The sequence below is a fragment of the Vitis riparia genome, chromosome 10 (assembly GCF_004353265.1).
Source record: "Vitis riparia cultivar Riparia Gloire de Montpellier isolate 1030 chromosome 10, EGFV_Vit.rip_1.0, whole genome shotgun sequence".
In the NCBI taxonomy this organism is placed as follows: Eukaryota; Viridiplantae; Streptophyta; class Magnoliopsida; order Vitales; family Vitaceae; genus Vitis; species Vitis riparia.
In genome coordinates, this window is record NC_048440.1 from 1,371,720 (window position 1) to 1,441,321 (window position 69,602).

At 36.1% G+C, this 69,602-nt stretch overlaps 9 protein-coding genes and 1 long non-coding RNA gene across 11 annotated transcripts in view; 6 read left to right on the forward strand and 4 right to left on the reverse strand.

The window, feature by feature from the left end:
* LOC117924100 (GEM-like protein 4) overlaps positions 1–579 on the reverse strand; it is a 1,718-nt gene extending 1,139 nt beyond the window's left edge. Inside the window, exon 1 of the mRNA XM_034842660.1 lies at positions 1–579. This exon is cut by the window's left edge and continues 174 nt beyond it. The gene's annotated coding sequence lies outside the window, so the exon portion shown is untranslated.
* A 6,941-nt stretch (positions 580–7,520) lies between these two features.
* Positions 7,521–9,365, forward strand: LOC117924035 (GEM-like protein 4). Its single transcript, XM_034842583.1, has 5 exons — positions 7,521–7,723; positions 8,217–8,410; positions 8,509–8,589; positions 8,680–8,954; positions 9,045–9,365. The coding sequence occupies exons 2-5, from the start codon at positions 8,314–8,316 to the stop codon at positions 9,234–9,236; spliced, it is 645 nt and encodes a 214-aa protein (XP_034698474.1). The 5' UTR covers positions 7,521–7,723; positions 8,217–8,313; the 3' UTR covers positions 9,237–9,365.
* A 1,270-nt stretch (positions 9,366–10,635) lies between these two features.
* Positions 10,636–14,012, reverse strand: LOC117924117 (zinc finger CCCH domain-containing protein 48-like). Its single transcript, XM_034842684.1, has 9 exons — positions 13,936–14,012; positions 12,993–13,543; positions 12,721–12,906; positions 12,513–12,614; positions 12,107–12,253; positions 11,473–11,592; positions 11,330–11,389; positions 11,082–11,179; positions 10,636–10,984 (listed from the first exon to the last, which is right to left on the reverse strand). Exons 2-9 carry the CDS (start codon positions 13,539–13,541, stop codon positions 10,840–10,842), a joined length of 1,407 nt encoding a protein of 468 aa, XP_034698575.1. The 5' UTR covers positions 13,542–13,543; positions 13,936–14,012; the 3' UTR covers positions 10,636–10,839.
* A 9,995-nt stretch (positions 14,013–24,007) lies between these two features.
* Positions 24,008–27,066, forward strand: LOC117923867. Its single transcript, XM_034842365.1, has 3 exons — positions 24,008–25,829; positions 26,591–26,691; positions 26,779–27,066. Exons 1-3 carry the CDS (start codon positions 24,008–24,010, stop codon positions 27,064–27,066), a joined length of 2,211 nt encoding a protein of 736 aa, XP_034698256.1.
* A 6,946-nt stretch (positions 27,067–34,012) lies between these two features.
* LOC117923870 (BTB/POZ domain-containing protein At3g56230-like) lies at positions 34,013–34,955 on the reverse strand. Its single transcript, XM_034842370.1, has 3 exons — positions 34,844–34,955; positions 34,482–34,675; positions 34,013–34,186 (listed from the first exon to the last, which is right to left on the reverse strand). Exons 1-3 carry the CDS (start codon positions 34,953–34,955, stop codon positions 34,013–34,015), a joined length of 480 nt encoding a protein of 159 aa, XP_034698261.1.
* A 4,668-nt stretch (positions 34,956–39,623) lies between these two features.
* Positions 39,624–40,954, forward strand: LOC117924017 (GEM-like protein 4). Its single transcript, XM_034842561.1, has 4 exons — positions 39,624–39,945; positions 40,051–40,131; positions 40,219–40,493; positions 40,583–40,954. Exons 1-4 carry the CDS (start codon positions 39,687–39,689, stop codon positions 40,772–40,774), a joined length of 807 nt encoding a protein of 268 aa, XP_034698452.1. The 5' UTR covers positions 39,624–39,686; the 3' UTR covers positions 40,775–40,954.
* Positions 40,955–43,647: 2,693 nt separating this feature from the next.
* On the forward strand, positions 43,648–49,693 carry LOC117924010. Of its 2 annotated transcripts, none has more exons than XR_004652706.1 (4): positions 43,648–43,908; positions 44,011–44,091; positions 44,290–44,575; positions 49,307–49,693. It is a non-coding gene; the product is annotated as an uncharacterized LOC117924010 (long non-coding RNA). The 2 variants fall into 2 exon arrangements; XR_004652705.1 differs by lacking the exon at positions 49,307–49,693 and adding an exon at positions 44,652–45,518.
* A 261-nt stretch (positions 49,694–49,954) lies between these two features.
* Positions 49,955–52,842, reverse strand: LOC117924005 (zinc finger CCCH domain-containing protein 48-like). Its single transcript, XM_034842548.1, has 9 exons — positions 52,798–52,842; positions 51,855–52,405; positions 51,583–51,768; positions 51,375–51,476; positions 50,965–51,111; positions 50,751–50,870; positions 50,611–50,670; positions 50,362–50,459; positions 49,955–50,246 (listed from the first exon to the last, which is right to left on the reverse strand). Exons 2-9 carry the CDS (start codon positions 52,401–52,403, stop codon positions 50,099–50,101), a joined length of 1,410 nt encoding a protein of 469 aa, XP_034698439.1. The 5' UTR covers positions 52,404–52,405; positions 52,798–52,842; the 3' UTR covers positions 49,955–50,098.
* Positions 52,843–54,565: 1,723 nt separating this feature from the next.
* On the forward strand, positions 54,566–55,410 carry LOC117924008 (GEM-like protein 4). The gene is made up of 3 exons (XM_034842552.1): positions 54,566–54,750; positions 54,855–54,935; positions 55,030–55,410. Exons 1-3 carry the CDS (start codon positions 54,654–54,656, stop codon positions 55,296–55,298), a joined length of 447 nt encoding a protein of 148 aa, XP_034698443.1. The 5' UTR covers positions 54,566–54,653; the 3' UTR covers positions 55,299–55,410.
* A 1,433-nt stretch (positions 55,411–56,843) lies between these two features.
* Positions 56,844–58,108, forward strand: LOC117923871. The gene is made up of 4 exons (XM_034842371.1): positions 56,844–56,975; positions 57,022–57,162; positions 57,303–57,551; positions 58,001–58,108. The coding sequence occupies exons 1-4, from the start codon at positions 56,844–56,846 to the stop codon at positions 58,106–58,108; spliced, it is 630 nt and encodes a 209-aa protein (XP_034698262.1).
* Positions 58,109–69,602: the final 11,494 nt, after the last annotated feature.

Here is a 69,602-nt window from a genome sequence, read left to right on the forward strand (position 1 = left end):
CTACTTTCAAGAGATTGAAGAAATGCTTTGAGGTTGATCAAAACCAGTAAAATGCAGGTGCATTTAAAGGGATACAAATGGTGGGCGAATGTTTAACTTTTAGTTGATGACTCATCCATTGCCTATCGACATGAATAAAGGCACAGACATGAACTTTTTGAAAAAAATAACTTACTCAGAAACAGTCTGAGATGACGGTGTGTTCGGCCATTTTTGAAAAGCTATTGTAAGAAAGACCTATTCTTCTTTTGTTCAATTCTCCAAGAGATCCCAAGAAAAGTGTATTTGGTTAATTATGGTTAGACATGTATAAATCCTAACATATATTTGGTCAGCAGTTCAATCATTCAATCCTAACAAGCACCATGTATTACTTCTTTTCTTTAAGCTGACTCAGAGAGTATGTGAAGATGCCTCTTTTTGAGCTGGTATTTTAGCTTTCTGACGCCATACCTCTTTTAATTCTATATGAAAAAGGGGAAATGAGAAGGCAATACATCAACCATATTACAAGCTTAAAGATAAGATATTTTAATGGTTTCACAGAGCAAGATTGAACATAACTACCAAACTAAACAGCCTCTTTGTTCTAAAAGATTGAAAATGGAAGGGTACTCAGACAGAAGTTTTCAGGAATTGCCCCGGGCATTAGTGATTCTATAACTTAAGATAGCATTCATGGTAGTTGTGGGAACAACCAGACCTATTCTAGACAAAAAAACTCTTGAGAGCTTGGATTCACAGAAGAATGAAATTCTTGGATATATCCAATGTGAGGAAAAGGAAAGGCACTTAAAGGAGCAACCTATGAATTCAAGTGTTGATTAAAGTGGTCAGAAAAGGAAAACTCACTATTCATAAACTGGATAGGACCAACCTGCCACATGCTTATCTCATGCTTTTTAGCAGTCTTTTTTATCATCCCTTTTATCCTCATCCTTAAATTTTAAGGAAAAGGGGTGGCAGACCAGGCTGATTAATGATGTTTCACCCTTTTCCAAATGGCAATCTCTACATTAAACCACTAAAAATTTTAAAGTCTAAGGCCTATGTTGAACGACACAGTGTTGATGAATGATACAATGAATCTTCTATTTATAATTTATAACAATATCCAAGGGACCCTAGCAAGATTCATAACGAATCCTTTATTCCCCACAGATTACTGATGCTGTGGATTTGGGTGGCCCATTGCCTTGCTTTAAGGGACCCCAGCAAGTTTCATAATCCTAAATCAACAGTGAGAACTTGTGAAGTTTGGAGAATCTAGAACAAAGGGGGTCCAGGAAAATTGGTGCCAGTAAAATAATAAATAATAGTAAAGAAAGAAATCATCAAAATTTTGGTCTTGTTCCTCAGGCGGTCTTTTGTTTGAGGGGAGAAGCATAAATCAGATCCTATGAATTTTGACACAAAAATGAGACATAAGATTGGTAAGACTGGAACAAAGACAGAACCCCACCAAATAATAATGGCTACTTTTTTGGAAGGCATGACATGTTAGCTGCTGGAAGGGAAGATTCACTTTTATTTGGGACTTGCCTTTTCTGTAAAGCAATGGAAAGGGAACTCCCTGTGCATAGGAAGAGGTAGCTCATCTAAGTAAACTCACCAACTTTAAAAGCAGACAAATCTAGTTCCAAGTTCCAAAGCCAAGAAAGGTCATGCTTCGGCATTTCAATCAGTAGGCCTGAGAATGGACTCACGTTGAAATATAGAAATACCAGCTTAACAGTCCTCCACTCAAGCAGCCATATGAATATCTTGAATGCCCTGAACTGGTCTCAATAGGGGGCTTCAGACTGATGCCTTGTACCATGTTCGTCACCTCAATGAAAGCAGATTGAATCTCTATTTAGATGACAATGCAACAAGTTTCCCATCTCTTCATTGGCTGGTAGCAATAATCAGCACAGCCTGATTGACACAAAACAACCGATACCAGTCAGGGAAGTCATATGTTTTAAGCATTACAAAGAGAATTTCAATTAAACATTCGCATACCTAACCCCTATTAGATAAGTCTGGTGTTGCTGTCAAATACATTGATTCCAAAAAAATGAGATGTCCTCCAATTTCTGTTTCACTGGACAACCGGCAATGACATTGGAGTTTCTATTTGATTTTCTCCAATTTGGAAGGGAGATGAAATTGCTTGAGACTGCAATTAGTGTTTTTGATTGCCAGTGGCAGTCACAATCGACATCAATATCTCTACCCAAAAGGGAGGAAATGAACTCATTATCGAGACTGACAAGCTTGACTAATCGACCTTGGATTGTCTGACGTAAGGAACTTGTGTTGCAGTTGAGAATCCGTTACAGTTTGATGCTTCCTCGAGACAAAGAGACTTGTCCCAAGAGGCAAATCTGAATCTCCTCATGATTGGAAAATCAAAACGCAAAAAGGCAATGCTGATAACAAGTGAAGGAAGTGATTAGTTCTTCCAAACTGCCATAGCACAACCATGAACGAAGGAAATTTTCACTTAAGCATTTCATGATAAATGAAATATCTTGGTTTGCATATAGCCCTGCTCCAAATTGACCCTTGGAATATCCATTTGAGCAATCAACCAACAATTGATTGCACGCCCCAATATGCTAGTGTCTTGAGTTCGTATGCTATTGCCTCACCCTCATGTTAATGAGTTCTTTAGCTATTTCGATATTGGTGGTTTCCATGTCAGAGGAAATTGCTACTTGACATTGAAGAGAGATTCATCCAGGAGAAAAAGGAGAGATTATGGTACGAAAGACAACTAGGGAGAAAAGTACATCAAATGGGAAGATGGTTGGGCTGAGTGGAAACATGGAACAACAGGAGCAAATGGTAGTGGGTTGAGTTCCTAGGTGTGGGTTAAAGAAGACTTTTGGGAAGATCAATGGAGGGATTGGGAGTTTAGAGCCTCTTGACTCTGTGATATGACACACAGAGGGTGGTAATGGGACAAACGTAGAAGGTTGAACTTTCCAACGGTTGAACTCTTTAAGCACCTATTCAAGACCACTTGTCTTGCTAGCTTTTCTTTTGTTGCAACATAGCTTGTGTATAACTCATTGCAGAATAGCATCAATTAGGCGTGAGCGGCAGGATTCGAACCCTGCGCGGGCAGAGCCCACATGATTTCTAGTCATGCCTGATAACCACTCCGGACGCCCACTTGTTGCTCTCACCTGCTCTCCTTCATCTTTATTAAAGAGTCAAAAATATAGAACCACACAACAGTGACGTATCTTGCTATATTAGGAAACTTCTTCAGGAAAATTAATTGTCTTAATCTCATCAAATTAGTAAAAACTTAACCAAACAGTAATAATCTCTCCTGCTGGTAGGCTACGAGGTTGTTTGAAAATTTCTTGATAAAGGACAGACTCCACGCTAATGGTCTGGAATTCTTTTTCTTTGATAAGGAAGTTGGTGATTTTATCACTTCATCACCTCCAACTACACCATGGCCATACATGAGGCACAGCGACCATGGATTGGACAGCTTCCATCAATTGCATGTCAATGTGCCATCATATTATCACAAACCTTTTGCAAATAAGAAAAAAAAAAGGAAGAATAGTGAGCTTCTGGCTAAGATTCATCGCCTTGGCCACATATGATTCCCACTGTTGTTGTAGTTATCTGATATGATGCCCTTAACTCAGTGGCTTGTTTTTTCTGCACCATAGACATGGCGTAGTACAACTGATTGCTGCACCTTAATTGACTTGCCATCTACCTGTAATTATGGTTTGTTCACCTCAAAATTTTCCAAAGGAAAATCATTATTTAATTAAAGTTGTGGGGTTTTTGTGAGTTAGATCGGATGAAACCTCTTTTGGACTCATTATGATTATGATCATAACTTAATCTACACAAGCTTTAGTGTATGGTTATTATCTTGGTTGGAAGCAGGTCAACATGAAATTCTTTGAATCCAGCACTTTCAATTTGGACTATTTGGATTCAAAGATCAATTCTTTGCTCTTGCCAAATACATCGATATCCTACCTGCATGAATATGATACTATGTCCAGGAATCATGAAGTTTGAAGTGCTTGTAATAGAACTTAGAGCAAGTTATACCCTATTTACTTGACAAACTAATTACTTTTGTACCAAAAACATATATGTAAATTGTTGCATCATGTGTGATTAAAACTATTAATTATTCATGAACATAGTAAATCTAATTTTGATTTTTATAAACATTCTAAACTTTTATGGTAAGATAAAATGTTTTTCCCCACCTAATGTTGCATGTGTTGTACTCAAATTTCTTCTTCCGAGACTTTGATGTCTATATTTTAGTGTCTGTATGTCTATAGTAGTTTTGCATATGTAATTGCATTGTGTATCTTGTTGGACAGTGGTTTCTTTCGACAGCAGAGAATTTGAATCTAGTTGGGGAAAGAAATATGATATATTCATCTGATGTAGAAAGTTTGGCATTCAAAATTGTGCATAGGTTAAATAGAAAGGATTTTATTTTGGCGAAGGGTGGTCATGCAATGCAAATGGAGAAAGTTGTAGATGCATTAAAGGTCATGAATATAGGATTTCCACATGAATAGTAAGGATAGGAATCAAGTCAATTTAGGTATTACCTTGCACAAAACACAGCTATCACATAAGATGACTAACTGGAAACCTCAGTTGTTACGTTAAAGCTACTATACTATGTTTTATAAAGTGTGAGTTACATCTCTCCTTTTTAGATTGGTTTCACTGACGTCGCCTATTCACTTATCCAATTATTCTTCTGCTTTTCTAACGTTTGGGTTATTGCAATGGCAACAAAATGCAGGACTACTTTTTCTAACAACATTTACATGGAAAGGTGGATTTATGGGCTTTATTGAACCTGTTGATTGTATTCAACTGCAGAGCTAGAGATTTTGAGTAACTATATCAATCTTGGGAGTAGTTCAGAAGATTTTCATACACAAGCTATGTTGCAACAAAAGAAAAGCTTGACAAGACAAGTGGTCTTGCATAGATGCTTAAAGGGTTCAGCTGTTGGAAAGTTCAACCTTCTACGTCCGCCCCATCACCAACCTGTGTGTCATATCACAAAGACAAGAGGCTCTAAACTCCCAACCCCTCCACTTGACCTTCCCAAAAGTCCTCTTTAACCAACATACTGACTCCTTTTCAACTGTACCTCCTAAGAACTCTACCCACGACCACTTGCTCCTGTTGTGCCATGTTTCCACTCAGCCAAATCATCTTCCCTTTTCATGTGCTTTTCTCCCTAGCTGCCTTTCATACCATAATCTCTCATTTTTCTCCGGGATGAATCTCTCTTTAACGCCAAGCTGCAATTTCCTCTGACATGAAAACCACCCATATCGAAATAGCTAAAAGTGATTAAAATGAGGGTGAGGCAATAGCATACAAGCGTAAGACACTTGCATATTGGGGCATACAATCAATTATTGGTTTCTAGCTCAACTGGCAAGGGTCAATTTGGAGCAGGCTATATTCAAACCGAGATATTTCAATTATCATGAGATGCTTAAGTGAAACTTTCCTTTGGTCATGGTTGTGTTATGGCAGTTTGGAAGAACTAATCACTTCCACCACTTAATGTCAGAATTACCCTTTTACATTTTGATTTTCTAAGAAGTTTGCATGAAAATACCCCCAGCTTTTTCTAATCATCAGGAGATTCAGATTTGTCTCTTGGGACAAGTCTCATTGTCTCTAGGAAGCATCAAACAATGCCAGATTCTCAACTGCAGTGCAATTTCATTACGTCAAACAATCCAAGATTGATTGGTCAAGCTTGTCTATTTTGGGTTGAGATATTGATGTTGGTTGTTATAACCACTGGCAAACAAAAACACTAATAGCTATCTCAAGCAATTTCATCTTCTTTCCAAATTGGACTAGGGGAAATCAAATAGCAATTCCAATGTCATAATTGGATATTAAACTACATGATCAATCTTGTCATCTGATTCCAAGTGTGCCAGTTGTCCCATGAAACAGAAATTGGAGGACATCTCATTTCTTGGGAATCAAAGTATTCACAACAACTTCAGGTTCATCTACTGGGGTAATGCACAAGTCAATTGATTAGTTATGAGAATGTTTAATTGACATTTCTCTTTGTAATTCTTAAAACATATGACTTGCCTGACCACTATCGGTTATTTTGTGTCAATCAGGCTGCACTGATTATTGCTACCAGTCTATGAAGAGACAGGGGAAACATGTTGTATTGTCATCTGAATAGAGATTCAATTTGTTTTCATTGAGATGATGAACATGGATACAAGCCATCAGTTTGTTATTGTTCCACAAAGTCCTCTATTGAGACCAGTTCAGGGCATTCAAGATATTCACATGGGTGCTTGAGTGGAGTGTTAAGCTGGTATGGCATGCTGAGTTAGGACTTGACAGAAGAATGTCGTTAGCTTAAGACCAATGCACTGTATTTCAATTATGATTGTGGGAACTTTTCCATTGGTGAAACTGCTGATGAAAAAGAAAGTTGCTCTTGTCCTGCATGTTAATGTGTGAATTTATTTTGTTTTCCTCTTATGTTACATTTGATTATATCTTAAGGCACTTGAATGTCATAGGCTGTTGTGTGTGTTCCTATGTAAGTTATGAAAAGCCTTGTCTGTAATTGGTTTTATAAACTTATAATGAATGTTATACATTTTTATGTGTCCATTCTCAGGCCTACTGATTCAAATACCAAAGCATAACTTGCTTGTCTATCGAACTTGGAACTAGATTTGTCTGCTTTTCAAGTTGGTGAGTTTACTTAGAAGGGCTGGCTCTTCCCATGCACAGGGAGTTTCCTTTATATTGCTTTTATAGAAATGGCAAGTCCCAAATAAAAGTGAATCTTCCCTTCCAGCAGCTAACATGTCATGCCTGCCAAAAAAGTAGCCATTATTATCTGGTGGGGTTTTGTCTTACCAATATTAGGTCTCATTTTTGTGTCAAAATTCATAGAATCTGAATTATGCTTCTCCCCTTAAACAATACTAAAGACCGCCTGAGGAACAAGACCAAAATTTTGATGATTTCTTTTTTTACTATTATTTATTTTTTTACTGGCACCAATTTTCGTGGACCCCCTTTGTTCCAGAGTCTCCAAACTTCACAAGTTCTCATTGAGATTTAGGATAATGAATCATGCTGGAGTCCCTTAAAGCAAGGCAAGGGGCCACCCAAATCCACAACATCAGTATCCTGTGGGGGATAAAGGATTCATTATGAATCTTGCTGGGGTCCCATGGATGTTGTGATATATGAAAGATTCATTGTATTGTTCACCAAAACTGTGTCGTTCAACATAGGCCTTAGACTCTAAAATTTTTTTGTGGTTTTATGTAGAGATTGACATTTGGAAAAGGGTGAAGCATCGTTAATCAGCCCGGTCTACAACTCCTTTTCCTCAAAATCTAAGGATGAGGATAAAAGGGAAGACAAAAGGACTGCTAAAAAGCAGTAGCACATGGTAGGTTGGTCCTATCAGGTTTATGAATAGCGAGGGTCTTTACTTTTCTTCACATGGGAAATCTCCAAGAATTTCATTCTTCCGTGAATCCAAGCTATCAAGAGTTTTTTTGTCTAGAGCTGGTTGTTCCCACGATTGCTGTGAACTCCATCTTGAGCTGTAGAATCACGAATTCCCGGGCAATTCCTGAGATCTTGTGTCTGAGTCCCATTCCATTTTCAACCTTCTAGAACAAAGAGGCTGTTTAGTTTGGTAGTTATTTTCAATCTTGCTCTGTGAAACCATTAAAATATCTTATCTTGCAGCTTGTAATTTGGTTGATGTAATGCCTTCTCATTTCCCCTTTTTCATATAGAATTAAAAGAGGTCTGGCATCAGAAAGCTAAAATGCCAGCTCAAAAAGATGCATCTTCATGTACTCTGAGTCAGCTTAAAAAAAGGAAGACTGAACTGCTGACCACATATATAATATTATTTATATGTGTCCAACCCTATTTAACCAAATACACCTTTCTTGCAATTTCTTGGAGGATTGAACAAAAGAAGAATAGGTCCTTCTTACAATAGCTTTTCAAAAATGGCCGAACACACCGTCATCTCAGACTGTTTTTAAGTAGAGTTATTTTTTCAAAAAGCTCATGCCTGTGCCTTTATTCATGTTGATGAGCAACGGATGAGTCATCAACTAAAAGTTAAAACATTCACCCACCATTTCTATCCCTTTAAATGCACATGCATTTTTCAGGTTTCTTCAATCTCTTGAAAGTAGAGCATTCAAGGCTTACTTGTTGCAGACAAATCAGTTGGAGATAGAGATACTGAATTGCAGCACGTCTAGAAATATGAAGAACCAGCTCCAAGAACACAGTATTGGAATCCCAGTCAGCTGCCAATACGATAAGCCATCTCCTCCAAATGGCTCTGGTGCAATAGTTCCAAGTAAAACTCTTTTTTTCACTTTGTTTATCAGTTGTTTTAGTTATAGAGGACTTCAGAATGGAAGTTGTTTTACCAATGGGTTTGTCTTGAAATTGCAGAAAAAATGAATTCAATGAATTATAGGATGAAGAATAACAGGAAGAAGGCAGACAATTTTGTGGATGGAGTCCGAGAGTATGGTAAGTTTGTAACTGTTTCTTTTTTGCTACAGTTTATTTAAGAATCATAAACATCCTGATTTTAACCATCTTTTATTTATAAAACTGCAGTGAGAATGGGGCTTAAGTTCTCTGAAACCGTGAAGGGAAAGTTGAGCTTGGGGGCTAGGATTCTTCAACTTGGGGGAGTGAAAAGAGTTTTCAGGCAAAATTTTGGTGTTAGAGAAGGAGAAAAGCTATTGAAGGTTTCCCCATGTTATTTATCAACAACAGCAGGCCCTATAGCTGGCCTCCTCTTTATCTCTACTCAAAGAGTTGCCTTTTGTAGTGAAAGATCAATCAAATTTTCTTCTCCAAATGGTGAATTAGTTAGAATCCATTACAAGGTGGGTTACTCACATGACTCTCTCTATGTCAACCCATCTCTCTTTCCATGATTTTTGAACATCTAAGTAAATTCATTTTCTTTTGTGCAGGTCTCTATCCCACTAAGAAAGATAAAGAGAGCCAATCAAAGCGAGAATGTGAAAAAACCTTCTCAAAAGTACATGGAAATTGTTACTGTGGATAACTATGACTTCTGGTTTATGGGATTCTTGAATTACCAGAAAGCTTTCAGCTATCTTCAACAGGCAATCTCTCAAGTGCATAATCCAGTCCAGAAGTGATTCAAGCCAATAAGTTCTTCCCTCCCGCTTCGACAAATGTAATTACACGAACCTGATAAAGCTCTGCACAATCAAAGGCTTTGTACAAATCTTTTTTTGTTAATGAGAAATTGATCTCCAATTCTTCAACCCTTATTTTCTACTCAGTCATAGAACAAGTTGTTCCAAATTGATAATTGTGCTTTAACTTGAGTAGCTTGGGGAGATGAAATATTTCATCTTCCCAAGGTTCTCAACAACCAAACACAATTTGCTGAAACTGTGAAAACCGTGAAAAAGAAGTTGAGTTTGGGGCCTAGGTTTCTTCAAATAGGAGGATTTGCAATAGTTTTCATGCAAATTTTCAGTGTTGAAAAAAAAGCTGTTGAAAGATTCTGACTTTTGGTTTATAAGGTTTGTGAATTATCAGAAAGATTTGAACTATCTTCAACAAGCAACCTCTCAAGCATGGAATCCACTATAAAAGAAAAGTGGCTCAAGCCAATACATTTCTTCCCCTCTGCTTCATCTGATATTGTTAGCAAGAGTCCAACAAAGCTCCAAACATACAATTTTTTTATTGTTGCTTTTCCATGAGTTGATAGAATCAGTTATTCTAGGGTTGTTCACTGGTAGCCATGACTTTTGATCTTTCAAAACAATATTGAACATCCTCATCCTTTTAGTCATCTAGACTTCACAAGTTCTCCTTGAGACTGAAGGAGTTCAAAAGAATTCAACTAGTAATCATTCCTCCACACCCCTCCACAAGTTTGTTGAAGTTGCACTTGCCCAGACCTAAATAGAAGGTAATGCAACCATTGTCATTGTCTGTAAGACTGTAACTAATACCTATGTTTCCATTCTTCTTGACAACTTCTCTCATGAGTGTCTAAACTTAAAAGTAACAGACCGGGAACTGGCATATATATGGGGCAGGCCATATAGACACTGTATGGACTGCAAATCCTGGTTTGATATATGCTGGAGAGGCAGATTACGTCAAATTTTTCCTTCAGCCAGGCTATAGCACTAAGAACTCCCAGATTATGTCAAAACCAACATAAATTTTTTTAACATCAGCTACAAACCTCATTAGTTTTTAACTAAAACATTGGTGTATTTTAACAACAAAGAGGACAATGTTTCCCTTCATATATCCTGAATCCATGTAAATAAACTTTCACTACTGAACTTGGGTGCAACTAGTTTACAGAGTTATCAATGAGGTGGGACCAAGTAATGACCACCCCAACATTGGATCCACAATTTTTCTGCAACTCTTAAAAATACAGTAGTTCAAACACTAGATTCCAAGCAAGACTTGTGAGCAATGGTAAATGAAGCAAGACCTAGGAACAATTCAAGCAAAATTAGGAGTAACCCCCAAAACAAATAGTTAAAAATGGAAATACTAATATGACAATGAATTTTCATTGAATGAATGCTCATTTCAAATTTACTGTTTGTAAGAATACTATAAAGAGAATTCTTCGTGTCGATGATTATATTCACAAGCTACTAAAAGCCTCTATACAGTTTTCAATAGAAATATCATGAACATGAAGGAACAAAACAAGAAACAGAGAATGGCTTTATGGAGATGACAGCTGCATTCCATCATTCAGGATGCCAATGAAGTTGGCTCCGCCTGCCATTTCCAAACATCAACTTGTCCAGTTCCATCCCCAATGAAAAAGAGTCCCCCAGGACCTATTTGAATCGCTCGGACTTGTTCCTTTGCAAAAATCCTGGCCCTCTCGGTGAATCTATGCCACAACATATAAAATTAGTCCACCAAGAAGCAAGGAAGAATAATGGAATTATGAAGAGAAATACAACCTAGAAAGTAATGGTTATACTCACGATGGTAATTCATATAGCCGAACAGAACTGTCATTGCAAGAGCACAACAACATTGGTTTTCCTTCTGAATCGAACATACCGAAAAGTGCAAGCACACCCTGTAACAAGAAGCAGAATATAACAGCATCATAACAGATATATATCAGCAGTACTGCTCACATTCCCTTGATAAAAAGGTTCCTAGAAGAAAACCAAAATCCACCATGCATAAATTAAGATATTAAAACAAATGAATGACAATAACTTACATGTTCTTCATTATGTGTATAGGTCACTTCCAAGTTGCCAGCTTCAGTAGCAAACCAAACCTAAACCAAAACAAGTATCAGAACAGACATCCAGTCTAATATCCATGGTGAATGTAATAATTGTAATCAGAAATGAAACTGACCTTAATTGTTTGGTCCAATGAACATGATATCAAATAGGGACCCCAGCAAACAAGAGACATCACAGCTGATGCATGCTCCTTCAGAGTATGAATACACTGTAATGTATTAAGATCCCACACCTGAAAGGAATATAATAATCACTTTTGTATACACATTTTACCAAGAAATATTATAAACCATGACAATGGAACAACTGAGCAGTGTCAAAGACTATCATTAAGTCAAATGACATTAACTACATATTTTAAAAACTATTCAATTAATGAACCATGAATTTTGCAATTTGGAAATTCAAATCATTAGTATTACCAGTGACTGATTTTTCCAGGACTCTAATGTACAACATGCTATTACCATTAAAGAGGAGATTTGCATAATTGTCATATGCAACGATAATAGAAGCTTTTGAATTAACAAACCTATTTCTGCTGAAGTTGCTCAATGAAATTGGCTTTCAAGTGCTATTTTTCCAGTCCACATACTTTGTATAGATTCGACTATTTTGCAGTTTTCACATAATGGGAAATGATAAAACAAACACCCTTAATATAAAAACACAAGCTGACATATTTCCAAACCACTCTGCATAGAAAAATGATATAATAGTACATCAAAGAGCTTAATTAAACCTACTCTTATTGTATTGTCCATGGAACCAGAATATAGCCTCCCACCACCAACTGTGAGCGAAACCACAGCACAATTGTGGCCTCCCAATGTTGTAGCCAGCTCAAAAGCATTGGTTTCCTTATTGGGTTTCCATGCATATATAGTGCCATTCTGCAGCACCAAAAATTAAAAATAAGAAATAACTTCGTAGTGTGACCCCAACATGTTGAAATAGCGAAAGAGAAATAAAAAAGTTGGACTCAAATGTGCAAGTTCTTTTACACTGCCATTTTCAGGTTGTAAAGCTGTATGGGAAGTTGGGACTCCATTAGTCGTTTACAGGGGTCAGATGATATACCAAATCATTACCATTCCTAAGAGCAGGACACAGAAAGTTACACTAGATATAAGGAGTCATCAAGAAATTTACCTCTGCCCCTGCGAAGAGCATATCATGATCCACCACCATAGCATAAATTTGCCCAACTGGCCCATCCAGAGAGAGATCGGCACAAGACTCAATATTCCATGCCTGAAACAGTACCAGCATAGATTCGATCAGATACATCAAATTATAATCAAACTGAATTGAACAAACAAATTGAAGAGAAAAGGAATAAGATGTATTTCAATCTTACCTTAACAACATCTTTTATTCCAGCAAACACCCAAGGGCCTGCACTGATTAAGGACCCAATTTCCCCTCCAAGATTGACCACACCATCACATTGACCAGTATGGCAGTCCCAAACCCGTATATACCCATCTCTACTGGCAGTATAGAGCTTCTCTGAGCCAGAAGGAAGCACAATTCCTGAGATGGCCTGAACAAAGAAAAAAAATTCTCATGGATAAGATGTTCAATTTAACCAATTAACAAAAGCACCGTCTTAATTACTGCACCAACTACCTTGATGTGCCCATTAAGCTCTGCCAACTTGAAAACCCCATGGCCCTTAAACCATGAATGGAGATACCGGCACTTATCTGCCTCCACACAATTTCCACGTAGCCAGTACTTGCAGACCCTTTCTCCAATTACTTTCTGTGTAATTCCATTTCCAGAGCTACTTCCTGCTCTTGTTGGGCTTGATGAACATCTTAGATTAGTTGAGTCCCATTCACCCTTCTGGTCAGAATAGAGAGTCCTCTCCCTGTTGTTTCTATGGGATTGATTTGAAGCTGATGAACGCTTTGGAGTTGTTGAACCTGATGACCTATCCAGACTCGTTAAACTTGACGCACTCTTCGAATCAGAGTCGGGATTTCTCTGCCAGCAGTTTTTGCGGAACTGATTTGAAACTTGATAGTGGGTGTTTTGGGGCAATTCTTGGTGCAGGAACCTACAAGGGTTTCTGTTGCACCTCCCACGGAGCCAATAGGAACAAACCATGTTGTTCACATGTCTTCTTCCCCTTTCATTTTTGTCTCCAACCGATCTTGATGGCTTGATGTCCATGGCTATATCACAAAAAAATAAGTAGGTCGAACATATAAGTTTGCTGCACCAAAAAAATCCTTCAAAATCCTAACATCAACATCGAGAAAACCCTTAAATCTATGATCTTCAATTTAAAACCCTCAGAAATCCACCATGATCCTCAATTTAAAACACTCAGAAATCCACCACGAATAGCTGCTAAACATCAATTAAAATAAAATAATTTCATCTCTTCACATCCATCAAACCCTTAACTTTCCAATTCTTAAAAACTTCAATCCAAAACCCATATCTATCAGAATCTTTAAATTTCCGATTCTCAATTCAAAATACCAAATAAATCCACCAACCCATCTTCGATATGAATCAAAACCCTCAAGCAAAAACCCAAAATATAAAGAAAGAAGCAAACCTGAAGAAGAAGAAGAAGAAGAAAACAAGAGAAGAAGACGGTCTTCAGAGAGAACTACGTAAAAGTTATCAACGAGCTTGCTGTTTGTTCTTTAGCTCTTCTCTTTCTATTTATAGGCGCAAGTAAGCGCGGGAATGTTTAAAATTTGAATTTCCGTTAAACGGGCGCGTACTCTTCACCTGACTTGATCTGCCCGTTAGGCACCGCCGCGCCGCGTTAAGTAAATAAAAAATTACAAAAAAAAATAATAAAATTGAAAAGAAAGATTAGGAATCAGTAGGAAAATAACAAAAAAAAATGGCTTATAATTTTTCATTAAAAGAAAATTTTCTTGAAAAATCAATATATTTTAATGGTTTATAAATTAATATATTTTATGTAGTAATAGTATTTTTTTTTCTCTAATGAGAACATTCATATCAAAATTTTATTAATTAAATATATTTATTAAAAATATATTATAATATTTTTCATAATAAATTTATAAATAATTTTTAATATTTACATAAATGAAATAATATCTATATATATGGTATTAGAGCCACAGGAAGGCAAGTCGGGTTTGTTTTGAGTTTTTGATCTATCCTAGGAAAGGTAGTAGTGCGCCTGAGTGCGATCCCTGTCGAGTTGAGCCCGTTGTTAGCCGGAGATAGGCGTTTGTTAGGGTTGTAAAAGGGTTGGGGTGATTACTCACTAAGTTTGGCAATCTGCTATTAGGCTCTAGATTAAAACCTTAAAATGAGTTCGATTTTCAGAACCATGTCTAGGAAATCTACAAATTCTCAAGACGTTGTAGTAAACAGTGAAGAGATCAATTATCCTAAGATCCAAAATGATTTAGATGATTGGAAGTTACCCAAGGTACCTAATCAAGAAATTTATAAGAAATGAACCTTTAAGTTCTTTACAGACTACGCCATTAGGACCCTTGAAATGTCAGTAAGTTTAGAACAAGACGATCAAGTCATAAGACTCTTGGATAGTAACTCCGTTGAAAAGCATAAGCGAGACTACAACTTCATACACTTCGGTATGATTCAAGTTGCAGCTAAGCCTTTGACAAGACAACGTCAAAACACCTCTATTGTCATGTGTTTAAGGGATAATAGACATCTTGATTATCGAGATTCTATTATTAGAGTAGTCTAAGCAGGACTGAATGATGGTCCTGTTTATTTCCAATGTTACCCTAACTTCACAGTTAGATTAAGAGATGCTGACATCTTAGATTTGGTAGTCCTTCATGTGTAAGACCCATGGCTTTAAGTTCAAGGAAGGAAACAGTCATGTTTCTATCATAACCAGGTTTGCCTGTAAGAGCATGACCACAAGCGTTGGATCTGGAGCACTGTGCACCAGTCCTAAGGGTAAGACTACTCTCTTCCACTCAGATATGCTAAATAAGTCAAATTTCATAATCCCTAAAAAGATTAAGTGGAATGAGGTAGATTTTCCTGAAACTTGGCATTTTGCTAATGTTGTCCCAGCCATAAATCAAAGATCTGAAAGGATTAAACAGATTGTTCAATATCCTGATGGAGGAGGAGATTTGATTTTCTCCTATTCTTTTCATCATTCTAGAAACCCTAGAATTTCATATTATGAGCCTTTTAGAGCTTCAAGTTTATTTATCCCAGTAAGAACCACTAGGATAGAAGAAGGATCCACTTCAGCAAATCCTAAGAACATTAAGCTAATAGGTGTTAGAAGTCACAGCAATTTGGCCAGACCCTTTTACATGGAGGAAAAGGAGTCTACTCAAGAATCACATCAGGATGAATCTCCTGATATGTCTCCTACTTATTCCCAGATGATTAACACTGTAAGCCTAGATGATGAGGACTTTGAGATCAACAAGGATCTTTTAAGAAAGGACTTCTATTCTGAAATCAATAAGGAAAAGAGAGTTTGGTTCTTTAGCAAGGTCTCAAAGGACATTAGAACCCTCTACCAAGAAGAATTCTACACATACCTAAGACAAGAAAAGAAGAACATTAAGCATTGGATCTGGTTTGAACTCTTCGAACAAGAGGAATATCCAGATTACCCTGGTAAGCGTGTCAATTACACATCCACAAAAACTAAGATATGGAAAACTAGTGACAATACTGTCATAGAATCCATCCATCCTCCAGAAGCTAAGATAGAAAAGAACATTAATGGAACCATAGGCAAGGCTTCACCTTTTAAGACTAAGCCAGATGATAAAGGAACTGCTAGTGTTGTTGACGTTAGAAGAATCATGGAACAAAACAACTACACTAACATGTTTCTTAAGACTATAGGTGATCAACTCAACAGGTTTGAGGAGATAATTGAAACCCAAGATCACATTAAGACTACGTTTGTTAAGAAATACAATTAATAAGCCTTTATTTATGCCTTTTGAATTTTCTAAGAAATTCCAGGAAAATCCCCATATTGATCAAGCTTTGATTGACAGGATAAGCCAAAAGGTTAACGATAGCCTTGTTGTCCCTGAGACACCTCAGCCTTCTCACAGGAGAATCAATATGGTTAAGGGAGAAATTAGTTTTGAAGTAGAAGCTGATGAACTAATCAAGATCTTTGAGGAACCTTCTAACCAAACTATTATGAGGATTATCCACAACCAAGAACCACCAAGAACTAGGAATTACTACCCTAGACCAACCTTTCCTGACATGCAGTATGAGGAAATAAACCAGTATACTCAAGCTTCCTACACTGGTGGCACTATCTATGAATGAAACATAGATGATATGATTGAGTATAACATACTCACTAAGCTTCAAGAAATGACCATGGTTAGTACAACCTATAAGTTAAACAATAGATTTTCAGACCATGTTGTAGCTCAGACAATTGTTGTTAGGTTTACAGGTCAGCTTAAGGGATGGTGGCATAACTATCTCACATTTGAGGATAGAAATGGTATCATAAAAGCCTATATGATTAATGAGGAAAATGAAGTGGTTAAGGACGAAGAATGACATGATATAGAGGATGCAGTGGCTACTCTAATATTTCAAAGCACTTCATTGGAGATCCTGCAAAGATTAAGGATAAGACTGCAGATCTCTTAACCAACCTTAAGCGTCCTAAGCTTCATGACTTTAGATGGTACAGAGAAGTTTTCCTAACCAAAGTCATGCTAAGATCAGATTGTAACCAGTCTTTTTGGAAAGAAAAATTCATCTTAGGACTATCTAGACTTTTCTCTAAGAGAATTAGGATTAAGATAAGGGAACAGTTTAATGGACAAATCCCTTATGGTAAGCTTACTTATGGAGAAATCATAAGCATTGTCACATCAGAAGGAATTAAGTTGTGCAATGACTTTAAGCTTAAGCAACAAATGAAAAATGAACAGAGAATATACAAGAATGAGTTTGGTTCATTCTATAGCCAGTTTGGATTCAGACAAAAAGAAACTAAGCCTCCCTCTAAGCAACGTAAAAAAAAAGTAGGTAGAAATCCTAGTAAAGAAAAGTTTTATCACAGCAAGAGAGGAACTCATGGCAATTATAGGATGAATGAAACTAAGAGATCAAGGCACATCCAAAGAAGGATGAACAAAGAAGCCCGGAAAAAGCTAGAAACCCCTTCACAATCTAAGCCAGTTTGTTTTAAGAGTGGTAAAGTAGGCCACTATAAGAAAGATTGTAAGGTTAAGCAAAAAATTAATAACTTAAATGTCGCAGAAGACTTAAAAGATATGCTTTATGAAGTAATGTTAAACTCCACAGAGTCTGAATCAAGGACTGATTCAGATAATGAAGATGATAGTAACCAACTAGATAGTAGTGGTGAGGAAATCTCAAGCCAAACTTCTAGTAACCAAGAAGAATGCATTAAGGGTAATTGTGATTGCCAACCTAAGACTATAAATTTCATCAGCCAAGATCAAGAACTTGTCCTAGATGTTTTAAGGAAAGTTGAAGATGAAAAAACTAAGCAAGAACTTTATGAAGTTTTTAAGAAATATGTCGGTAAGCAAGATGTTAAGAAGATAGTAAATCCTTATAACCTTAATGAAATCTTAACAAGATTTAACCAACAGTCTACTAAAGATGTAACCATTAAGGATCTTCAAGAAGAAGTTAGACAGTATAAGAAGGAAATTAAGGATTTAAGACAATTCATAGGCTTAGGTTTGACAGATCTCCAAGAACAAATCAACAGGATTGTTGTAGGAAATCTTGTTGATAACCAAGAAAACCTTGAAGAGGTTCCAGAATCTTCACAAGCTAATGAAGAAGAGGTAGATGCATACTTAAATACTGTTAGTAGGGTTATTTTCCAGAGGTGGGAAGTCTCCCTTACTATAGTAGTTAAGAATAAATTTGCCATTGATATTGCTGCTTTGATTAATTCAGGAGCAGCTTTGAATTGCCTACAAGAAGGTCTAGTATCTACCCAACTTTATGAAAAAACAAGACAAACTCTTTTTGGAGCCAATGCTAAAAATCTTGCTATTAAGTATAAGCTATCAGATGCTCACATTTGTAACCAAGGCATTTGCATTAAGAAAACCTTCATTCTAGTTAAAGATCTTAAGGAGAAAGCACTCCTTGGAGTTCCCTTTTTAAGCTCTATCTATCCTCTGTGGGTAGATGACCAAGGTATAAGAACAAAGCTTTTAGACAAGGAAATTCTTTTTGAATTTGCCAACCCACCCGATGAGAGGAAGATAAACACCTTAAGGGAACAGGTGATAACGGCTAAGGAAAACCATGTTAATATCTTAAAACAGGAGATTAATCTGGTTAGAATAGAAGATCAATTGAAAGTGAAGAAAACTCAAGATGCAATAGAAAGATTTGAGGATAAGATTGTTGTAGAAGTTTGCTCTAACATTCCTAATGTGTTTTGGCACAGAAAACAGCATGAGGTAGAGTTACCTTATGAGCCAGACTTTAGTGAGAGAATATTCCCATTAAAGCAAGACCAGAGAAATTTAAAGAGAAGGAACCACAAACTTTATTTGCATAATTTGAAAACAAAAAACACAAAACATACTTTATTTGCCTAGTCTTTTCAAAGGCTTAGCTGCAACTTGAATCATACCAAAGTGTATGAAGTTGTAGTCTCGCTTATGCTTTTCAACGGATTTACTATCCAAGAGTCTTATGACTTGATCGTCTTGTTCTAAACTTACTAACATTTTAGAGGTCCTAATGGTGTAGTCTGTAAAGAACTTAAAGGTTCATTTCTTATAAATTTCTTAATTAGGTACCTTGGGTAACTTCCAATCATCTAAATCATTTTGTATCTTAGGATAATTGATCTCTTCACTGTTTACTATAGCGTCTTGAGAATTTGTGAATTTCCTAGACATTGTTCTGAAAATCGAACTCATTTTAAGGTTTTAATCTAGAGCTTAATAGCAGATTGACAAACCTAGTGAGTAATCACCCCAACCCTTTTACAACCCTAACAAACGCCTATCTCCGGCTAACAACGGGCTCAACCCGATAGGGATCGCACTTAAGCACACTACTACCTTTCCTAGGATAGATCAAAAACTCAAAACAAACCCGACTTCCCTTCCCGTGGCTCTAATACCATACATATACATACATGAGCTTTGACCCAAAATGTCGCATTTAAAAAAAAATGCATAAACTAAACCGACTATGAAAATAATGCCCAATCTAGTGCGTCTAGGCCACGTAGAATGCCACATCATAAAACCGTAGTTGGTAACTACGGTTTTGAATTTTTTTAAATTGGTCAAAACCCTAGTTGGTAACTACGGTTTTGAATTCCTTTTCCGTCCCTTTCCCATTAGGTTTCTCCATTTCCTCGATTGGCTTTCTTCCATTTAGGGTTTTGTTCTTTCCTTTAGGGTTTCATTCTTCCCTTTAGGTTTCATCCTTCCTGTTGCATCCTTGGTTCAAATTCAAATTTTGGAAGTTGTTGTCAGGTAAGATTTATGAATTTTTCAGTTAATCGTAAATTTTAATTTTTTTTTTTTGTAAATCTATTTGGTTTGTTGTTATAGATTTGTTTGGTTTCTGTTTGGTAAAGACATGTTTGATTTTATTTTGATTTTGAGCTTAGCAGAAAGAAAATGGTTTTTTTTTGGTAAAGAAAACGGATATGGAATGGGGGACCAGTATGGATTTCTTTTTGTTAAAGATACCAAAAATGGAGGGGACCACTGTAAAAAAATTCCGGTGATTTTTGTTATAGAAATAGAAAATATCTTCAAATATTTGTTACCAAGAGTGAGGGGACCACTCAGATGGTATATCTTCAAATATCTGAACAAGAATCTTAAACCCATTCTCAAAATATATGCAAAATGTTTTGTTGTTTAGTTTTCCACTTCCTGGAACCTTGAGATTTGTTTATATAGTTCTTTAGTTTGGTGATACTTGATTTTTTTTCCATTCAGCTTCCTATGAGATTCTGATTGAACATAATTTAATGATTTTTTATTGTTAAATCTATTCTCTTCTTTGCATCTGCAGAAATTCTCATTCCTTTTATTGTAATTTTATTGAACTAATGAAAAGTTGAAAACTAGAACATTCAATCCTTCATCAGTTGGTATATATGAGATTTTTAATTATTTTATTTGTATTTTCTCTCATTCTCCCACTCAGTAAGAAATTATTAGAACTTGTCTAGTACTGTTTTTTAAAATTGTTATAAAAAACAATTTTTGAGGATAATTTTTTAAACTATCTGTCAGTTATTTTCAAAATTTTACTTGAAACCCCCAATGTAAAAAATAAATTTTAAATTTATTATCTGTGTTTCTGGATTTTTAGCCAATATTCGGACTTACATCATATATATTTGCATGGGAAACAGATGAATTGAATGAAGGGCAGGGCTCATGATCAACTTCCTTTTTAGTTATTCTTTCTGCTTCTTCTTCTTCTTCTTCTTCTTCTCCTTCTCCTGCTGCTGTTTTGGTTTACCTCAAGAATCTCTTTGCCTTCTCTTCCAAATTAAACCTTAATCAAAAGCTTTAGTACAAGCATATTCTTCTTCTTCTTCTTTTCTTCTGAGGTTGCTCTCCTGTATTTGTGGATAGGTAAGCTTCAAAGCTTGGTTTTTCTCCCTTCTTGTGGGTTCAATCTTACGTTTCTCACTGTCAAAAACATTCCATGGAAATTTGAATACATACCACTATAAAACTCATGAAAAAACTAGACCCATTGTTTTTTTTTTTTTTTTTTTGTGAACAAGGTTGTTTAGATTGAGCACTATGTTAATAGATCTCACTGTCTGATCCTTTTTTATTGATCTCCCTGATCTTTGCCCTATTCATCTTGTGGATCCTTTAGGGGGCCTATTTTCTAAAAAAGTTTTTGTTTTTAGAACAAACAATAGTTTTTCAATGTTTGGTAAGTTGTAGACTGGAAATAGCTTTTGAAAATTTATTCTAAACATAGAGTGGTTTGTTTGAATAAGTTTAAGGATTTTTCACATATTTTTTTTGTAGAGTGTTTTGAAAAATAATCTAAAAATAATGAGAATAAGTTGGAAAATTTTGTACTATTTCATAAGTGTACAGTATCTCGAGCAAAAAAAAAAAAACTTCTATATTTGGGTTCTCAAAAAGAAGTTTATTCCTACCAATTAAAGGTTGTCAAACAGAACCTAGCTAGCTAGTTTTTGAGAAATACAAAAATGGTAAATGAGGTGCAGTGCATAAAAGTTACAAGTAAAATAGACAAAAACGCTGACCATGGATTGTTTGGTATGGAAAGTGTCAAGGGACATGTTTTTCTCTTTTGCTTTCATTTTCCATGCAGAAAAGTAATTAATGTGAAAAAGAGAAAAAGTATAGTAGCTTTAAGCTTATGATCTTTTCACAATATACATGGTACAATGAAAGGCTTAGTACACTTGGAGTAGAAGGCCTCTAGTATAAGTTTGTAACAGTTCAACTTTTGTTAATTTCCTTCCACTTAGGATTTGCCTAATAGTTCTCTTCTTGATATGTATGGAAGTTGCCAAGTTTGAAGAAGAAAAAATGAGAGCCCTTCATTTAAACAATTTTTTTTTTTTTTTGCCTTGTATTTAGAGAGGAAAGTGTGTACACGAAAACAAAGTAATGGTTTCTATTATTAAGGTGGGTTCAAGGCCTTTATCCTAGCCATCAGAATCTGATCTTGACCTTTTTGTTGCCACTCCAGATGGCTGTTACTTCATATGGTAGACAACATAAATAATTTAAATTTTGGGAAAACCATATTAAAACTCAAACCCCCTTGTTCTTATACATGGCAAAAGAGTTCATGACCAGTGGGACTAATGTGATTTTTGTTTTACAATTGTTAATAAATATATATATACACACACACAAATTTTTATTTTTCTCATTTTAATAAAAAAAAATAAAGGAATTTTGGAGACAAATATATTTTTAATACATTTTTATCATACATAAGATATTAAAATAAACATCTAATAAATAATTTAATTTTAATTATCTTATTTCCAAATTTGATTTAAGTATTAAAAATATAAAAATGATTATCATAAATTTTTTAATGAGTCTTTGTTCATATTTTTTTATTAATTAAACTTAATAGAAAAAAAATTACAAATATTTTAAAAATCATACATATATCATCATTTCTTTTGTATCTTTTAGATATATCAATGTAAAATGTGTTTTCAAGTTCTATATATTATTAATTTATTATCGAATATTAGAAATAATATATATATATATATATATATATATATATATATATATATAATTTAAAAGTAATAACTTGAATATGCGTATTATTTCTTGTTTTTTCTTTTTTTTTTCCTCAAAATTTCTTCCATCGATTTATTTGTCAAAATTTCCACTGATATTTCCCGATATATCCTAGTATATTCGTAAAATCCAACTACCGATATATCCATGAAAACTGATGTCTCATCCTTGGTTCTACTATCTTTTTGAGGTCATGCTTCCCATATCCCATGTTGTCCCTTGTTTTAGATCTGCAATTTGGTAATTCATATGAAATTGTTGATTTATCCTAGGTTATTGATTCATCTTCACACACAATTTCTCATCTAGACAGCTCCTGATCAATGAAACTAGTCAAAAGAAGGGACCTAGCTTTCCAAAAACAGAATAAACACATATATCAAATTTTTATAATTGTGTAATTGATATTTTATTAATATATTTTTTTTTGGTCAGTTACTTTTATTTGATTTTGATTTTTTTTTTCGACTTTTAGCTTTAATCAAATATCAATTGATTCATGAATAATAACATAATTATTTAAATTATATATTATTTAATAGTTCATAACATTCAATTTTATTTTAATATATGATATTTTATAATATAAAAAATTGGTGGATTATTTTTTATTTAATTTTAAGATTATTGTAATTTTTTAACTCAACATTTATTGATTTATAGCCCACTACCTAAGTTTTAAATTAAAATTCTATAAAACATTTATCTATGATTATATTTGTATCATAGATAACTATTTAAATAAAAAAATTATTATTATGAAGTGATTTATATTTTTCCTCCTAATGTGTAAAAATGTGTTTTATTATATAATTGTGTATTCACATGTTAAAATATTATATGCAATTTCTCTTGCTATTATTTTCATTGATTATTAAACCATTTGATATTGTATTTTTTGTAGGTAAATCATGTCTGAATCTATTGTTCCTGTGATTTGCTTTTGTAAAGGAAAAATGTTGAGGACAGAAACAGATGTAAAGTATATTGGGGATCTAGTTGTAATTGTGCCTTTGGATGTGTCTGTTAGTTCAACCTATGAACACTTGTTATCTATGATATACTCGAGAACTGGCATTGACAAAAAACAATTTCAATTAGTCCTCAACTGTAGATATCCTTTAAAAAGGGAAAATAGGTTTCAACCTTGTCCAATATGGGATGATAATAGTTTATCTCAAATGTTGAAATTGGTTAACACATTTGGAATGGACGAAATTGAATTGTATATTGAACAAGTGCCAGTACAACCAGGGGAGGGGGCAATTTTTGGGTAACTTCACACAATTATTACTCGGACAAAATGATAATGTTGAAAAATTTGAGTATGGTTGTGGACCTAGTAGTGCCCCAGTTGCAATGACTTATGAGTGTAGAGCAGATAAAAATGAAGAAGAATGTGAATCCCAAGAAGGTGATGATCAAAGTGAGAGAGTAGAAGATGTTCAACATGATGGCGATGGGGTGTTCGAATTTATTGATGAGGAAAACAATAATGTTAATGTTGTTTCATCTTTCTTAGCTCTTCACGAAGCAATGGAAAGTGAACAAGGAAGATATGTCTCCGTGGATGGGGAATGTTGTGATATGTCAAATAACCCAGATCCTGATGATCCAATAGAGTATTCCCCTGTTCAGTATCACTCGACACCATCATTGCAGTTTGAAAATGTAGAAAACATTGGTAACGTCGTTTCAAGTGACTTGACCCCATGGGGGAACACTAATATTGGAAACTCAGGTGGAGAGTTCATGGTTGGCCAAGTTTTTAATTCAAAAGCAGATTTACAACATGCTGCGAAATTGTACTCTTTAAGTCAACACCAAGAGTACGTTGTTGTTTTGTCAACTACAAAGTTGTTGGTCCTAAGATGCAAGAAGGCTGAGCAATCGCAATGTCCATGGAAACTTCGTGCTATGGTTGTAAAAGGTACAACTTCATTTGCAATCAATAAATACAATGGTCCCCACAAATGTGTAAATCCTTGCTTGAATCGGGATCATCAACAATTAGATTTCATCTTGATTGTTGCTCATATCCAAGGAATGATTAAGGCACAATTCACATTGTCAGTGGCTGCTATTCAAGCAAGTATTGTGGAGAAATTCGGATACCAAATATCATACAAGAAGACATCTAAAGCGAAGTTTAAAGCTCTTACAAACTTATTTGGTGATTTTTATAAGTCACATGCAGAGCTGCCACATTTTTTCATTGCCTTAGAGCAGGCAAATCCAGGATGTGTTGTAATTTCAAAAACATTTCCTGGTATTATGGAGAATACAGAAATATTTCAACAAGTTTTTTGGACATTTCAGCCATCTATTGAAGGATTCAAGCATTGTCGACCTGTACTCAGTATTGATGGTACACATTTGAATGAGAGGTATAAAGGCACTTTAATGATTGCTATGGGTTGTGATGGAAATAATCAGTTATTCCCATTGGCTTTTGCCCTAACAGAGGGTGAGAATATTGATAGTTGGGAATGGTGTTTGGCATGTATTAGAACAAGAGTCACTAATAGGAGGAAACTTTGTGTTATATCAGATCGACATCCAGGCATTATGGCTGCAATGAGCGATGTTCATCTTGGTTGGTCTGAGCCATACGCATATCATAGGGTTTGTATGCTTCATCTTGCTAGCAATTTTATGACTCAATTCAAGGATAAAATATTGAAAAATCTGATGTGCAGAGCAGCCTTAGCAACCAAGATTGAAAATTTCAATAAACATATGAACACAATTAGGAGGATTAATGCAGCTGCACAACAATGGTTGGAAGCAATCCCTTTTGAGAAATGGGCACTCTCTCATGACGGAGGTCGAAGGTACGGCATCATGACTACAAACATGTCGGAGGTGTTCAATAGTGTGCTTAAAGGGGCTCGTAGCTTACCCGTAACTGCTTTGGTTCAATTGACATTTTTTCGGCTAAATAGTTACTTTGTTGTGAGAAGGGAACAAGGTGCTAATCGACTTGCTTCAAGTGAGGAATACACTCCATATGTTGATGCTAAGATGAAGGCAAATGTGGTTAAGGCGGGATCTCATGAGATTGTTTTATATGATCACATCCAAGGACAATTCCATGTGAAGAGTAATAGGGGTACTAAGAGTAGCTCAACTCGTGGTCAAACATATCGCGTCAACTTACAGGAGTATGCATGCACGTGTGGTAAAACACTCATACATGGATTCCCATGTAGTCATATTCTAGTAGCATGTCATTTTCGTTCAGTTGATTTTAAACCACTTATTCAACACTACTACAGTACACAATCGTACTATAATACTTGGGCACCCTTGTTCCATCCCATTTTCAATGTATATGAGTGGCCTCCTTATGATGGCCCAATTATCATGCCTTCTGAGTCGATGAAACGTGCATCGAGTGGATGACCTAAATCAAGTCGTTTGCATAATGAAATGGATGTTAGAGAGGGCAAGACTTCTATTACATGTGGGTTATGCAAACAAAGTGGCCACAATCGTTGTTCTTGTCAAAACAATAATAGAGTTGATTAGACCTTGTTATGTGTGCATGTAATTTTCTTGGATATTGTGATGTAAGCTACTATGATACTACCTTTATTCAATTATTGGCTTTGGTTTGATTATAAATATTAATGTTATTTGCCTAATTAGGTTATTTCTATTTGGAATAATGTCCATACTATAGGGGAAACTCTGTCAAAATTTGAAATTTTCTATTAAAAATGTTAACAAAATGCTTCATTGTATTTGTATCTCTAATTTTATTTTAAACTAGTATGACTTGTTTATTGGTCATATATGAATTGATCTACTTAAATTTATCAAACTGATATATACTTAATATATGGAAAACTCCATAAATTTTTAAAACTTTTCCATTAAAAATATTTTTTATTTAAAAACAATAAGTATTGTTTATTTATCTTCACAATTTTGTTACAGATATGGAGTATAGAGGACATAGTTCTGATCCAGATCCATTAGATACGTCTATTTTGGTTCTACAGGATAGACATAGGTCTCATTTAGTTGACTCTGGTCAGGTATGTATATGAAAACACATAATATCTCTTTAAAGAATGAAAAAAATTGCAGTTTATTATCTAAATGATTTATTTGTATTTTTACAGCTTGCTTCAGTCTTGACTTGTCGACAACATATATCTAGGTTTATGCGGGAGTGGGAGATGGATCCTCGTCTTCGACCTTATATTATTCGATCTGGATTTTATGGTGTATATCATATTGGACACATTACACTAGATTGGGGATTGATCACTAGTCTAGTTGAGATATGGCGTCCTGAGACACACACATTTCACTTACCTGTTAGGGAGATGACCATTACTTTACAGAATGTTGCTGTCATATTAGGTCTTCGTATCATGGGTTTCCCATCACTGGCACATGTGATATAGATTGGTCATTGCTATGTTATGAACTTTTAGGGGTGACTCCCTCTACATCTGAATTAAAGGATCAGCGATATCGACACGATGGCTATGTCACCAGTTCTTTCATCCACTAGTTGATTTAGATGATGCCACATTAGAGCAGTATGCACGGGCTTTCATATTAGGACTCATAGGTTCAACGCTATTTACAGACAAGAAGGGTACTCACATACATATGTGTTATCTCCCACTTCTTAGAGACTTGACTCAGACATCTATGTATAGTTGGGGTAGTGCAGTATTAGCACACCTATATAGGGAGTTGTGTCGAGCGAGTTTGGATGGTGCCACCGATATTGCTGGATGTGTCACACTATTACAGGTATAATTAATTATTCACATTAGATTGAAATTTCTAATTGTTTCAAGGTTATAATTTAAGTAAAATTTTAATGTTACATTTTTTTGCAGTTATGGTCTTTCCACCTGGGTCGACCCGATTTTGGTCGACCACCAGCCCCTCCAGCAGCCCAGCATTTAGAGCATGATGCAGTCGATGATTTACCAGCTGAGCATTTAGAGCAGGGATTACAGGATGAGGCATTGTTACACGAGGGTTTACTAGCTAATCCGTTAGGATGTAGGTGGAGAGTACCTTTATCATGGGCTCAAAACCCATCACGTGTGTTGATATTTTATCGAGACCAATTAGATGCACAGACCCATGACCAGGTACATATAAGATCTAATGTGCTATTGTTAACCATATAAACGTTAACTTTATTAATTTCAAATGTTGATTTTAACAGGTTTTATGGGAGCCTTACATGGGAGACTTAGTTGCCCATCTTCCGGCGATATCTCTAGCAGACCAAGAGATTTGGAGGACGATGTCACTTCTTATCTGCTTTGATATTGTCGAGTGGCATCGACCGGAGTGAGTGTTGCAACAGTTTGGCCTCCAACAAGGGATACCTCCATCTTGTTCCATAGAGCAACACCTCCATTCCGTGGATAGGCGAGGACGACATAAGTATGATTGGGAGGCATTTCATGCACAGTATATTACCTTATGGGCTAGTCGTGCGGAGCGTATTGTGACGGCACCACCTATGGTAGGTGCTATGCAGTTTCATGATCCATATATGGAGTGGTACCGACGTATTACACGACGTTTGATCACACCCCCTCTCCATAGAGATCAGATGAGGTATCATAGTACAACAGCAGCTACTCAGTTGTTGGTAAGATTTTTTTAATTTATAAATGGTTTATTAAATTTTAATTAATTAAAAATCATCTTCATCTGTTTAACTTTTTTTTTTTTTAATAGATCACTGGTATGGTTGAGATTGCTAGTCGATCTGCTGGGCCTAATTCAGGTGCATTAGGCGACATTCATCGGATTGCTATTGATATTTTGCATGTTATTGGAGAGGACCATCGCATACATTTTGCCCGTCAGTCGCCTACATCATCATACCTATCTATGAGACTACCTGTGTCAGCCACTATAGTTAGGATGTAGCCTATTCGAGGCCGAGGGAGAGATAGTAGGAGAGATGGTGGGCGAGCTGGTCGATAGCCTCGACGATCTATGCATCCACCCGAGACCATGTTAGCACAATCCACATCATCTACCCCATTCGCACCTGAGGTTTCCACACTTCCCCCTTCACCCCTACCATCACCTTCACCTAGACCTTCTCCCTTAGAGCATGTCATATCAGATAGCACTCTACCATCACCTGTATTTCCTCCCACAGACACTACTATACCTGATGTCACTACACCAGAGACTACCCCACTATCTACTAATCTACCATCACCTCTACCTTGTCTCGAGGAGACCACTACACCACATGTCACCTTACCATCATCACTTATATTTTCTCTCCTCGAGCCCACTATATCAGATGTTATTGCACCAGCTACCACTACAATAGATGTCATTCTTCCATCTCCTATATCACCTCTCCTAGATGCTACCATATCAGATATCACTGTACCTGAGATCGCACCACCATCTACCACTTTACCATCACATACACCTCTTCCCATAGAGACTACCATGCATCATACCCTTACACATGTTACACAGTTAGATGTATGTCCACCTAGGAGACGTCGTGGTCCACGTAGACGTCGAGTCTTGCCTCCATCAGCTCCATCTCAACCTATACATACTGAGACATGACAGATTGCATAGTTAGATTCCACAAAGATGTCTGTGTATCATAGGCGTCTGCAGAGAAAGAGGAAGACCCCATCATGTGGCACTCATTGAGGACTGGTTTTTAGTTTTTGTGTTTATTTTCATTTGCCTTATATTGTTAACTTTTTTTATTATTATTATGAACAAATTATTATATATTTAAATGAAAATATGATCAATTTTAAACTTAAATTAAACTTATATATATATATATATATAGCAATTCGAAGTATAAATCTACTATAACTATAGGATGCCCCATTCTCGTGAATTACTGCATTTATCCGAGTGATCCACAAACGACGAAAATCTCTCTTTTGCCGACAAACCACCGCCTCTCAGGCCCCCGACTGATTCTACCATAGAGGTCAATCTAAAAATTTGTAACTAATTAGTTACAACAACACTATATCAATATAGAAAAAATAATGCATTAAAACTAATTTACAATCTTAACCTCCAATCAAAATAATTCTTAAAAAATTGAACATTCACATGATTTAAAATTTGAACTTAAAAAAATTGGTTTTAGGTTTAAATTTAAAGCTATGATCACCAACTACTATTTTGACCATTTAAAAAAAAAAATCAAAAATCATAATTACCAATTAAAGTTTTATGATGTAAATACCCTCATGAATAAGACACACATCACACTGAAAATTATTTTGAGAATAAAATTAATTTATGAATTTTTTGTTTTAAAGAAATCATTTTTGTCCAAAACTCCCATTAAAACCCAATAAGGAACATTTTTCTTATTCTCAATGAATTTACAAAAATGTTCTAAAAGCATTTTCATTTATTTACCAAAACAGTTAAACTAAATGGTGAATTGATTGGAAAAACATAGGTATTTTCTTTCTGCAATTCTATATTTTAAGAAGTGGAAAAATAAATTCTATTAGGTTGGCATTTTAAGTTTAAAATTTTAAGCCTTTCCATTCCTTTTTGATCCCATTTTGAAAGGAAAAAATTGGAGAAAATAAAATTATTTTTGTTGTATTTAAGTAATTTTCCAATTATTTACCCACTTGAAGTCATATTATGTTTTGTACAAATGCATAATTGGCTTTAATTTTGTACAAAGTTACAAAATAATATAATATTCTTCATTATGAGGGCATAAAATAGTATATTTATAACTAATTATATTTATATTGAGTATAGTGTCAAATATTTTAATAAAACTAAACCAAAATATTTTTATATCAAATTAAAGACATCAATTATTTAATTTCATATATTATTATTCTTTAAATAATGAGATCAATTAAAGTTAAATATTTTTATTAAACCACTCACATATTTTTAGTCAATCTAAAATCAAAATAATATAATATTTTTATTTAAATAAATTAAAGTTAAATATTTTTATTAAATCACTCACATATTTTTAGTCTATCTAAAATCAAAATAATATAATATTTTTATTTAAATAAATTAAAGTTAAATATTTTAAATCAAGCAATATAATTATTTATATATATAAAATTAAAGTTGAAGCCGTAGTTGGTGACTACGACTTTGACTGTTTTTAAAATAGTCAAAGCTGTAGTCACCAACTACGGTTTTAGAATTAAAGTTAAAGTCGTAGTTGGTGACTACGGTTTTGAATGTTTTAAAAAAATAAAACCGTAGTTACCAACTACGGTTTTATAATGTGGCAATCTATGTGGCACAAACGCACTAAATTGGGCATTATTTTCACATTAGGTTTACTTTATGAATTTTTTTTTTAAAGTGTAGCATTTTGGGTCAAAGCTCTACATACATACATACATGCATATATATATATATATATATATATATACACACTAAACCCTCACTAATTTTTTTATTATTATTTATTATTAATTTATTAAAAATTAATATTGAATCCAATAAATCAAAAAATTTATTAGGTGTTAAGATATATATATATATATAAAAGACATACAAAACGCAAAGAGAAAAACGTAGTTGTGGACCCCGCATTTTCGGCTCAATGCGTTTCCCACTCGATGGCGAAACTCGTTTTTTATTTTGAAAAATTGGTTTTTATTGATTATTTGAAAATGACTTGGAGTCGCCACTTATTTTTGTTTTATTTTTAAAGGGTAAACAAAATAAGAAAGAAAAACCCTAAGTGTGACTCCTTATTTTGGAAAAGGTGATCTACGAAAAACCGGATCGGGTTCGGGGGTCAGGTTACTTATCGGGAAGGTACGGTAAAGACCGTAGCACCCCTCTAAGTCCCTAAAGTCGGGTCTCTACTAATAAAATGAAGCTGACATGGCATCTAATAAAGAAATCAATGAATACCCGAATTGATCATGCACATATGGGAATCGATACATGTATATAGAGTGACCGAAGTGAGAATAGGTGCGTACCTGGGCAATGAGCCGTTATGCGCTATCAAGAAGTGAGGTTAGTGCACAATTAAGAAATAATTTCGAGCATGTCATAGAGCAGAATAAAAATCAATCATGCATGACAATTAAGTCAATCAATCAGTCAATCAATCAATCATAAAATCATATATGTCGGGCCCCCACCAAAGCCCGTTTATTTTAGCATGAATTAATTCCATAAATTCCATTTATTCGGAATTACGGAATTAAATTCTTGCTTATTTTAAAACATTTTAAAAGATCATGAAAGATTTGAAAATTGCTTACCGAATAGAAAGTGGAAGCAAATTTTATTAAAAGATGAGGTATTTAGAACCTAAAAAAAATGTCTAAGGATGAAAAATTTAAGAAGTTAAAATCATTTGAAGAATTTTAAAAATTGGAAAACTATTTGAAAATTGGGATTTGAGGGATTATTTTAAAAACAACAAGGATAAAATAATAATAATAATAATAAAGAAGATAATAATAATAATAATAATAAAAGGTGAAATGAATGAAATAAAAATGAAAATATGAATAAAAATTAAAAAATAAAGTAAAAGATGCATGATTAGTGGAAAATGATTGGAATTGATTTATTAAAACTAGATTTATTTAAAAACAAGAGAGAGAAAAATTAAGACTTAAAATCACCTGAAAGTGAGATTTTCTTTTTGAAAATGGGTTTTTGAAAACATGCATGAAAATATAAGGTGAGTCACGTGAATTTTAAGAGTGGCCCACCCAAAGGTGGCCATGCATGCCATGCTAGAGAGAGAGTGGGTCTCGGGGTCCTTTAGTGGGGTGATTCTCAACACTTTATCAAGAACTACACCAATGAGAACAGCAAGGTAAGACCAAGGACCCTCATGCGCCCATAATCCAATTCTTCTTTTTCACTGTTCCAACTCTTCAAGCCGGTACTACTATTCTCTTCCTCCAAATCCTGGGTTCGTTTAGCCGAAGCTGACTGTATCAACTCCATGAAGCTCTGGTTCTTTTGCCCAGATGGCCGAGAGGATGAGAGAGAGTTGTTTCGTCGGCGTCGTTCCCATCTACACCGTCATCATGATGATCGAACTCTTCATCTGGTGAGGGGTTTGATTTCTTCGAATTTGGCCAGTAGTAGCTGCAGCTGTGACTGCATTGAAGCTGGGGCACTCAGGAAATTCGATTCCGACGAGGTGAGATCCATTCTTGGATTCGTGACCATGGGTTCCGGCGGCGCCACAGACTGTGGATGCACTGCTCGGCATTGCAACGCTAACCTTGGCACCATTTGATAGACCAATATCCACCTCGACGGTAGGATCGCCAAGACTGTCGAAGATCTGCCTCGCCTTCACGAACTGGAGGGTGAACATGTTAGGCTTAGATCCACTTTCGGAATCAGAATTGGACAGAACCAAAGCCTTGCTGGAAGGCATAGCACCCAAAGCCTTACTGGAATGGACATGTTGATGAGCTCAAACATGTAGCCGTCTTTGAGGGTACCAAACTCTATTGCTTCCCCACTGGCGCCAGTGCATGAGGGCTCAAGATTCACATTTTTGAAGGCTCAATATCGCTTAAGAAGTTTCATGTAAAGCCTATATGCTACTGGATACAACCGACGATTTGGAATGACACTGCTAGAGAGAAAAGCTAAGACGAGCATGGGCGGAGCGATCCTGCCGGAGATGGCCTTCTCGAGGAACTCCCACGTGACCAGCACGTTGCTGACCCAACAGATATGGGACACCAGGAGGTGCGCGAGCTCCGGCGACGGCAGCGAAGTCCCAGTGGAGTTAAGAATCAACGAGAGCTGAACCGCCTATAGGAGGGGATCATTATTCCGGTGATGGCGAAGGCGTTTCGCCGCCGGCGGCTTCGAGGACAGAACTATCTCTCAGCCACACGGACATCCTTTGAAGACTTAGACGCTACCAACTTTGGTGCTTGAGCACAAGGAAGCAATTTTTCTCTCTTTGGGAAGAACCAGATTTCATTCTGCTTGTGTTCGAGTTTACTGGGCTTGAAAATTCTCTGGTGGGCCAAGTCAACTGTAGGAAATGACCCTGATTTGGTTAATTTTATTTGGGAATTGGAGGCCTCCAGTATGAAAACAATTTGCAATGCCAACATCCGGGTCCTGTAGAATTTTCACAAATAACTCCTCATTTATGAGTAATAGCTCCAGGACATCCACACGTTCCTTTAGCTGAAGGCCTGAACTATTTCTGTTAAGCTGGTCAGAATCCAGGTGCCCAGCATTGCTCATTGCTTCATAAGCTTGCCATGCAGTCATGGCTCCAATGTAGAGGAGCTCAAAGAGAGAGTCAAGCTCTTCAGGGTTCAATTCCGGGAGCGTTATGGTGTTACTTGGTGCAGCTTTGCGTCAATCTGAGTCCAGCATGTTCTTGAAGATCTCTGACCTTGCTGCCAATAATGCTCTATGTGCAAACAGAGAAGGTCTATTGTGGCCTGGCTTGACTTCAATATCAGTGTGAATTTGGTCTCTGAAAGCAGCAGCAAATCCTCCAGTGAGGGCAGAAGGTGCCGGCCAATGTTTCTGAACATATGGCTTCCAAGCATGGGCATGTTTAGAAGGTTTAAGCTAACTTGCCGCTCACGTAGACTGCCTTTGACAAGGTTAGTTACAGTGTCCCTGAATGAAAGCTTGTCTATGACTGATTGAACACTAGAAGGATGAAAGCAAACCAGTCGCACTAGACACGATCCTGTTGTGAGTCTCATGCTCTCTTCAATACCACCTTTTCCAGAAACTCAACAACCAAGTGCTTCAGTGGAGACAGTCCCTTCAGGAGGTGTTAAAAATTCTGTCTTAGTAGAAAAATTCTCTTCACCATCTTTTCTGCATTGCCATTTTCTCTTAATGAAGAAATTTCAGTAGCAGAATGTTCAGAACTTCCATTTTCCACAGCGACCACTGCAGAAACTGAAAACTCATTATCATAGCAGGTGCCATCTCTGACAACATCTGAGTTATCTGAATCACTGTTCCTTTCCTTTGTTCCAACTAAGATACAGAGCTTTTGCCCTATTCACAGTCTGAGTTTCAATACTCAACTCATCAATTTTCCCTGAAACTGGAGGTCTCCGGTTATGATCCAAATAGAATTCTTGGATCTCCATGGAAGCATCGTTTTCCTTTATCTCGTCCCAAGCCTAGAAGCTGTGCCCAAATGCATACCTTCCTTCCGTCAACCTGAATATACACCGACGAAGGTGTCATATAGGCCTGAACCGAGCAAGCTCAAGGAGCCTGATTCAATATGAATCTGATCCTCGAGCAAGCTGTTGGCTTGGACAACAGCCATAGAGAATTCACCACTCAAGTGCTGCCCAGTGTCCTTGTATCATCTTCTCAGAGCTTTGACCGATGTGGTAGAAGAAGTACCCAAAGGAGGATTTTGCTGCGTGTTCATCCATTGAACTAAGCTCAGGCCATGGACTGCCTAGGGATCTTTCATGCAGACATTTCCTTCTGATGATGTCACAGTGATGAGTTTGTCCACTGAGAAAACTTTTGGGAGGTCCATCTTCAAAGGTCTCCTTAGATAAAATCACTGGCTGCCTTCCCCATGGACTGCGCCTTCTGCTTATGGAGGTTGCCCCAGTCAACAGCGAACTTAATTGACTTGCATTCGTCATCCTCCCTTATGGACATTACCGGAACTAAATGTTCCTCGTCTCCACCAGTGGCTGGAGTTTCTGGAGTGAAAGTGGAAGGTGCCTCAGTATGAGCATTAACATCCGGCTGCTCTGCTGTCATATGCCCTCTGTTGCCAGTTCAGCAATTGTGGCCGAATACTGCTTATATGTGTTGATTGTGACTCGGCAACCTGAAGTTGACCGTGAATTTGATCCAGCTTGAATTCTTACTCTTGGAGAGCCTCCTTCAAATGAGGTATGAGATTTGTTCTTGATGATTCAGCTGTTCTCAGTTGCTCGACACATTCTGTCAGGATGTCATGCTGCCCTTGCAACTCCTCAACATATTTAGATCCATTGAATTGCTCTGAGCTATCATTATCACCAATCTCCTTCTCTGCTTTCTCAATGCAATCAATAGCGCTCCTGCGTTTGGAGGTATGATAAATTTCTGTACTCTTAAGGAGCAACCAGAGCCGTCTCCCATGGATTCATGCTGACATTAACTTTCCGATGCTCTTTAACAGATTAAAATTAACCCATTTCATGCGTTCCTTTCACTGAATCGGATTTATGAGTGCTATGATTCCATCCTTAGCATCTTCAGGTTTAAGTTCTGGGTCCTTACAGCAGCATCCACTGTCCATTGATCCACCTAAGGCAGAACCTGTAGTGTCTACAACTTCTTCAACTTAAGTTATCCAAACAACCTCATATGTATTCTTCGTCCAGGCATCTGTCAACAAAAAACTGATGTAGAGTTTCCCCAAAGCAAAACTTTAAACCAGATTTCCTCCGACAGCGCCTTACTCTTTCAGGCAGAGATGAGAAATCTGGTACTCGCCACGGCAGAGCACCAAGAACAGGGGAAGACAGCAAACAGGGCACAAAATAATGGGAATCAAATGAGCCCGTATAAGCCTCATTTCATCTATGGATCCATGAACTCAGATGTAGGGTGGATGAGATCAAATGAGCACCAAATAACAGGTAAAACAGAGGTACAAAACATCTCATGCAGAAATCATAACAGGGCAAACTAAACTTCAGCAAAAAAAAAACCATTAGCAAAATATGAATATGCCCACTCCCAAGCAACAAATATCATCTGAGCATCAACAAAAGAGATAACAGAAAAGCATGAAGAATGAAAATATGCCTGAAAAACATGGTAACCAAACCTGAAAATCTCTTCCTCAGCTGGATGTTTTGAGCTGCACCTCTCCTGAAAAATCTCTCTGTTTTTCTCTAGTCTTTTCTTTCTCTTAGCCAAAACTCCTCCTAGTTTTTTCTCTGAGCTCTCCTCAAGCTCTCAGAAAAACTCTCTCTCCTACAGCTTCTTCCCTCCAAAGTCTCCTCTGGAACCTCTTCCTGCAGCTCTCTCCTCCCCTCCCGTCTGCCTCTAACTTCCTAAAGCAACCCAACAAAAAGGCTCCTCCCTCCAAAGATTTCTGCCACCCCCCTCAAGCAACACCCTGAACCCTGCAGAAGACGCTCCCCCTCTAACCAACTCTGAACGTCCTCTCTATATCCTCCTCCAGGTGTCGCCTCCTAATAGCTCTTCAAAAAGCACTATCTGATTCCATGGCAGCCAATTAAAAGATGCCACGTGGCCTCCTGTGGTTGTGACATTTGGCAAAACAAGCTGCATGAAAGACAAGCCCTAAATGGGGGTCTACAGTAGTATATTGTCTATATTATCTTTTTATTATAGTGAAAATCTATAGCAATTTTAAATAGTCATAAGCTAGAAATCTTGTGTGTTTGTGTGCTTTAATTTTTAGCATTGATTTATTATAACTTTTGGAAAATAGGATTAGGGTGTTTTAATCCTAACATTAAGTGCATTAATTTACATTATTTTAATGATTATGTCTTGTTATCTCAAATAAAATAGTTAAAATAATTTATTATCTTTCATTATGTCATTATATTTATTTTTTTTAAATATGGTATTGTTTGTAATATATTGTCATGTCAAATTAATATATAAATTTAATATATTTAAATATATTGTTATATTAAATTAAAAAACTTAAATTAATCTTAGGACTATTTTTATTTTATTTTTTTATTCTCATTCTTAAGGGAATGGAACATATTTCTTTATAAGGCGTCAATGAAACTCATATTTCATTTTGAAGGATTTGATTCCTTGAAAATTAATGGGGTTCACTTTTTATTTTTATTTTTATTTTTCTGTTTTTATTGATTCCAAATTCAATAAATAAATAAATAGATAAATAATTTTTAAGTTAAAAAAAAAATTGATATTTTATAAAAATAAGATTATTTTGATAAGTTGTTTTAAAAAACACTTTTTAAAAAATAAAAAGGAAAAAACTTGTTTGAATAAGTTGCTTTTAAAACTAATTTTCTAATTTAAATTTTATAAAAATGTTATAAATTCAATTTATAATTTAATTAATGTCTTATTAAAAATAAAAATACTTTTTTAATTACAAATAAATAAATAAAAACAAATATTTTTTAGTAAAATATGAATAGAAATATTATAACAAAATCATATATTATATTTTCTTTTATAAAAAAAAAAATATTTTAGTATATGTTAGAAAAATATAGATATTAATATCTTCATAATTGATTTTTTTTTTCTGTTAAATTTGAATAATAAATTTTACAGATATTCATTATTAACAATATTTTATTTAAAATAATTTTAAAAACAAATAAAGTTTAAAATTTTTAACATAAATAAACCAAAATTTTCATTACATGCAAATATGTAACAATCATGAGCACAAAGAATTCTAGAATGCTTTGATTTATTCTACAATTAATTTTATCAATTTTTTGAATTGCAAATTATTCTTAAAAATTAGTAGATTAAAAAAAAAATTAAATTATTAATTATGTCTTACTTAATTTAAAATCTATTTATTTAGAGAGAAAATTCAAAAAATATAATTGTTTATATATGAGAAATTGTAAAGTTATGAATCATAATGTATCCATTTTGGTTTATTATTTTTTTTTTAGTAATTAAATATATTTTCTGAGTTCTAAATTTTCTTTAAAACTGATTAAATGCATTAATAAATTAAATACAAAGCATCATTTAATTTGAAGTTTATTAAAAAATTTATAAAAATACTGAAGTGTGATTTGCTTAACTGTAAAACTTGCAACTAGATTTATCTTCTGGTTAAGTCGGTAAGTGAACTTTTGTGAGCCGGCTTGTCCTATGCACAGGGAGTTTCCTCTTTATTGCTTTAACAGAAATGGCATGTCCCAAATAAAAGTGAATCTTCCATTCCAGTAGCTAACATGACATGTCTTCTGAAAAAGTTCCCTATTACCATTTGGTGGGGTTTTGAGTTGGTTCCTGCCCTACCAAACATATATGCTTCTCCCTCAAACCATGATAAAGACCATCTGTGATAAAGGACCAAAATGTCATGATTTCTTTCTTACTATTGTCTTCACAAGTTCTCACTTCTCACTGAGATTTAGGATTATGAATCTTGCTGGGGTCCCTTGGATGTTGTGATGGATGAAAAGGGTGGAACACCTCTTTTCCTTAAAATCTAAGGATGAGGAGAAGAGGGATGATAAAAAGACTGCTAAAAAGCTTGAGATAAGCACATGGATGATAAAAAGATTGCTAAAAAAGCTTGAGATAAGCACATGGATGATAAAAAGACAGCTGCAAAGCTTGCGATAAGCACAAGGCAGGTTGGTCCTATCAGGTTTATGCATAGTGAGTTTTCCTTTTATGACCACTTTAATCAACTCTTGACTTCATAGGTTGATCTTTCTTTAGGGGCTTTTCCTTTTCCTCGCACCCAAAGTGTCTATGAATTTCATTCTCCTGTGAACCCAAGTTCTCAAGAGTTTCTTGTCCAGAAGAGGTCTGGTTGTTCCTACAATTTCCGTGAATTCCATCCTGAGTTGTATGATCCCCAATGTCTGGGCAATTCCTGAGAAGTACTGACTGAATTCCAGGGAATAGAAGAACAAAGAGGCTGTTTGATTTGGTGGTTAGATGCAATCTTCCTTTATGAAACCATTAAAATATCTTTTGTTTTAGCTTGTAATTTGGTTGATGTAAAGCCTTCTCATTTCCCTTTTTCTTATAGTATTAAAAGAAGGCTAGCATCAGAAAGCTACAATGCCAGCTCAAAAGGCTTCATCTTCACATACTCTGAGTCATCTTCCCTTTTTCTCATTTCCCTTTTTATTATGTCCCACCATATTTAACCAGATACACCTTTCTTTTGATCTCTTGGAAAATTGAACAAAAGAAGAATAGGTCCTTGCATAGCCTTACAAAAAAAACCGAACATACCCCGTCATCTCAGACTATTTTTTATTAGAATTTATTTTTTCCTGAAGCTCAGGTCTGTGCCTTTATTCTTGTTTATGAGCAACGGATGAGTCATCAACCAGAAGTTGAAGATTCACCCACCATTTTTGTCCCTTTAAATACACCTGCATTGTACAGGGTTGATCAACTCAAAGGGTTTTTTCAATCTCTGGAAAGTAGAGCATTCCAGATCACTTGTTGCAGACTCAATTGCAGCACTTTCAGAAATATGAAGAGCCAACTCCAAGAACATGTTATCGGAATCCCAGTCAGCTGCCAATATGATAAGCCATCTCTTTCAAATGGGTCTGGGGCAATCATCCAAAGTAAAACCCTCTCTCTATCTCTTTCCACTCTGCGTATCAGTTGTTAGTTATAGAAGACTTTAAAATAGAAGTCATTTTGCTAATGGGCTTGTCTTGAAATTGCAGAAAAATGGGATTCCACAAATTACAGGATCAAAAAAAACAGGAAGAAGGCAGACAATTTTGTGGATGGAGTCCGAGAGCATGGTGAGTTGCTAACTGTTACTTTTTTGCTACAGTTACGATTAAGAATCATTAACATTCTGATTTTAACATTCATTTGTGAAACTGCAGTGAGATTAGGGCCTAAGTTCTCTGAAACGGTGAAGGGAAAGTTGAGCTTGGGGGCTAGGATTCTTCAAGTTGGAGGAGTGAAGAGAGTTTTCAAGCAAATTTTTGTTGTTGGAGAAGGAGAGAAGCTATTGAAGGCTTCCCAATGCTACTTATCAACAACAGGAGGCCCTATAGCTGGTCTCCTCTTTATCTCTTCTCAGAGGATTGCCTTTTGCAGTGATAGATCAATCAAATTCTCTTCTCCAAATGGTGAATTGATTAGGATCCATTACAAGGTGGGCTACTCACATAAATCTCTCTAGGTCAACTGATCTCCCTTTCCTTGTTTGCTAACATCTATGTAAATTCATTTTCTTTTGTGCAGGTCTCTATCCCACTGAGAAAGATAAAAAGAGCCAACCAAAGCGAGAATGTGAAAAATCCATATCAGAAGTACATGGAAATCGTTACTGTGGATAACTTTGACTTCTGGTTTATGGGATTCTTGAATTACCAGAAAGCTTTCAGCTACCTCCAACAGGCACTCTGTGAAGCGCAGAACCTGGTTGAGAAGTGATTCAAAGTTTCTTCCCCCAACTTCTACAAATGTATTTACATGAACCTGATAAGGATCTGTACAGTCAGAGGCTTTGTACAAATTTTTTGCTAATGAGAAATTGATCTCCAATTTTTCAACCATATTTTCTATTCAGTGCATGGAACAAGTTCTTCCAAAGTGACTATTGTTTTAGTACTATAGTAGCTATGCTATGACATAAACCCCAACTCTTCATGTTGTGTCTGTTGTATTATATGTTGTATGACACATTCCATTGCTTCTTGTCAAATGTGTTCTAGTGTAGTATAAAGACATAATACCTGAGGAAACAGATTAACAATAGCTTTTGTTGAGTTACAGGAATTGAATGAATCTCTGAGTTCCAAAACCATATACAGAGTGATATCCAACCTCAAGTATTTTTGCAGAAGCTTTTAATAGGACAAATAGACTCACTTTCTTCTATAAGATCTTGAGTTAGGCCACCTCTGGTGAATAAAACCAGGTAAGCTGTCTTGTGATGAGGAAGCCTTTACTTTAGCCAGCTTCTGCACTTCCTTTTTGGCAATCCCATTTCTAAGAAAATTGAGACACCGATTGATACCCTCATACAAGCCTATGGAATTCATTGGTCTTGGAAACATATTGTTGAGTTTTATGTGAATTAAACTACCTTATCATTGTACTCAGCTCCATACTTTTATGAACAGATTAAGCACATTGAATTAAAATTTCATCAGTAAAATGATACATTGAGTTTCCAAAGTCCATTAAATTATAATATCTGAAAATTCTATGACTTCCAATGCCTAAGGTAGCTGTTAGCACCATTTTGAGTCATGGGACCCCCAATCCCTTAAACTATGACATCAAACTCCCCCAATTTTATCGTTTACACTCTCTTAGGAGTCTGAATTTATGGAAATTGGGTCAATAAAAGCATACCAAGTTGAGGTGATTCCCAGAAATTGCTGATGTCCTTCCAGCGAATACAAGAATCCCATTCAACATTCAACCATTTAGGACAAATTAGTGATCTGGTTTGGTAGTTGGATGTAATCTCCCATAGATGACAGTACAGACAATCATCATTTATTGAAAAATCATTACAATATCTAATCTTTTACCCTGTAATTCAGGTGATATAATGATAAATTTGCTTAGCAAATGTCTTTTTCACTTTCCTTTTTTTTTACTAGGATCACAAAGCAAAAATGCTGGCTCAAAGTGCTTCATTGACATATCCATACATAGCCAGCATAAGAAAAGGGAGTAAAATATAGTGTTAGGATAGAACTATCGAACTCTAAACCAATGAATCAAAGATTATGGATCACTCAAAAGAAGACAGATACTCCTTCCCTCTTTCGGGAAGTTGAATTTGTTTCAGGGCGTTCTTTTCAAACAGTAGATACGTAGATTCTGTGAATAATAGGACTAGAAAATATGGGAAAATGGTGAAAGTTTTTGTGCTTGGAGCTTGAGAGCATTATAAGTCTTTCTTTCTTTTATTCTACAACCAGATTTTCCGTTTGGTTTATGGAAAAATGGAGGAAAATTATAGAAAACCTTGAGACCATTGGAATGAGGGCTGGAAAGATAGTTGTAACATGATGGAATTTTCTTTCATCTCCTATGGGTTCTCAACAACCAAACAGAATTTTGTGAAACTTCAGTGAGACTGGGGCCTAAGATCTCTAAAACTGTGAAGGGGAAGTTGAGGTTGGAGGATGGGAATCTTCAAATAGAAGGGGTTAAGAGTGTTTTCAAGAAAACTTTCAGTGTTGGAAAAGACGAGAAGCTGTTGAAGGCTTCTTCCCCAAGAGTGTCTGTTAAAGAATTCTGGCTTCTGTTTCACAGGGTTTTTAAATTATCAGAAAGCTTTCAACTATCTTCAACAGACAATCTCTTAAGCTTTAAATCCACTCAAAAAGTGATTCAAACTGATACATTTCTTCCCCTCTGCTTCACTGATGTGCTTAGCTCTGCATAGGCCATTCTTTAACCGATGTTTTCCACTAGTATATAGCATGAGTCACTCTGGAGTAATTGCTATCTTAGAAGTTTTTTTCATGCTATAAAAGCTGGCTATAGAGCTGAACTAGTGCAATTCCAAAGGAGTTTGCTCTATATTGCCCTGCCTGAATCAGTTATAGTTCCCTGATTACTGTGAATCTGAAGTGATCAATCAACATGATCATGACTTTTAATCCTCAAAATAATATTGAACACCCTCTTTCAGACATCTAGGCTTCACAACAGTAAAAAAATTGAAAATCCCAGAGTTGAATTTGAGCATGACAGTGGGAAATGGAGCTGATGTGGCTATGATGCGGTGACTCTTCTTTTTCCAAAAACACCTAATATTCATGTCATCCTTCATCAGCAGTGTGACGTTTAAAGGCAGCCTTAGATTCCTTCACTAACTTTCTATGGTTTAATGTAGAGATTTGTAATCAGAAAAAGTTGAAGAATCTTTAGTTAAAATGGCCTGCTACTGGTTTTTCTTAACAGGTAAGGATGAGGATAAAAGAATGATAAAGATAACTGAAAAAAAAAAGCTTGGGATAAGCAATATGGCAAGCTGGTCCTATCAGCTCTGTGACTTGTGAGTTTCATCAGCTAAATTGAGAAGAGCACTTGCATCACAAAGCAAAAGTGCCAGCTCAAAAAGCTTCACCAACACATCAACACAGGGTCAGGTTAATAAAGTAGGTTAACATATCAAGCTTGTTAGGATTGAATAATTGAAGAACTAACCATAAATAAGTGTGACATATATAGAAAATAACTGAAAAGATCCTCTTCTTGATTATCTTTTAGTTAAAGAAAACTTATTTATAGAGGTGGCGTATGGCCTTTAGTCATGTTGATGAACCATAGAGGACTCATTCAAATAAAAGTTAGAAGGCTCATCATCCCTTTAAATATATTTGCACTTGGACAAGGCTTGATCAATCCCCAAAACCATTGCATCAATCTTTGAGACTAGAGAGGGCTTCAGACCACTTGTTGCAGACAAGCCACAAAAGGCAATTGCAGATAGTAGTGAAGTATGAAGAACCAACTTCCAGGACAGGTTGTCAGAATTCCAATCAACTGCCAATGCAATGATCCCTCTCCTTCAAATGGCGCTCTGATGTTAACTCAAAGTAAGAATCACTCTTTCAAGAACTTGCACTGTTATGATTTTTGTCTACTTTGGCTAATGATACAAGTCATTTTGCTAAAGGGGTTGTCTCCTGAAATTGCAGATAAAATCGATTCAATGAATCATAGGATGAAAAAACATCCGAAAAAGACAGCAAATTTTGTGCATGGAGTCCGAGAGCATTGTAACCATCTTCTTCCTCTTCTTTCATCAATTTTTATTTGCTCTGTTTGGTTGGTGGGAATTTCTTAGAATCATAAGGACCCTACTTGGGGTTAGACACATAGTTGTAAGATAATGGTTTCTTTTCAATAACTATACTGAATTTTCGGAATAACATTGAATGATAATTAACTTTCTCTTCTTTTTGGTCAAACTGTAGTGAGAATAGGGTCTAAGATCTCTGAAACCGTGAAGGGCAAGTTGAGATTGGGGCTAGGATTCTTCAACTTGGAGGGGTGAAGAAAGTTTTCAGACAAATTTTTGGTTTTGGAAAAGGAGAGAAGCTGTTGAAGGCTTCTCAATGTTATTTATCAACAACAGCAGGCCCTATAGCAGGCCCTATAGCAGGCCTCCTCTTTATCTCAACTCAAAGGCTTGCATTTTTCAGTGAAAGATCAATCAGATTTTCTTCCCCAAATGGTGAATTGGTTAGATTTCATTACAAGGTAGATGACTCCCATAACTCTCTCTTTTCCTCTCCTCCTTGTTTCTCAATATCTAAGTAAAACTTGTCTTGTGTAGGTCTCGATCCCACTAAGAAAGATAAAGAGAGCCAACCAAAGTGAGAATGTGAAAAATCCTTCTTAGAAGTACATTGAAATTGTTACCACGGATAACTTTGACTTCTGGTTTATGGGATTCTTGAATTACCAGAAAGCTTTCAGCTATCTTCGAGAGGCTATCTCTCAAGTGCAGAATCCACTCCAGAACTGATTCAAGTCATAAGTTTCCTCCCTCCCGCTTCAACAAATGGATTTACATGAACCTTGTTGGTTTTGATAGAAACAAAGTGTAGAATATTTCAGGAAGCAACAGAACGTTGAGGAATCTAAAGTGATATATAATTTATTAAGCTTCAAAGTACTTATTTATACAGTAGCTTAAAACAGAAAAACATAAAAAATAGTAACAAACCTGCTACCTATAAATACTTCCTAAAGAATAGAAACAAACCAACAAATACTTCCTAAGGAATAGGTAAATCTTCCACATGACTAACTTATTTGACTACTTCCACTTCAATCTACTCAGCTCCATGTTAGCAGCTCCTAGGACATGTCATTCAACACTCCTCCTTGTCTCTGGAGCTGCAGACTCCAAGCCTATGCCTCAAGAACTCATATCTGGCTTTGGGAAGTGGCTTGGTTAAGATATCAGCATTCTGACTTTCTTATCCAATTTGTCTCTCTTAACATGTGGAATATAACAGAAACAAAGACAATCAAATGTTTTTAAATTTTGTAGCCTTGGTTTATGGCCATACCATGCTTCAAATGGAGTCTTTTGTTGCAAAGCTTTTGTTGGCAATCTATTCAGCAGAAAGACTGATGTATGTGCAGCCTTAGCCCAGAATTTCTTTGGCAGCCCTTTGTCATGCAGCAAACACCTTGTCATTTCCATAAACGTTCTATTTTTCCTCTCAATGACTCCATTCTGTTGAGGGGTATAAGGTGTTGTAAGCTGGTGCTCAATGCTGTCATTCAGTGATGGTGTTCTCTAAGGTCCTCCCACATCAGTGTGTACTAACTGCAACTTCTGAGTAGCTCTCTAGGCCTTGTTTTGTGGGAAAGGAAGTCTTGTTTGTTTCCCGTACTGACAGGCTACACAAGTAGGAGGCTTCACTTCTAATTCAGGAAAGCCTTCTCCAAGATTGTTCTTCTTCATAAATAGAAGGGTAGTATGATCAAAGTGCCCCAAACGCCTATGCCAAAGCATTGTATTGCTTTTTTCTTTGTGAATTGCAGTCTGCTCTTCTTACATCAAATCCAAGGCAAAGTTTTTGCCTTTCATTTGGACTATAAATACCTCTCTGCCCTGTGCATCAGCAATCATGCAATGATTGTCCTCAAACAACACCTTATAGCCTTTTTCCAACAGCTGACCAACACTCAACAGATTTTGATTAATCTCAGGAACATATAAGACATTAGAGGTTAATTTCAAACCTGTGTGACCTTCAATTGCCACTGTTCCTTTGCCTTTTACTGCAAGATATGCTCCATTTCCAATTCTAACTTTGGAAGTAACAGTTTTGTCAAGTTCCTTAAAGAGCCCTTGATCATAAGTCATATGGTTTGTACAACCATTGTCTATAAGCCAAGTTTCTGGGGAGCTATTAGTGGCAAACCATGATACTACAAACAGTTCCTCATCTTGAAGTTCTTCCACAACAGCCTTAACTTCTCCATGCTGCTGTTGAGATTTGCATATCCTTTCCACATGCCCTAGCTAACCACACTTGTGACATCTTACATCCGGCCTCCACCAACACCTTTTTTGTGGATGATTGGATTTTTTACAGTAAGAACATGGCGGAAACTTTTGAGTGTTGTTGCTATTGTTATTGTTGTTTTGCATCTCTTTCTTGTACTGAGATATGGCCTAAAATGCACCTTCTACAGATCCTTCTTGTCTCATAAGCCTCCTTTGTTCTTGAGCCTGTAATGCATTCAACAACTCTACCAAGGTGATACTTGACACATCTTTTGAGTTTTCTAGAGATGATATTGTAGTCTCAAACTTTTCAGGAACTGTTATAAAATTTTTTTGAACTATTCTAGAATCAGAAAAGTCAGTACCAAGAAGTCTTACTTTGTTAACAATACTAAGAAGTCTGTCTGAGTGATCCTTGATTGTTTCTGATTCTTTCATCCTTTACATCTCAAATTCTCTAATCAGGTTCAACACTTGCATACCTTTGACTCGTTTATTTCCTTCATATTCCTTATTCAGGAAGTTCCATATTTCATTTGTTATCTTCAGTGTCATGATTCTGGTGAAAATTGTAGATGAGACAACTGCAAATAGACTAGCTTTTGCCTTTGATTTCCTTTGCCTCTTCTCATTGTGTAGTTTTATCTGAGCCATAGTTGGATTGTCGGACAGAGGAGGAACTTCATATTACTCACTAACAGCTTCCCACAGATCACTAGCATCAAGGTAGCTTCCATATGGACAGCCCACACTTGATAATTTATTCCATCAAACACTGGAGGTGCCAGTGCATTCAGTGAAGCTTTTGAGGTCATTTTGGATATTGTTTGTAGGTTTTTTAGGCTCACTCACCTCACAAGTTACTCAAGAACTTGGCTCTGATACCAATTTGTTGGTTTTGATAGAAACAAAGTGTAGAAACTCTTAGGAAGCAACAGAACGTTGAGGAATCTAAAGTGATATATAATTTATTAAGCTTCAAAGTACTTATTTATACAATAGCTTAAAACAGAAAAACATAAAAAATAGCAACAAACCTGCTACCTATAGATACTTCCTAAAGAATAGAAACAAACCAACAAATACTCCTAAGGAATAGGTAAATCTTCCACATGACTAACTTATTTGACTACTTCCACTTCAATCTACTCAGCTCCATGTCAGTAGGTCCTAGGACATGTCATTCAACCAACCTGATAAAGCTCTGCACAGTCAAAGGCTTTGTACAAATTTTTTTGTTAATGAGAAATTGATCTCCAATTCTTCAACCGCTTATATTCTACTTGTGCACAGAACAAGTTCTTCCAAAGTGATATTGTGTTAGTACTTGAGTAGCCAAGCCATATGACACATTCCATTGCTCTAAGTCAAATGACATATGGCATAGTCAAGTCTCTTGTACTATGTGCATATGACATATTCCATTGATCCTAATCAAATGTACTACGAAGATGTATACCCTAGGGAAACTGATTCTCAACTGGGTTTGTTGAGTTACAAGAATTGAATAAAGTGATATCCAACCTCAAAGTAACTTTTGTGTGATGAGTTAAGACCATAAGGTTTGTAGTCATTTGTTGAATGTTGATAGTGACACTGTGAAATGAAAGGTTAGAAAACAGAACTGCCCAAACAATTGGAGATAGTAAAGGCTTGGTATTTTACTGACAGTGATGCCTTTTGCTTTTTGTCTGGCTTGAGCTATAGATTATGGCACCTTCAAGCATTATCTGGGAAGTTTTTGGTAGGAAAATTAAGATTACTCTCTTCCATGAGAAGATCTAGAGTTAGGCAGCCTCTGGTGAATCAAACCGGGCTAGTTATCTCATGATGAGGGAAACTTTGCTTTAGCTAGCTACTGCAAGTCCTTTTAGAGCATTCTCAACTAGCTAGTTGTTCTATGTCAAGTAAACTACATTATCATTGTAGTCAGCTCTCTACTTTCATGAATATAGTAAGTGTAATGATCTACTCCCTCTTATGTAGATATTGTTTATTTTGGACCTAATAGGTTCTCACAACTTTAAAACGTATTGACATGGTTAAGAAGAGTTCACTGCATATATTGTGTCAGAAACTTCTCTTATTCGTTGTAGGATATCAGTAAGCATATTGAACTATAGTTTCATACGTAAATTTTTATGAACAAACTAAGTGTATTAAATTATAATTTCATTGAAAAAAGATACATTGAGCTGCCAAAATCCAATACATTATTATATTTGAAAATTCTACGACTTTTGTTAAGTCCCCAATTTTCCTAAAAGGTTATTAAAGTATTACAATTTGAGCTTACAATGAATATCATGCTCTAACAAACCCCTTCATGTGCAATTGCTCTTAACTCTGCTAGATTCTCAATCATAGTGCAAGATCGTTAAGTCAAAGAATCCAAGGTTGATTAGTCATTATTCTCAATCTCAATAGCATGAATTCATTGTCTTTCTTCTGGGTAGAGATATTGATGACCATTGTGATTACCCACCCTGCTAATTGCTTTTGGGAAACTCAAGTAGCAATTCCAATGTTGAATATTGAACAACATGGTTAATCTTGTCACCTGATTCCAAGTATGTCAGTTGTCCCGTGAAACAGAAATTGGAGGACATCTCATTCGCTGGGAATCAAATTATTGACAACAATTCCAGGTTCATCTACTTGGGGTAGTGGGATTTCTCTTTGTGAGGCTTAAAGCATATGACCAGACTTGACTGAAGAATGTTGCTAGCTTAAGAAAAATGAATTGTTTTTCAATTGTGTTTATGAGAACCTTGCAGTTGGTAAAACTGTAGATGAAAAAGGAAAGTTGCTCTTATGTTATATTTTGATTATATCTCAAGGCACTTGAATGTCATAAGCTATTGTGCATATTCCTCTGTATTTTATGGAAAGCCTTTTGTCTGTAATTGGGGTTATAAACTTATAATGAATGTAATATATTTCTATGTGTGTCCACTCTTCAGGCCTACTGATGGAAATACAGAAGCATGACTTGCTTGGCTATCGAACTTGGAACTAGATTTATTTGCTTTCCAAGTTGGTGAGTGAACTTAGATGAGCTGGCTCTTGTTATGCACTGGGAGTTTCCTTTCTATTTGCTTCTACAGAAATGGCAAGTCCCCAATAAAAGTGAATCTGCCCTTCCAGCAGCTAACATGGCATGCCTTCCAAAAAAGTAGCTGCTATTATTTGGTGGGGTTCTCTCATAGTTCCAACCTTGACAATCCAACTCTCTTTTCTGTGTCAAAATTCATAGGATCTGATTTAGAACAAAAAGGTTGTCTAGTTTGGTAGTTATTTTCAATCTTCCTCTGTGAAACCATTAAAATATCTTATCTTTCAGCTTGTAATTCAGCTGATCTAATGTCTTCTCAATTCCCCTTTTTCATATAGAATTAAAAGAGGTCTGGCATCAGGAAGATGAAATGCCAGCTCAAAAAGATGCATCTTCACATATTCTGAGTCAGACTAATGAAATCAAGTAATAGAGGTGCTTGTTCAAAAGCTGAATCTTCCCAAAAGGTTAAAATGCCAGTTTCTGGGTATGACTTAGGAGCAATGGTAAATGAACTAACCCTCGAAACAAAGAGTTGGCAATGACAATACTAATATGACAAAATGAATTTTCATTGAATGAGTGGAGATTACAAATTTACAGTTTGTAAGATTACAACAAAGAGAATTCTGCGTGTGAATGATCATATTGACAAACCAGAATCAGAGCATAGCTTTCTGGAGATAACAACTGCCTTCCATCATTCAGATGTCAATGAAGTTGGCTCTGCCTGCCATTTCCAAACATCAACTTGTCCAGTTCCATCCCCAGTGAAAACAAGTCCCCCCGGACCTATCTGAATCTCTCGGACTTCTTCTTTTGCAAATATCCTGCCCTTCTCAGTGAATCTATGCCACAACAAATAAAATTAGTCAACCAAGAAACAGGGAAGAATGTTCTGTTTACCAAGAATAATGGAATTAAGAAGGGAAATAAAACCTAGAAAGTAATGGTTATACTCACGATGGTAATTCATAAAGCCACACAGAATTGTCATTGCAAGAGCACAACAATATTGGTTTCCCTTCCGAATTGTTCATACCAAAAAGAGATAGCACACCCTGTAACAAGAAGCAGAGTATAACAGCATTATGACAGAAATATCTTAGCATTACCACCCACCATTCCCTTGATAAAAGGGTTCCTAGAAGCAAACCAAAATCCACAGTTCATAAATTAAGATATAAAAAGAACTGAATGACAATAACCTACATGTTCTTCATTGTGTGTGTAAGTCACTTCCAGGTTGCCAGCTTCAGTAGCAAACCAAACCTGCACCAAAACAAGAATCAGAACAGACATCAAGTCTAATATCCATGGTGAATATAATAAATGTAAGAAATGAAACCGACCTTAATTGTTTGGTCCAATGAACATGATATTAAATAGGGACCCCAACAAACAAGAGACATCACAACTGATGCATGCTCCTTCAGTGTATGAATACATTGTAATGTATCAAGACCCCACGCCTGAAAGGAATATGATAATCACTCATATATACACATTTCATCAAGAAATATTATGAACCATGACAATGGAATAACTGAGCAATATTAAACCTACTCTTATTGTATTGTCCATGGAACCAGAATATAGCCTCCCACCACCTACTGTGAGTGAAACCACAGCACCATTGTGGCCTTCCAATGTTGTAGCTGGCTCAAAAGCATTGGTTTCCTTATTGGCTTTCCATGCATGTATAGTGCCATTCTGCAACAACAAAAATAAAAAATAAGAAATAACTTTGGAGTGTGACCCCAATATTTTGAAATAGAAAAAGAGTTAAAAAAAAGAAAAAAAAAAAAAAAGGATCGGACTCAAATGTGCAAGTTCTTTCACACTGCTATTTTCAGGTTGTAAAGCAGAATGGGAAGTTGGACTCCAGTAGTCATTTTAAGGGGTCATATAATATACCAAATCATTACCATTCCTAAGAGAAGGACACAGAAAGTTAAAACTATCAAGAAATTTACCTGTGCCCCCGCAAATAGCATATCATTATTCACCACCATAGCATAAATTTGCTCAACTGGTCCGTCAAGAGAGAGATCAGCACAAGACTCAATATTCCATGCCTGAAATAGTACCAGCACAGATACAATCCCATACATCAAATTCTTATTAAACTGAATTGAACAAACAAATTGAAGAGAAAAGGAATAAGATGTGTTTCAATCTTACCTTAACAACATCTTTTATTCCAGCAAATACCCAAGGGCCTGCACTGATTAAGGACCCAATTTCCCCTCCAAGATTGACCACACCATCACATTGACCAGTATGGCAGTCCCAAACCCGTATATACCCATCTCTACTGGCAGTATAGAGCTTCTCAGAGCCAGAAGGAAGCACAATTCCTGAGATGGCCTGAGCAAAGAAAAAAAATTCTCATAGATAAGATGTTCAATTTAGCCAATTAACAAAAGCACCATCTTAATTACTTCACCAACTACCTTGATGTGCCCATTAAGCTCTGCCAACTTGAAAACCCCATGGCCCTTAAACCATGAATGGAGATACTGGCACTTATCTGCCTCCACACAATTTCCATGTCGCCAGTACTTGCAGACCCTTTCTCCAATTACTTTCTGTGTAATTCCATTTCCAGAGCTACTTCCTGCTCTTGTTGGACTTGATGAACACCTTAGATTAGTTGAGTCCCATTCACTTTTCTGGTCAGAATAGAGAGTTCTCTCCCTGTTGTTTCTATGGGATTTATTTGAAGCTGATGAACGCTTCGGATTTGTTGAACCTGATGACCTATCCAGACTCGTTAAACTTGATGCACTCTTCGAATCAGAGTCGGGATTCCTCTGCCAGCAGTTTTTCCGGAACTGATTTGAAACTTGATAGTGGGTGTTTTGGGGCAATTCTTGGTGCAGGAACCTACAAGGGTTTCTGTTGCACCTCCCACGGAGCCAATAGGAACAAACCATGTTGTTCACATGTCTTCTTCCCCTTTCATTTTTGTCTCCAACCGATCTTGATGGCTTGATGTCCATGGCTATATCACAAAAAAATACATAGGTCGAACATATAAGTTTGCTGCACCAAAAAAATCCTTCAAAATCCTAACATCAACATCGAGAAAACCCTTAAATCTATGATCTTCAATTTAAAACCCTCAGAAATCCACCATGATCCTCAATTTAAAACACTCAGAAATCCACCACGAATGGCTGCAAAACATCAATTAAAATAAAATAATTTCATCTCTTCACATCCATCAAACCCTTAACTTTCCAATTCTTAAAAACTTCAATCCAAAACCCATATCTATCAGAATCTTTAAATCTCCGATTCTCAATTCCAAATACCAAATAAATCCACCAACCCATCTTCGATATGAATCAAAACCCTCAAGCAAAAACCCAAAATATAAAGAAGGAAGCAAACCTGAAGAAGAAGTAGAAAACAAGAGAAGAAGGCGGTCTTCAGAGAGAACTACAAGCCTGCTGTTATGTTCTTTAGCTCTTCTGTATCTATTTATAGGCGTTGGGATCCTTGTAATGCAAGTAAGCGCGGGAATGTTTAAAACTTGAATTTCCGTTAAACGGGCGCGAACTCCTCATCTGACTTGATCTGCCCGTTAGGCGCCGCCGCGCCGCGTTAAGTAAATAAAAAATTACAAAAAAAAAAAAAAATGAATAGAAAGATTAGGAATCAGTAGGAAAATAACAAAAAAAAAATGGTTTATAATTTTTCAATACGAGCAAATTTTTCTTGAAAAATCAATATATTTTAATGGTTTATAAATTAATATATTTTCTTATTCATATCAAAATTTTATTAATTAAAAATATTTATTAAAAATATATTTTATAAAAAATATTTGTAAAATAATAAATTTTACAAATATTCATTATTAACAATATTTTATTTAAAAATAATTTTAAAAACAAATAAAGTTTAAATTTTGTAACATAAATAAACCAAAAATTTCATTACATGCAAATATGTAGCAATCAATTACGAGCATAAAGAATTCTAGAATGCTTTGATTTATTCTACAATTAATTTTATCAATTTTTTGAATTGCAAATTATTCTTAAATTATTCTTTTTCTAAAAATTATTCTCTCCCTCATTTTTTTTTTTTTAAAAAAAACTAGAAATCGAGAATAACGGTCAAACGATACTATGAATTTTCTAAAAGCAATTTTCTCCTTTTTAAAATAAAAAAAATGATTTTTAATCAAAAGGCCAAATATGCTCTATTTTTATTTTTATTTTTGGTTTTAGAGACTTGCATTTTGATGCATCAATAATGAGGCTTGTCTACCACCCCTTTTCCTTAAAGCCAGGGATGAGAATAAAAGGAATGAAAAGCTTGAGAAAAGCACATGGATGATAAAAAGACAGTTGCAAAGCTTGCGATAAGCACAAGGCAGGTTGGTCCTATCAGGTTTATGCATAGTGAGTTTTCCTTTTATGACCACTTTAATCAACTCTTGACTTCATAGGTTGATCTTTCCTTAGGGGCCTTTCCTTTTCCTCACACCCAAAGTGTCCATGAATTTCATTCTCCTGCGAACCCAAGTTCTCAAAACTTTCTTGTCTAGAAAGAGGTCTGGTTGTTCCCACAATTGCTGTGAACTTCACCTTCAGTTGTATGATCCCCAATGTCTGGGCAATTCCTGAGAAGTACTGACTGAATTCCAGGGAATAGAAGAGTCCTATTCAAAGTTAAACCCTTTAGAATAAAGAGGCTGTTTGATTAGGTGTTTGGATGTGATCTTCCTTTATGAACTAATAAAATATCTTATCTGGTTGAAATTTGGCTGAAGTAATGCGTTCTCATTTCCCATTTTCTTGTAGTATTAAAAGAGGGCTGATATCAGAAAGCTAAAATACCAGCTCAACAGGCTTCATCTTCACATACTCTCTGAGTCAGCTAAAATACACCTCTCTTGTGATATATCTTGGGAACTAAACAAAACAAGAATAGGTCTTTCTTACAATAGTATTTTAAAAATGGCCGAAGACACCGTCATCTCAAACTATTTTTAAGTACAATTTTTTTATGTCTGTGCCTTTTTTCATGTTGATGAGCAATGGATGAGTCATCAACTAAAAGTTAAAGATTCATTCACCATTTCTATCCATTTAAATACACCTGCATTGTACAGGTTTTGATCAACCTCAAAGCGTTTCTTCAATTTCTATAAACCAAAGCATTCCAGACTACTTGTTGAAGACAACTGACGAGGCAGTTGGAGATAAGAGATACCGAATTGCAGCACTTCAACAAATATGGAGAACCAACTCCCAGAGCATGTTGTTGGAATCCCAATAAGCTACCAATATGATAGGCCATCTCCTTCAAAAGGCTCTGGGGCAATCATCCCAAGTAAACTCTCTCTTTCTCTCTCTACTTTTCCTGTCAATTGTTTTAGTTGTAGAAGACTTCAAAATGGAAGTTGTTATACTAGTGGTGTTGTCTTGAAATTTCAGAAAAAATGGATTCAACCAATTATAGGATGAACAAAAATAGGAAGAAGGCAGACAATTTTGTGGATGGAGTCCGAGAACATTGTAAGTTTGTAATTGTTTCTCTTTTCCTACACTTGAAATTAAGAAAAATAGTGAACATCCTGATTTTAACCATATTTCATTTGCAAAACTGCAGTGAAATTAGGGCCTAAGTTCTCTGAAATCTTGAAGGAAAAGTTGAGCTTGGGGGCTAAGATTCTTCAACTTGGGGGAGTGAAAAGAGTTCGCAGGCAAATTTTCAGTGTTAAAGAAGGAGATAAGCTATTGAAGGCTTCCCAATGTTATTTATCAACAACAGCAGGCCCTATAGTTGACCTCCTCTTTATCTCTACTCAAAGGGTTGCCTTTGTTAATGTTACCATATACAACTTAGAATCATATTGGTTGTACATATATGAATGTTAATGTTACCATATACAATTTAGGAATCATATTGGCTGTACATATAGGAAAAGATTGACAAATTGTCTTACCAAGTATTTGTTAATGTTACCATATACAATTTAGGAATCAATTAGACTACGTGTATAGGATATATATATCTGTATATAGATGGATGCAGTGAAATATAAATAACCTGATTAGAGTTCTCGGTTTTTGTGGAGATTTTTTTAGTATTTTGACATGGTATCAGAGCAAGGTTTCGGCACCTTCTAAGTGGAGTACGTGATCTTCTACCAATCAAACACTTGGCATCGAAAACAATGTTGATCGGGTTCATTGCGACCTAGTTCTTGGTCGTTTCTGTTCCAATTTTCTGGTGGGCTATTTCCTTTGTCTCTCAGTTGCATCATGTCATCAGATAAGTTGGAATCGTTTCCTATTAGATTTACTGGCAAAAATTATTGTGCTTGGGATTTTCAATTTAAATTATTTGTCAAAGGAAAAGAATTATGAGGTCATATTGATGGGAGTAATCTTACACCTCATGATGTCGAGGCTTTGTCTAAGTGGGAAATTAAGGATGCTCGAGTTATGACCTGGATCCTTAGCTTGGTTGAACCTCACCTTGTTTTCAATCTGAGGCCTTATAAAACTGCTCCTGCTTCCACCACTCTTCGTTAGTCTACTCATCTTTCTCGACCTCCTGATTGGTATGGATTCTTCTCTCCTGTCTTTCTTGTTGCTACTTTATCCACTATTTCTACTCCCTTTTGCTACAAATAGGCCATGGAACATGAGTGTTGGAAAAATGCAATGCAAGCAGAACTTTAAACACTTGAGGAGAATCATACTTGGGATATTGTTCCTTGTCCTCCTTTAGTCAAACCTATTGGGAGTAAATGGGTTTTCTCTGTAAAACTTTGTTCTGATGGCTCTTTGGACTGGTAAAAAGCTCACCTCGTAGCTCTGGGTAACAAGCAGGAATATGGGGTTGATTATGAGGAGACATTTGCTCCTATTGCCAAAATGACCACGGTTCAAACCATCTTAGCTATTGTTGCTTCACAGTCATGGCAATTATATCAGATGGATGTAAAGAATGTTTTTCTTCATGGTGATCTCTAGGAAGAGATTTACATGAAGCTTCCCTTTGGTATGATTAATTCTTCTCCTTATGATGTCTGTAAGCTAAAACGTTCTTTGTATGGGCTCAAGCAAGCTCCCCGAGCTTGGTTTGAGAAGTTTCGTAGTACAATTCTTTCCTTCAGTTTTACCCAAAGTCAGTATGATTCTTCCTTCTTCTTCCACACATCTGTGTTGGGTATAGTCCTTCTCTTGGTTTATGTGGATGATATTATCATTACTGGCACTAACTGTGATTTGATTACTAAGCTTCAGCGGATGTTACATAAAACTTTCCATATGAAAGATCTTGGACAACTCACATACTTCTTAGGATTGGAAGTTCATCATTGGGCTAGTGGTATTTTCGTGAACCAGCATAAGTAAATTCAAGATCTTATCACTTTGGCTGGTTTGGAGGACACTTCTTTTGTTGATACTCTTATGGAGGAAAATGTCAAATACAGGAAAGATGAAGAGGACCTTCTGGATGATCCTTCTCTCTATCGGCGCCTGGTTGGGAGTCTTATCTTCTTGACCACTACTGGACCTTATATCTCCTATGTTGTTCATCAGGTCAGTCAGTTTATGACTTCTCCTCGACATCTTCATCTTGTTGCAGTTTGACGCATCTTCTGCTATCTTCGAGGTTCACCTACTCGAGGGTTATTCTTTCCTACCGGCTCCTCTCTTCAACTTGTTGCCTATAGCGATGCTGATTGGGCTGGGTGTCCAGATACACGTCGATCTACTACGGGTTGGTGTATGTTTTTAGGTGATGCCTTAATTTCTTGGAGATGTAAGAAACAAGATCGTGTTTCTAACTCCTCTACTGAGGCCGAGTATCGTGCCATGTCTACTACTTGTTCTAAAATTATATGGCTATACGGTCTTCTTGAGGAGCTTGGGTTTCCTCATACTACTTCTACACCTCTTCATGCTGATAACACTAGTGCTATTCAGATTGCCACCAATCCTGTTTTTCATGAACGTACCAAGCACATTGAGGTTGATCGTCATTCTATTCGAGATATCTTGGAAAGTCGGGTGATATCTCTTCATCACATCTCTTTTGATCTCCAAGTGGCTGATATCTTCACCAAAGCTTTGACTCGACAGCGGCATCAATTTCTTGTTGGCAAATTGTTGCTGGTTGACTTACCAGCATCAATTTGAGGGGGGATGTTAATGTTACCATATGCAATTTAGGAATCATATTGGTTGTACATATAGGAATGTTAATGTTACCATATACAATTTAGGAATCATATTGGTTGTACATCTAAGAAAAGATTGACAAATTAGCTTACCATGTATTTGTTAATGTTACCATATACAATTTAGGAATCAGTTAGACTCCATGTATAGGATATATATCTGTATATAGATGGATGCAATGAAATATAAAAAAGCTTATCAGAGTTCTCGGTTTCTGTGGAGTTTTTTTTAGTATTTTGACAGCATTTTGCAGCGAAAGATCAATAAAATTTTCTTTTTCAAATGGTGAATTGGTGGGTTACCCACATAACTCTCTCTATGTCAACTGATCTCCCTTTCCATGATTTTTGAACATCTAAGTAAATTCATTTTCTTTTGTGCAGGTCTCTATCCCTCTAAGAAAGATCAAGAGAACCAACCAAAGCGAGAATGTGACAAAGCCATCTCAGAAGTACATGGAAATCGTTACTGTGGATAACTTTGACTTCTGATTTATGGGATTCTTGAATTACCATAAAGCTTTCAACTATCTTCGACAGGCAATCTCTCAAGTGCCAAATCCAGTCCAGAAGTAATTCAAGCCACTAAGTTCTTTCCTCCCACGTTATCAAATGTATTTATGTGAACCTAATAGAGCTCTGCACAGTCAAAGGCTTTGTACAAATTTTTTCTAATGAGAAATTGATCTCCAATTCTTCTACCCCTTATATTCCACTTGTGCACAAAACAAGTTCTTCCAAAGTGATGATTGTGCTAGTACTTGAGTAGCTATGCCATATGACACATTCCATTGCTCCAAGTCAAATGAATTATGGCATAGTTTGTTGTATCATGTGCATATGACACATTCCATTGCTCCTACTCAAAAGTGGTACGAAGATGTGTACCCTAGAGCTGGAAAGAGAGTTTGTAACATGATGAAATTTTGCTTTCATCTCCCTTGGGTTCTCAAGAACGAAACAAAATTTGCTAAAACTGTGGTGAGATTAGGGCCCAAGAGCTCTAAAACTATGAAGGGGAAGTTGATCTTGGGGCTTAAGATTCTTCAAATCGTAGGTTTTAAGAGAGTTTTCAAGCAATTTTTCAGTGTTGAAAAAAAAAAGCATTCGAAGGCTACTTTCCCAGGAGTTTTCAAACGTTTGTGAATTATTAGAAAGCTTTCAACGAGCAATCTACCAAGCCTATAATCCACTCTAAAAGTGATTCAAGCTGATACATTTCTTCCCCTCTGCTTCATCTTATATGCTTAGCTAGAGCCCAACAACACTTCACACATACAATTCTTTAACTGTTGGTTTTCCATAAGTAGATAGAATAAGTTATTCTAGAGTAATTGCTATTTTCATGGTATCCAAGCTAGTTATAGACCTGAACTTGTGCAATTCCAAATAAGCTTGGTCTATATTGCCCTGACTGGATCACTGATAGGTCCCTAACCACCGTGAATCTGAAGTGAGTAATTTTGATCCTCAAAACTATATGGAACATCCTCCTCCTTTCAGATATTTGGCTTCATAAGTTTTCCCTAAAACTTAAAGAGTTGTGTCTTTTTTAGGTCCTAGACAGCAACACATGAAACATTCCTGTAGGTTTTTAGAGTAAGAATAGAAAGCACAAAAAAAATTGGGGCTGAAAATTGCACACCTTTCATTGCTGCAAAATCTGAATTTATAAAGGAAAAGAAACAAACAAAGCAAAAAAAAATCTGCCTACATATCTTCAACAGATTTCTAATAGCATTACTAAGTCAAATATGAATTCAGAAAAAAAAAAATTCAAACTAAACTAAAAACTATTCATTTATCTTGCAAAATATTTTCAACAGAATACCAACTCTATTGGTTTATTTTAGCTTAAATTCTCCAAAAAATATAGCACTTGTCATCATTCCTTGCTATTTTTGCTGCAAACACCAATTTTTTTCCTCAATAATTCAAACCTTGATTTTGATAGTTCATTTGTCAAAATATCAGCAAGTTGAGCTTCTGTCTTACAATGTACTAAATTCACTTCATCATTCTTCTGGACTTCTCTAACAAAATAATACTTAATTTTAAACTGCTTTTGTCTTGCTACGAAACACTAGATTGTTAGAAATTGCTATGGCAGCTTGATTATCAACAAAAATTCTGGTTGCAACATCCTGAACCATCTTCAAATCTGTCATGTGCTTCCTTAACCATAAGACTTGATTGACAGCGACAATACTACTACAACATACTCAGCCTCAGTAGTAGACTGAGCTATAATTTCTTGCTTCTTTGAACTCCAATATAAACAACCTGATCCAAGACTAAACAAGCAGCCTGATGTGCTCCTTATATTAGCAAAACCAACTTATCTTTCTTCTTGTAATTCAACAAAGGTATTTGGAGAAATTACTGTATGTTTATTAGAGGAATAATACACATATATATATATATACAATTGAGAGTCCTAAATTAGGAAGGTATTATCCCTAAGAATCAACCTAGAAGAAAGGAAACAACTTAATTATGGTAAGTACAGATATATACAGCTAACACTCCCCCTCAAGCTGGAGCATAGAAGTTGATCATGCCCAACTTGTTACAAAAGTACTCAACTCGAGTTCCGTTTAGAGCTTTTGTAAAAATATCCCCAAGTTGCTCTTCAGTCTTCATATAGCCAATAGAGACTAGATTTTCAATGAAGTGACAATCGACCTCAATGTGTTTGGTTCTTTCATGATAGATTGGGTTCGCAGCAATATGAAAAGCGGCTTGATTGTCACACCAAAGCTTCGCTGGCATTGTGCACTTCATTCCCACTTCACATAAGAGTTGATGTATCCATATGATTTCACAAGTAGCCTGTCCCATGGCCCTATACTCAGATTCTGCACTCAAACGGGATACAACACTCTGCTTCTTACTTTTCCAAGCCACTAGATTCCCACCAAAGAACACACAATAACCTGTGGTGGATCTTCTATCAAACTTAGAACCTGCCCAATCCACATCAGAAAAACACTCAATGCGAGTGTGTCCCTGACTATTGTATGGTATGCCTAGACCAGGAGTCTTCTTCAAATAGCATAAAATGTGCTCTAAAGCTGCCCAATGCTTTATTGTAGGCATAGATGTGAACTGACTAACAACACTTACTGCATATGCAATATCTGGTCGTGTCACGGTGAGATAATTCAACTTCCCAACCACCCTCCGATACCTCTCAGGGTTGTAGAAGGGATCTCCATCATCTAGCATAAGTTGTACATTAGGAACCATTGGGGTAGTACATGGCTTTGCTTCTATCTTACTAGTCTCTTCAAGCAGATCAAGCACATACTTCCTATGTGATAAGAACATCCCTTTCTTGCTCCTTGATACCTCTATTCCCAGGAAATACTTCAGTTCACCCAAGTCCTTTGTATGAAACTTGGAATGCATGAATTCCTTAAGATTAGAGATTCCTGCATGATCATTTCCTGTAATAACTATATCATCGACATAAACCACAAGAAGTATGATACCAGCAACTGATTTCTTATAGAAAACGGAATGATCTTTCTTGCTCTTGTTCATGCCAAATGCTTGAATCTCCTTACTGAATTTTCCAAACCAAGCATGGGGACTCTACTTCAATCCATAGAGAGCTTTTTTCAGACAACAAACCTTCCCATACTCTTCCTGAGCAACAAACCCAGGAGGTTGGTCCATATAGACTTCTTCTTTTAGATTACCATGAAGAAAAGCATTCTTGATGTCTAACTGATGTATCATCCACTGTTGGGAAGCAGCAATAGAAATAAATAGTCGAACTGAATTCAGTTTGGCAACTGGAAAGAAAGTATCAGAATAGTCTACTCCATACGTTTGAGCATATCCTCTAGCTACAAGCCTAGCTTTCAGTCTTGCCACAAAGCCATCAGGATTAACTTTTACTGCAAAGATCCACTTGCAGCCAACAACTTTCTTTCCTTGAGGAAAATCAACAAGTTTCCATGTATGATTGTCCTTCAATGCACGAATTTCTTCAAGCATTGCATTCTTCCAACCAGGATGATTCAGGGCCTCTGTAACAGTTTTAGGTGTTGAAATAGAATCTATAGAGGCTACAAAAACACTCGAGGAAGATGACAGGTGATCATAAGACACAAAGTTAGCAATGGAATAGGTAGATTTGCATTGTCGTTTACCTTTTCGAAGGCTAATGGGAAGGTCGAGATCACTGGAAGGATTAGATGACGAAGGAGCTGGTGCAGGACATGTATTTGTTGTCATTAGGCGTCGAGAGTACACCTGTACAATTCGTGGTTTGATTGGAGCAGGAGGAACATCAACAATAGTACCCAAATGAGCAAGAAATGCATCAGAATCAACCATACTTGATTGCCCAATAGTTGGTCTTGAATTAACCACTTGATACACAAGCCATTCTTCATCCTCCTCCTCACTTGCAGAACTTGTGGGTGAAGAGAAAAATGATATGTCTTCTGAAACCACAACATCCGTTGATACTAGATACTTATTGAGATCAGTCGAGAAACATCTATAGCCCTTTTGCAGTCTTGAGTACCCCAAGAAAACACACTTTAACACCTTAGGATCAAGTTTAGTAACAGAAGGCCTTGTATCTCTAACATAGCATGTACATCCAAAAATTCTTGGTTCAGTTGGAAAGAGTGATTTATGTGGATGTATTACTTTGTACGGAATATCACCTTTAAGCACTATAGTGGAAAGAGTGATTTTTGTGGATGTATTACTTTGTACTGAATATCACCTTTAAGTACTATAGTGGAAAGAATGATTTCTGTGGATGTATTACTTTGTACGGAATATCACCTTTAAGCACTACAGTGGGCATACGGTTGATCAGAAAACAAGTTGTGGAAATTGCATCAGCCCAAAATTGTTTCGGAACCTTCATCTGAAACATGAGTGCACGAGTCGTCTCAAGTAAATGCCTGTTTTTTTCTTTCAGCAACCCCATTTTGAGAAGGAGTATCAACATAAGATGTTTGATGAAGAATCCCATTGTGACTCATGTAGTTCTGAAATAAGTTAGACACATATTATTTTCCATTATCACTTCTTAATATTTTCATAGACACATCATATTGGGTTTTAATCTTAGCAGAGAATGCACAAAAATGTGAAAATACTTCTGAACGATTTTTCATAAAATAAATCCAAGTCATTTGAGAAAAATCATTCATAAAGGTAACAAAATATCAAAACCCAGTTTTAGAAGTAACAGGAAAAAGACCCCAAACATCAGAATGTATTAACTCAAACAAAGACTCAGCCCATTTATTAATCCTTGGGCCTAAAGAACTACGATGATGCTTCGCAAAATGACACGACTCACTATCTAATAAAGGTAAATTATCAAACTGAGGACATAATTTGTTCAACACCGGTAGAAAAGGATGTCCTAACCGACAATGAGCTTCAACAGGAGAGGCAGTACTGACACACGCATTTGGTCGAGGTACCCACTCATCAAGAATATAGAGCCCATCAGATACATGTCTTTTACCAATGTCCGTTTCGTCATAAGATCCTGAAACACACAATGATCAGGGAAAAATGAGACACTACAATTCAGATTTTTGGTAAGCTTACTGACAGAGATTAAGTTAAGGCCAAATTTGGTAAGTTTAACACAAAAGATGTTGATTTCACAGTCCTAGACCCTTTAATCTCATAGGTAGAACCATCAACAACAGTAATAGGAGGAGCACAATGTGTTCTGAAGGTAGAGAAAGTTTTATGATTACCTGTCGTATGATCTGTGACACCTAAATCAATTATCCATTTGTTTGAGGAGAAGACAAGACATGTTTTACCTGACTCTGCCAGAGCACTAATAGGAGTAGATGCTTTCAGTGCTTCCTGATACTGTGAATATTTAGCAAACTCTTCTGCTGTCATTGTGACGATCTTGTCTGAGGAGTCTGAAGATGTAGCAGTATCAGATGTAGCAACATTGGCAGTTTGATTTCTCCGATTCCGATTCTACAATTTCTTGCAGTTCTTCTTGGTATGGCCAGCCTCATGGCAATAAAAACACACAATGGTACTTGAATCATTGCCACCATTTTCAAATGCCCTGTTTTCGCCCCTGTCATTCACCCTCCTTGCATTCTTTGCATTTCCTCCTTTTGCAGCAAGAACATTGGTGTGCTGAGAAGACGGGACATTCTCAGTTCGTATAACTCTACTGAACACTTCCTGAAGGGAACCAATGTCAAAACCAGAAAAAATATGAGATTTTGCAATCTCAAACTCAAATGGGAGACCGGATAAGAAACTCATAACAACCATCTGTTCCCTTTGCTGTTGTACTTTAACATCCGGACTGAAAGGCATAAGTGCATTCAATTCCTCATATACCTTCTTGAAGTCCATAAAGTATGCAATGAGGGATTTAGCTCCCTTCTCAAGACAATGGAAGACATTCCATACATCATACATCCGAGATACATTTCCTTTTCTAGAGTAAAGAAAATCTAGATAATCCATTAGCTCTTTAACAAATTCACAATGACTCAACAGACCAACAATATCACTATTAATAGAGTTTTTAATTTGCAAAAGTAACCGTGCATCATCTTGCATCCAAAGTTTTCTAGTGTTATCATTAGGAGGTTCCTTAGTCAAGTGGTCATCTTTAGCAACACTTCTCAGATAAAATTTGATCGTCTTGCTCCATTCAATATAATTAGACCCATTTAATTTGTGTTCAGTTATTTTTGACACAACAGGCACTATATTAGCAACAGAATTCTTATTCTCTTCCATGATAGTAAAATTCAATCTCCAAAGTAATTTTACACCGCGCTTCCCCCTCTGAAGGTAGTGACACTACCAGGTCACTTTTATTCCATGACCTAAGAAGAACAGAGAATGGCAGAATGTCATTGGAAATCAATGACTCAGAAATAACAAACCCAGAATTTGAGCCAAAGGCTCTGATACCATGTAATTCAACAAAGGTATTTGGAGAAATTACTATATGTTTATTAGAGGAATAATACACATATATATACTATTGAGAGTCCTAAATTAGGAAGGTATTATCCCTAAGAATCAGCCTACAAGAAAGGAAACAACTTAATTATGGTAAGTACAGATATATATAGCTAACACTTCTCAAACTTTATTCCAAGATCAAAAAAGTCTCCTTGACATACCTAAGCACCCTCTTAGCAACCTTATAATGCAACTCACTTGCACAATGCATATACCTGGACAACAGACTTACAAGGCATATTATATCAGGTCTTGTTGCTGTTAAATACATCAAACAACCTATAATACTCCTGTACAATCCCTCATCAACCTTTTCAGCACCATCATCTTTACTAAATTGCTCATTTTGAGCCAAAGGAGTACATAACGACTTACAATCCTCCATGTTGAATTTCTTCAACACTTCCTTGGCATATTTCTGTTGTTCAATGAAGATCCCTTGCTGTAATTGTTGAATCTCCAGTCCTAAAAAGAATGCCATCTCTCCAAGATCAGTCATCTTAAATGCTTGCATCATTTGAGCCTTAAATTGCTTCACCAATTCTGCATTACTTCTTGTGACAAGCAAATCATCAACATATAATGAAACAACTATTAGTTCATCATCAATAACTTTGATATACAAAGTTGATTCACTCATGCTTTTGTTGAAGCCTTTCTTCTTCAAATGCTCATCAATTCTGCTGTACCAAGCTCTTGGAGCTTGCTTCAATCCATATAACGCCTTCTTTAACAAGTATACCTTCTCTGGATTTGCAACAAAATCCTCAGGTTGTTCAACAAAAATTTCTTCCTCCAAATAACCATTTAGAAAGGTTGACTTCACATCAAGCTGGTAGATCCTCCACTACTTTTATGTTGCAAGTGCTATAAGCAAAAGTCTCAGAAAAATCTACACCAAATAATTGAGCATACCCTTTTATAACTAGCCTTACCTTGTATTTGTTTACAGAACCATCAACATTAAGTTTGGTTCTATAAACCCATTTCACACCAATAGCTTTCTTGTATAGTGGTCTGTCCACCAACTCCCAAATTTGATTCTTGTGAATCATCTTGATCTTATCCTCCATTGCTGCAATCCACTTCGGATCCTTAATAGCCTCATCATACTCTGCGGGTTCAAACATAGCCATATTGCACCTTTAATAAATTTTTGTAAGTGACCTAGCACCTCTTATAGGCTTATCATCATCAACTTGCAATTCTGGTTCTTTTTCTTCTGTATAAACCTGTTCTGGTTCAGCCTTATCCCAATTCCATCTTGTAGCTTCATCAAATTTGACATCCCTACTTACTATGATTTTTTTTTTTATCAAGGGTTGATAAATTCTGTAACCCTTGGTCAGACTGCTATATCCAACAAAGACTCCATAGTCTGCCTTTTGATCCAGCTTCTCTCTCCTTGCATCTGGAACATGAGTAAAACACAAACAACAAAAAATTCTTAAGTTATGAATAGAAGGTTTAAAACCATACCAGACTTCGAAAGGTGTTTTTCCCTTTAAAGCCTTGGTTGGTAACCTATTTAGTAGAAATACAGCAGTATTAACAGCCTCAACCCAAAATATTTTGGCATTTCCTTCTCAAATAACAGACATCCAACCATCTCTATAATTGTCCTGTTTTTCCTCTCACTGACTTCATTTTTCTGAGGAGTATAGGTTGCAGTAAGCTGATGTTCAATCCTTACAGCTTCACAAAACTTAACAAATTTGTCAGTCGTATATTCAGTCCCATTATCAGATCTAATCACCTTAATTCTATAGCCACTTTGATTTTCAATCCATGTTTTGAACTTCCAAAACACACCAGCAACCTCAGACTTCTGTTTGAGAAAATAAACATAACATATTCTGCTAAAGTCATCAACAAGAACCATAAAATACCTATTACCACTTAAGGATGCTGTCCTCATAGGTCCACAAACATCAGTATGGATCAATTGAAGCTTCTCAACTGCTCTCCATGCCTTATTAACAGGAAATGACAATCTGGCTTGCTTTCTAAGCTGACAAACTCCACATACTGCTGCTCCTCCTCTATTGTAAGTCATTCCTCGAACAAGATCCTTTTTCTGCATGTAGTCCAATGCAGAATAGTGAAAATGCCCCATTCTCTTGTGTCATAACTCAGCCTGGTCCAAAGTACATGAATATGCACTAGACTTGTCCTTGTTCCAATTTAGACTGAAACTTTTGCTATTCATTTTCACAGAAAACAGCACCACACCATTTGAGTTAGCAAGCACACACATTTTATTCTTAAACACAACAGAATAACTGATTACTACTCAAAAACCACATATTTTAGATACTAACTTTCATGAGTTTTACACCTTTTGAGTAGTAATTATGCCTAATTTGCCCAAGTAATACATTACTACCCTTGCAAGTGATACTAATGGTTCTTTGTGAGTTTTGGAGATATTTTAAGGTGATTTTTGAAGCATGGAGTGACAAATGGAAAATGAATGGAGGAGGGTACATAATGTGGTCATGAGGAAGAGGAAATGCACTTGAACCAAGCTTTGAAGCTTAATTGAAGGTGGTGGAGATGGATTAAACATGAAGAAATGAGAGAAGTTATAAAGAGGAGCCGGAATAGCATAATTGTCGGTTTCGCATGACCATGCGAAATTTTCGCACAGTCATGCGAAATGAGACAGAAGGGAGGTGGCTGCAGCATAAGAGAAAATTTTGAGGAAGTAATTTCGCATGACCATGCGAAATTTTCGCACAGTCATGCGAAACGCTCCAGAAGAACGAAAAGGAAGTTGTTGCATTCTCCACTTCGCACCATCATGCGAGATTGCTAGGGCTCGTGCGAAAATGCATTCTCTCCAGCTTCCTTGATGAAGAAGCATCCGGAAGACCTCTAGAATGTTGCCAAGTGTCATTTTCACCTTGGCCTATAAATAGAAACGGGATTAACTCATTTGAGGACTTTTGATACATTTTCTAATTGTAGAACTTTTCATACTTCCTCTCTCTATATAATTCTCCATTTTCCTTCAGTTTCTCTTATTTTCTCGGTAGCCAAACATGTCTTGTGAGATCAAATCTCCAAGCATGAGTGGCTAAATCTCGTTTTTCTCGGAGGAGGGAGGATCTAGAGGCAAGATCTATGGTGAATTAGAGAATTGAGCCTGAATTGTAAAGGTAATTAGATCCAATTGATTGATTAATTGAAATTTGGGGATTTTTCTCTTCAAATTGTCTTGAATGATTGCTACAATGCAAGCTAGGTAGATTCATCAAATTCTTAATGCTAGATTTGATGACATTGAATAGTTGCATTGTGTGAATCATTGGAAGATAGTTTAAGATGAATTGAATTTATAATTCAAATTGATCTCTTGGATTAGATTACCTAATTTTAAGAGAAATTAGATCTAGATCTAAAGCTAAATCAAAAATCGGTTTAGATGAAAATTTAGGTTTTCAATCTAACTTGATGAAAATTAGATCTCAACACCTATTCACCATGGAAATTGCTCTCTAGAAAATCCTAACTCCGAGAATCTCACATCTTATAAATTTTCTTCTCTTTTACACTTCATTTTCAATTCAATTTGAGTACATTGCTATCTTGAGATTTTATCATGCAATTTCAAGTAAAATTCACTTGATCACCATCATTTCTTATCATCTCGTTCAAGCCTTAATTACCAAGAATAATCCATCCTTGTGGACGATACCTAAATACCACTATACTACGGTAGTTTGTACTAAAACCACTTTTTGATCGGGTACAAATTGCTATAGAATAGTGAATTAGGTTATAAATTTTGTTTTGATCCAATAAACGACAAAATTCGAGCGATCAAAAATGGCGCCGTTGCTGGGGATGGTGCCAAGGTGATTGAGGCATTTTCTTTGGTGAGGATTAACCCTTGTGATCCACATCACAAGATTGGTGAAGTTCTTTTTACCAATTCTCCACTTTCATCTTATTTTTCTTCCAGATTTCATTTTTCCTTTTTTTTTTCTCTTTTGTTTTTTTTGTTGTGTTTTGGTTTTCTTTTGTTGCTGTGTAGGTGAACCCTTGTATGCTCCATTGGGAACGAAATTCTAAGGGAAGGTTGGAAAGAACTAATTCATCTACTCAAGTGCTGAATATTGGAATTGCTACAAATACAATGGAACCTCAAGGTGAAGATCAACTAAGTCAACATGGTCCAAATGAAGAAAATTTCCATTTGTATCGATCTATGAGGGACCATATGCATCCACCGAGAATGAGTGCACCATCATGCATTGTTCCTCCTAGTGAGAAAATGATCATCCGTCCTTATTTGGTGCCACTTCTTCCTCAATTCCATGGAATGGAGAATGAGAATCCTTACACTCACATAAAGGATTTTGAAGAAGTATGTCATACTTTTCAAGAAGGGGCTGCATCAATTGATCTTATGAGGCTTAAATTGTTTCCTTTCACTCTCAAGGACAAGGCAAAAGTGTGGTTGAATTCTTTGAGACCGCGAAGTGTCCGCTCATGGCCTGAACTACAAGCTGAATTTTTGAAGAAGTTTTTTCCAGCTCATCGTACTAGTGGACTGAAGAGACAAATTTCCAATTTTGTGGCCATGGAGAATGAAAAATTTTATGCCTGTTGGGAGAGATATATGGAGGCTGTCAATGCTTGTCCTCATCATGGTTTTAACACTTGGATGTTGGTAAGCTACTTTTATGAAGGTATGTCACCGGCTATGAAACAATTGCTAGAAACCATGTGTGGAGGAGACTTTATGAGCAAGAGTCCTGATGAAGCTATGGATTTTCTAAACTATGTGGCTGAAATATCTAGATCATGGGATGAACCTCATGGAAAAGACTCCAGCAAAGTCAAGCCCCAAAACAATGCTAAAGGGGGAATGTACACTTTGAATGAGGATGTAGATGTGAAAGTAAAAATGGCAACTCTATCAAGGAGATTGGAAGAACTTGAAGCAAGAGGAGCTAATGAAATCAAAGTGGTTAAT

What these genes read in the sequence shown, in the direction of transcription:
- LOC117924035 (XM_034842583.1), top strand. Translation starts at nt 8,314, where the DNA reads ATGAAGAACCAGCTCCAAGAACACAGTATTGGAATCCCAGTCAGCTGC. An exon ending in CTCTGGTGCAATAGTTCCAA is followed by an intron (nt 8,411 to 8,508) that starts GTAAAACTCTTT and finishes TTGAAATTGCAG; the next exon opens with AAAAAATGAATTCAATGAAT. An exon ending in GGATGGAGTCCGAGAGTATG is followed by an intron (nt 8,590 to 8,679) that starts GTAAGTTTGTAA and finishes ATAAAACTGCAG; the next exon opens with TGAGAATGGGGCTTAAGTTC.
- LOC117924117 (XM_034842684.1), bottom strand. Translation starts at nt 13,541, where the DNA reads ATGGACATCAAGCCATCAAGATCGGTTGGAGACAAAAATGAAAGGGGA. An exon ending in GAATAAAAGATGTTGTTAAG is followed by an intron (nt 12,615 to 12,720) that starts GTAAGATTGAAA and finishes GTACTGTTTCAG; the next exon opens with GCATGGAATATTGAGTCTTG. An exon ending in CGGCTATATGAATTACCATC is followed by an intron (nt 10,985 to 11,081) that starts GTGAGTATAACC and finishes GTTGTGGCATAG; the next exon opens with ATTCACCGAGAGGGCCAGGA.
- LOC117923867 (XM_034842365.1), top strand. Translation starts at nt 24,008, where the DNA reads ATGACTTATGAGTGTAGAGCAGATAAAAATGAAGAAGAATGTGAATCC. An exon ending in GGAGTATGCATGCACGTGTG is followed by an intron (nt 25,830 to 26,590) that starts GTAAAACACTCA and finishes ATTTTGTTACAG; the next exon opens with ATATGGAGTATAGAGGACAT. An exon ending in ATTTAGTTGACTCTGGTCAG is followed by an intron (nt 26,692 to 26,778) that starts GTATGTATATGA and finishes GTATTTTTACAG; the next exon opens with CTTGCTTCAGTCTTGACTTG.
- LOC117923870 (XM_034842370.1), bottom strand. Translation starts at nt 34,955, where the DNA reads ATGGCTGTTGTCCAAGCCAACAGCTTGCTCGAGGATCAGATTCATATT. An exon ending in CTTCGTCGGTGTATATTCAG is followed by an intron (nt 34,676 to 34,843) that starts GTTGACGGAAGG and finishes GACTGTGAATAG; the next exon opens with GGCAAAAGCTCTGTATCTTA. An exon ending in ATGGCAATGCAGAAAAGATG is followed by an intron (nt 34,187 to 34,481) that starts GTGAAGAGAATT and finishes CCATATGTTCAG; the next exon opens with AAACATTGGCCGGCACCTTC.
- LOC117924017 (XM_034842561.1), top strand. Translation starts at nt 39,687, where the DNA reads ATGAGTCATCAACCAGAAGTTGAAGATTCACCCACCATTTTTGTCCCT. An exon ending in GTCTGGGGCAATCATCCAAA is followed by an intron (nt 39,946 to 40,050) that starts GTAAAACCCTCT and finishes TTGAAATTGCAG; the next exon opens with AAAAATGGGATTCCACAAAT. An exon ending in TGATTAGGATCCATTACAAG is followed by an intron (nt 40,494 to 40,582) that starts GTGGGCTACTCA and finishes TCTTTTGTGCAG; the next exon opens with GTCTCTATCCCACTGAGAAA.
- LOC117924005 (XM_034842548.1), bottom strand. Translation starts at nt 52,403, where the DNA reads ATGGACATCAAGCCATCAAGATCGGTTGGAGACAAAAATGAAAGGGGA. An exon ending in TGCTATTTGCGGGGGCACAG is followed by an intron (nt 51,112 to 51,374) that starts GTAAATTTCTTG and finishes TTGTTGTTGCAG; the next exon opens with AATGGCACTATACATGCATG. An exon ending in CATTGGACCAAACAATTAAG is followed by an intron (nt 50,671 to 50,750) that starts GTCGGTTTCATT and finishes GTTTTGGTGCAG; the next exon opens with GTTTGGTTTGCTACTGAAGC.
- LOC117924008 (XM_034842552.1), top strand. Translation starts at nt 54,654, where the DNA reads ATGGAGAACCAACTCCCAGAGCATGTTGTTGGAATCCCAATAAGCTAC. An exon ending in CTCTGGGGCAATCATCCCAA is followed by an intron (nt 54,751 to 54,854) that starts GTAAACTCTCTC and finishes TTGAAATTTCAG; the next exon opens with AAAAAATGGATTCAACCAAT. An exon ending in GGATGGAGTCCGAGAACATT is followed by an intron (nt 54,936 to 55,029) that starts GTAAGTTTGTAA and finishes GCAAAACTGCAG; the next exon opens with TGAAATTAGGGCCTAAGTTC.
- LOC117923871 (XM_034842371.1), top strand. Translation starts at nt 56,844, where the DNA reads ATGGAGGAAAATGTCAAATACAGGAAAGATGAAGAGGACCTTCTGGAT. An exon ending in TCTCCTATGTTGTTCATCAG is followed by an intron (nt 56,976 to 57,021) that starts GTCAGTCAGTTT and finishes ATCTTGTTGCAG; the next exon opens with TTTGACGCATCTTCTGCTAT. An exon ending in TTGTTGGCAAATTGTTGCTG is followed by an intron (nt 57,552 to 58,000) that starts GTTGACTTACCA and finishes TCTTTTGTGCAG; the next exon opens with GTCTCTATCCCTCTAAGAAA.